This window comes from Hevea brasiliensis, chromosome 1 (genome assembly GCF_030052815.1).
Source record: "Hevea brasiliensis isolate MT/VB/25A 57/8 chromosome 1, ASM3005281v1, whole genome shotgun sequence".
Taxonomy (NCBI): domain Eukaryota; kingdom Viridiplantae; phylum Streptophyta; class Magnoliopsida; order Malpighiales; family Euphorbiaceae; genus Hevea; species Hevea brasiliensis.
In genome coordinates, this window is record NC_079493.1 from 126,954,845 (window position 1) to 127,026,933 (window position 72,089).

Sequence of the window (72,089 nt, forward strand, 5' to 3'; positions counted from 1 at the left end):
AGTTTTAGATGAACTGACGAAACATATACAAGAGAGTATTCCTTGGTGCATGATGTTTGCGGATGATATTGTTCTGATAGATGAGACACGAGAAGGAGTCAATAGGAAGCTAGAACTTTGAAGAAGTACTCTAGAGTCAAAGGGTTTTAAGTTAAGTAGAACGAAGACAGAATACATGCATTGCAAGTTCAGTGAAGGCCAAACTGGTGATAAGGAAGGAGTTAGTTTGAATGGAGTGGCACTGTCCCAAAGTAATCACTTTAAATATCTAGGCTCAGTCCTTCAAGTAGATGGAGGATGTGAGGAGGATGTTAGTCATAGGATTAAAGCCGGATGGTTGAAGTGGAGACGTGCCACGGGAGTTTTATGTGATCGTAAGATTTCCAATAAATTAAAAGGAAAATTTTACCATACAGCCATACGACCGGCTATGCTATATGGTAGTGAGTGTTGAGCACTGAAAGAGTCGTATGCATCTAAGATAAGAGTTGCAGAGATGAGAATGTTAAGGTGTTTTTTTTTTTTTTTTTCTCAGAATATGAGAACTATTATTTTTGTCAGTTCCTAACACTTTACTAAATTATGGAGCAAGTCTCGCGATTCATGCTAAGCTCACTCTATTCTATTCCATCCACCGGCATATCACGTCTCTCAGAAAAATAAAGCCTCCTGAATAACCTCGGGACAGCCAAAAACATTGGACGTGCAATCGCTTCCCCTAATGTTAACTTGTAACGAAGCTTGCATTTTGCTATTCCTATTCCAATGACAAGCAACACAGATCCCAACCCATTCTAAGTTGGAAAAGAAAATTAGATCCTTGAAATAAAGAGTTCTGTCAACCAATAATCATCATTGACGATGGAATTCACAAAAGACCAAAAAGCCAATCATATCAAAATTATAGTTTTAGAAGGGTATTGCCTATGGAGACTTTACTCCGGCAAGCATGTAAAGAAACACATTGCCAGGCAAAAATTTTACAAGACTGCAAAAGACTTGAGAACCTCCCGCAACAAAGCATGTGAGGCCTGTTTGGACTTTGGACAGCCAACCATTCAACAGACACAACGAGGTGAACTGAGATGAAGATTTCAGAGTGCTTTCATAAGATTAAAGGTCCAAGGAATTCACTCCACATTTTTGCTCACAGCTCCTCCATGTGGAGTGCACAAGAGAGATCCCAATATTTCCTTCAAGTATTCTAGATATGATCCTCCTGTGCTCTACTTACCTCCTTCAGATTGAAGGTCAATGTATACAAGGACCTCGCCAGCAATTCTTTAAATCATGGGGCAAGATGATCAGTCTCTCTCAATTGCATGTTATTCACAAAGCCTCCCTAAGACTGAATGTTCTAGCTATGTCCCTGGCATTGTCATAATCATTCAGCTCAACCAGCATCTTCTTCAATCTACGGGCCAGTCCATTGGTCTCAGTTTCAGTCACACCTGATGCATACTTTTTCTCCAATGTCCTTCCCAATGACCTTACATGATCCACCAAAGGTCGCAACTTATGGCTGCAAGGTTATATTTGGAAGTAGGATGAGGCCAATTTAGTATGAAGTTGACTGTGTAATTCCAAGAAGCAAGAAATGTAGTTGAGGGAATTTTCAATGACAAAAAAAATCAAAGGATACTATCAATACCTGTGGTCCCCAGTAACACTTGGACCAGCCCACACACCAGATATAGAAGCAATGATTCTTTCGGTTCTTGTAACAGCATCATGAACATTAGATGCAATACTTCGAACATGAGGTAGAACCTTCCCACACAAAAGCTCATCAAGAGCAAGCTTCTCCAGAATTGGCAATGCCAGGATATCTTTCCATAAGCAGATATTTTTCATCAAACGAACTGACATCCCAAACCGATATGCAGCTACTCGTGCAGCATTTGGCACAGCCTTAAGTACAAGCGGGCTCCATGTTGGGACCTATGGCATGGAGATGAGTGGAACAATACGACATTAAGAGGAATAATAATTGTCCATCAAAACTTAACTTTTTTATATAAAATATGAGGGAGAAAAAAAAAATTCATACAAGCATGTGCAAATACGTGCATGTGTGTGTGAGAAAGGGAGGAAGGGAAAAGTAGCAGATGATTTTTTAAGTCCAAAACATATACCATAATGTTAGCAACAGCATCAGCTAGACGTGCGTGGATTGCAACCAATAGCTCTGCTAGAGCCTCACTTGAAGCTGGAACATAATTTGTTACCAAGCTTGTGGCATAAACAGCATTTTTTGTTTCTTGGGTACTGAGCCTGTCCCAACAGTGGGCAATTTCATGATGCAAAATAGGAATTGCAACCTTTTCTACTAGTTCTGGAACAAGATTGCTATCAGCATCATCAGGACTTAGATCACTTCCATCTTCTGGCAAACCATAATTAAACAGCAGGGAATGCCTGAACAGAAGAAGAAATAGTGTAAAAATATATATATATATATATATATATATATATATATATACATATTCCAATGTGTTTGGAGCATTAGTATGTGCAAGATATCAAATTTCTGAGAAAGAATGCATGAAAATTTCAAATTATTCTAACTACAAAAGTACAAACTGCTCATCAGAAGAACTAGGGCCAAAACATAATAAAAGATCGCAAAGTTCAAAACTCGCAAAAAAGTACCATTTCATATCAAAAAAATCAGCATCCTCGTGGAGAGGATCCCATTTTAGAAGTTCTAGTCTCACGTAGGGAGAGAAGATGGCAGGTGCGCTTAGTGACATGTATGCATCTCGATAGCTTGTTGAATATTCTCTTTTCCACCTTTCAAACCTTTCTTTAACAACTGACAGTTGAGAATATTCTTCAGAAGCATCACCAAATACTTGATCTGCAGTCTGAAGCAACAAATCACGGTTTGACTGGTAAGCTGCACTTTCACTGTCACTCTCATCTGTGCTTGATTCTCCCTCTATTTTCTGATCAGAACCATCTACCTCCATGGAAGACAATCTCTTTGACTCAAATCGAGCTTTCCTACGGTGACGGGCCTCAGCCCTCCTCTTCATATCCATACGTTTCTGTTGGTTGATGTCTCTACCAAATTCATCCAACTTCACAGGAAGATTAGCTTGTTCTTTCATGGTAGCTGATGCAGCTTGGGCTGCACTTGTAGCAGCAGCAATAAATGATGCACTACTGCCCCGTTCACTGAAAACCAACATCGCTGCCTTTACAGCGGCTTCCACCTCCATCATTTCATCGTCATTATCAGCAGTTCTTCTTTCTACAATTGCAGAAGCACGCTGTTCATGAAGCTTCTGCATCTGTTCTTCCAATTCCTCAATGTAAGGAGCTTTATGCTGAAAAGTATAAAATTACAGCAAACTGAGTACATTAACATCCAGATGCAGATAAATTAAATAAACAACTTTTTTGATGAAGTGCATAGTAGATACAGCTCCAACTTCCAATGTCTTTATATTCTACACACTTCAATCCACTGTGGTTAAAAGCATGAAATGCACACGGACTGAGGCTTCCGATATAGGTGTCCAACATGGATATGTTAAGCTAACATAAGGAATCAATAACAGAGGCCTTGAGAAAGAGAGAGAGTTTTAGGGGGCAAAAGGTGCAATGAACCAATTATAGGCGCAAAGCCTTTTATCAAGTGCGCAACACATGGTAATTAATGTTTTTAATATGTCAATATTTGTGTTAGTAATAAAAATGATAAAAAATTTTAATATAATATTCTTATGTAATGTTATTAGCATTCTCATATAAAATTAATCTGTAATATTTATATTCTATATGTAAATATTAGTTGACAAAACATTATAAAGAATAAGATTAAAATGCGGCACCTTAAAATTTAAAAAGCCAACTAAAAAAATTTTATAATTTATTAAATCATATAGCCAACCCCAACTAGTTTAGGATTAAGGGTTAGTTGTAGTTGTCACTGCTGTTGTTATTGTTATTATGGTATACCAATGACCTTAACCCCAACTAGTTTGGGACTAAGACTTGGTTGTAGTTGTTATTGTCATTATGGTATTCCAATGACCTTAACCCTATACCAATGTTATTGTTGTCATTAACCCTAAACCTTGCCATTGTTACATTATGTATATATTTTGTGGGATATATTTTGACAACTGTCCCTGAATTCATCTAGTTGTAATATTACAGTACTTCAACTTAAAAATGTAACATAAAACCCCATCAACTTTTAAATTTTACACAGTAAAATCCCTCTAACCTCCAATTACTAATTTTTCAATTAGACGCTGACTTGAACAGTTCCAGCATAGAGCTTAGTCAGTATTCCTCTTTTTTCTCTCAAGCCATGTGTAAATTGAATCCTTCTTCTCTCTATAGACAAAATAATTTTTCATACATAAAAAGAACAATTTTATATTTTGTACAAGAGATGAGAGAGAAATGTTGACTAAGGGCCATGCAGGAGCTATTCACATTAGTTTCTAACTGAAACATCAACAATTGAAAGTCAGAAAGATTTTACTGTGCAAAATTTGAAAGTTTAAAGGATTTTGTGTTACATTTTAAAGTTAAAGGACCGTAGTATTACAACTACATAAGTTCAAGGACAGTTGTTGAAATTTATCCATATTTTGTGTCCTAATAGAAGTGGAGAAAAATGCAAAGAAGAGAAGTGGCAATATAAACCCATCTCATCTTGCTGAAAAAAGCCATCAATTTCAATTCAAGCATAGCAAAGATATATTATCAACTTGCTTACCATCTTTCCTTCAACACATAAATCATCCTGATAAACTTTTTCCTTTACTGACTAGTTTTATTTGCAAATATAAATTTATTTATCATTAGGATTACCACAATGACATGTTAAAAATTCAATGAATACTAATGCCCTTCTTAGTCCAGCAAATATTTTGCACATTCCTACTTCTATTTATATTATATAGACAGAGATACAATGCAGGACATAGAATTAGAACTCATACCTGCAGAAATTCACATATAACAGAAACAAAGTCACGAAGCTTTTGCATAAAGATGAACTTCTCACCAGCAGCAGATAGAGATCTTTCAAGAGCAGTAATATTCATCAATGAGGCAGATAAATTCTCATCAGTCTTTGTCAGTGACGAAACTGTTCTACTATGAGATTCCTGAGACAAAAATGTAGGGTTACATAAATACAAATGCAAACAAGTTAGATTGATATGATTTCAAACATCTAAATATGTTCTCACACTCAGATTGAGACCAATTTTCTGTAAAATGCATAGAATAAAACAGACATCAAAAAGTGCTTTGACTTGAATTGAAGGCTTTGCTCCAACAGCAAGTGAAACTAATCAAACCAGAACTTCAATAATGTTGGTGTGGAATCACATAACCCAATTCCCTAGATGAACCACATGTACGCCCAGCACCAATAATCTAGTATGGCTTCTTCACATGTAAGTTCCCCTATCTTGGTCTATCTTAGGAAAGAATTTGGAATTTAAATGCCTATATTCAATCAAATGATAACTTCTGCCCTTAGATATCCCCTCATTGATTCTTTCAACACTTCCTTGCTTGCAGCTTATTCTGTAATATCTAGAATACGTATCCCAAAGCATGATATTCAGGAAGAGAACTAGAAAATTTTGGTTTTCTACGTACTCCCCTCAACTTGCCTCCTTTATCTGCATTTTTTTTTTATTATTAACAAACTAATACATAAAAAGAAACATCTAATAACAAATCTAATCCACCCACTTATGACCAGAACAAGTATCCTTTATGACGGAAAAATGCATTTACTTATAAAGGCCAAATTTTGAAGCTTAAAAAGTTTGCCACTAATTGTAATCTTGCAGTTCCACTGTAGTTCATGAGTTTGAAATTTCAGTTCAAATTTTTCATAACAAATTGCCACAGTTACCACCATTAAATTTTAACTGTAATTTCAGTGCATTTAATTATCTATTTTGAGAGTGATTTTGCGGCACAAATCTTGTAATTAAAAATAATAAGCCTATAAATTATAATTTCAATTTTAAAGTGACTAGTACAAGATTAAAATTACAATACCTTAAGCCTCCTGATATTATCCTGCAAAGCTTTCGTAGCAATCTCAGCCTGTTGCGGTATGGACAAGGCATCTAAACCTTGAGATGCTACAGATGCCCCTCCAATGCTTGGAAAAGAACCATACATAACCGGTCTCTGCAGCTGCTGTTGTGGCTGCTGATTTTGCACCACAGAAGTAGTACCACTAGTGAAGACCCTGTTAGTACCAGACCCATCGTCCATTCTCTTCCCTAAACCCTTCCTGAATTGCTCTTCCTCCCACATCTTGTCCTCCTCATCCTCATCGTCGACACCACCAGTACCATCCTCCACAATAACTTGACTATTGGGATATCTAGCAGCAGTGATACCAATCATTGCTTTGATATGACCATTGTCATCACCGTCATTGTCAAAATCCTCAAACACACCGTGACTGCTGCTACTGGTCTCTTTCTTGCCAATCATGGCAATCCGCGTCCGAAACTCGGGCTCCTCATCGCTCAAGCCTTCTACCGCTCCATGGTTAGAACCTCCATCCAAGGATATATAATCGGGAGCAGCTGCCCTCGACTGCCTCATCCGCTCCCTTTTTGCCCTGATCTTCTTGATAGTCTCCTCGTCTGGAATCAACGAATAATCCTTCGACTTCCCCAACCCCAATGATGCCAATCGATTTTCCGCATCATTCCTGTTACTATCTTCTGGCTGTTGGTCTTCTTCCTCGGAGCCTAATTGTTGGGATTGTTTTAGGGTTTGCGAGACAGGGTCTTCCTGGGCGGGTTTGAGGAGGCCCTTGAGAATGATTTTGGGCTCAGAAGTAGATGAGGAAGGAGTCTTCAAAGCGGAAGACGTGGGTTTAGCGAGGGTGCGGGTGTTCTTTTGGAGCTCAAGAAGGGCTTCTTTGGTGTAAGTTCCTGCTTGGGGAAACACATTGGAGGCGGTAGACGATGGGGTAGGAGGTAGACGGTCCTTGGAGGCGGTGAGCTTGTGAGAAGAACTGGGTTTGGTGAGGCGCGAAGAAGGTTTCTGAGAAGCAGAAGATTTGGAGGAGGAGATGCGGGAAGATGGGGTATCGTCGTCTTCGTCGTCGGCAAAGCTGAGGAGCTTCTTGGGTTTGGAAGAAGAGGAAGAGGCAGAAGGTTTACGCGAGACAGCGGAAGAAGGGACGGAGCTGTGAATGTTGGTGCTAGTATCGTTGTTATCATCATAGTCATCGCCTCGGCGGCGGAAGTTTCTGGATTTGGTAGAGCTGCTCATGGTGCTTGTGCGCTCAAAGGAAACGAGTCTGTGCTTTTCTACCCGTTAGTATTTGAGAAAATAGCGTTATAGCTTGCAGTACCAGACTCTGACAACCAGTCGGTGGATTGTTGTTACTCAAATCCCTCCTCCATTCGAACTCTCCTCTGAATTTTTTGATACAGGTTTCAGGACCTTGACCTTGGAGGCTTTAAGAGTTGGACCTTCTTTCCTTGCCAAACTCTTCTTTCAGGCATTGCGCAATTGCCTGGCCCTTTTAGGCCTATTGTAAGCCCAATTGAATGAGACATTAAAATAAGAGTCAAAAAAATTAAGAAAATAAATCAACAGATTTTGTCATATGCAATTCTCTAGATTAATTGGGTTCACTTATTAAATAAATTTTAATATTACAATACTAGAATCAGAAAATTCGAGTCTAATTAAAATTAATTAAAAAAATAAAAAAGAGAAAAACATTGTAAATCGAACCATTTAACTTATAAATTTGCATTATATTTCCAACATTTAATATCTATGCTAATTTCTTATTCGTGATTTTATGTTTCAAATGTATTGATCTAATACGTTGTGGAGTCTTGCTCTTCATGTCCAAGTGAACGAGGCATTCTCCCTGGCACATCAAATGGTCGGAGGGGTTTGGATCTAACTCTATATGGTTGCAAACTTTGATTTCCTTCATAAGCCCTATATACCCTGTCTTGCCCTATTTAGTGTAATGAATATATGCCAGAATAGTACCAATTCATGTTGCATTTCTTTTTTGATTTGCTGTAATAATAATATAGACATTTATTATGAAGCAGTAAGGAAGAGACGAGGCAATCAAAATGTGATGAGGATGGCCTTTTCTCCCTAGCATTCCTGTTAGCCTCGTTGAGCCAATTGACTTTAGAGGGTCTTCCTCTCTCCTCTGAGCTCCTTCTCCTATCTTGGTGAGTGAGTAGTCCTTTACCATCATTGAGTGGAGTGTTTATAATCACTTTTGATTAGAAGTTACAGATCATACTTTATGGTGAAGGACCTTTAAAAATCTGTAGTGTTGGGTTTTTGTGGAGTTTGGCCATTGATGGGGCAGAAAGGAAGGCCTGTGCTTGTTTTTCAGAATAGCAACTGACAAGGGGTTAATAATGCTTATGGAGGTAGGACCTGGTGCTGCCTAGCGTCCTTTATGAACTATGGGTTTGCTTTTTCTCTTCCTGGTGATGGTCACTGTGATGAGCAACGTCAAAGGCTAGGCTTAGTGTTGGACTTATCGGCTTCTCAGGCGGCAGAGAGCCAGTGACTTTGGCTATTAGAGTGTCTCTGTTTGAGTTGGTTTTGAGTTTCTAGTTGTTTTCTCCTCTTTGCTTGGTTATGACTGGGACTTTGGCTCTTCCATCTCAGTGTTGTGGTGTGGTTGAATCGGTGAAAATGGATTTGGGGATATGGGTGCTTCTTTGCTTCGGCGGGTGGTACGATGTAGTGAGCCTTGGGAAGGAAGGTTCTAGTTCTTCCTCTAAGGAATTTGGAATTCTCCTTTCTAGAAAGCTGAGCTGTAAGATTTTGGAATTCTCCTTTGTTATGGTCTAAGTTAAATTTGAATTAGAGAATCCGATAAAATAGGAAGTTTAATAAAATTTAAATTATGAAGTTAAGAATTAAAATTTTAAAATGATTAAAATTTAATTATCTATATATATATAATTAGTTGGTTAGTCATTGTAGAGAGTTTACGAAGTTAAGAGATATATTGTGAGTTTTGTTTGAGTGATTTAAAGGGTGAGAAAGATAATGAGTGGTTGTATAATTATTTTTTCTTCGTAATAAAATTATTTGGTGTTAGAGAAAAAGTAAGAGTGGTGTCAATTAAAGATAAATTGAGTGAAGAGAGATTAAGGTGATTTGGTCATCTGAAGTGTAGACATACGGAGGTTCTAGTTAGACAAGTTGAGTATATTATGTTAAAGGATAGAAAGAAAAAAAAATAGATACACATAAATTAACTTGGAGAATAGTAGTACAATATGACATATAATCATTACACATTTCTGAGGTTTTAACTCAAAATAGTTTAGAGTGAAGAAAGCGAATTCATATAGTCTACCCTAAATTTATGGGATAAAAGTTTAGTTGAATTGAGTTGAGTTGAGTAGAATTATTTGGTAGAGTAAGTTTATATCGGATTACATTAAATTTTGTATTTTTTAATTTGTGTGGGTGTGAATTTTATAATAAATGGTATCAGAGCTATAGTTTAATATGTCAAAGATGACAAGTACACAATTTAAGGTGGAGTTGTCCAAGAAAATTAATTTTAGTATGTGGCAAAGCACTATGAAATATGTTATTGTACAACAAAGATTAAGGTGATCATGAAATATGATGATTGGGAGGAGTTTTAACAAAAGTCAGTAAATATGATTAGATTGACATTAGCCCTTGATGTAAAGTATAGTATATTGAAGAGACTTTACCATTTATTTTGTGAAAAAATTAGAAAGCCTGTACATGTCAAAGTCACTCACAAATCGTTTGTACTTGAAGAAATAATTATACAAATACAAAATAAATGAAGATACTAATGTGAAGGATCACCTTAATATTTTCAATAAATTAATTACCCAATTAGCTAATGTTAGTGTAAAGATTGGTAAAGAAGATAAAAGCCTTTTTCTTTTAATCTCTCTCCCACAATCTTATAAAAGTTTGGTAACAGCCCTAATAATTGGGAATGAGACTTTAAAGGTAGAGAAAGTTATTGCAGTTATCTTGAATGATGAGAAATTAATAAGACAGATAATAGCAATGAGGGTGGAGCTTTTATTACTGTTTCTAATCGTGGAGGAAACAATTCACATGAAAACAATTGGAGAATAAATAGTAGATTGAGCTCGAGACTACGAATAGACCTTAAAAACAGAGAATGTTACTAATGTCATGATAAAGGCCACATTCAATACTATTGTATGAAGATGAAGGAAGATCTTGCAGAATTCAAATAATTGAAGAAGAGATATGAAGGATCACAAATAATGTGAAAGATCACCTTAATATTTTCAATAAATTAATTAGCCAATTAGCTAGTGTTAGTGTAAGGGTTGGTAAAGAAGATAAAACCCTTTTTCTTTTAATCTCTCTCCCACAATCTTCTAAAAACTTGGTAACATCCCTAATAATTGGGAATGAGACTTTAAAGGTAGAGGAGTTTATTGCAGTTATCTTGAATGATGAGAAATTTAATAAGACAGATAACAACAATGAAAGTGGAGCTTTTGTTGCTGTTTCTAATCGTGGAGGAAACAATTCACATGAAAACAATTGGAGAAGAAATAGTAGATTGAGTTCAAGACTACGAGTAGACCTTAAAAACAGAGAATGTTACTAATGTCATGATAAAAGCCACATTCAATACTATTGTATGAAGGTGAAGGAAGATTTTGCATAATTCAAATAATTGAAGAAGAGATATGAAAAAAAAAAATGAAGAAGGAACCACTGCAATTGCTATTGATAATGGTGTTGATAGTGAATATTTGAATGTCGACGATGAAAGGAAAATGCAAAAGACCTATTTTCAAGATGAGTGATTAATGGATTTTACTTGCTCATTCCATATTTGCTAAAAGAATGTGTAGTTTGATGTGATTGAAGAAAAGAAATGAGAAAAAGTGAATCTAGCTAATGAGAACAAGTGAAACTAGCTAATGAGAATAAGATGGAGGTCGAAGATGTTAAAAAAGTGAAGATCAAGCTACATAGTGATCATATGAAATTATTCGATGAAGTGGGATATGTTCCTAAATTTAAAAAGAATTTAATTTTCTTAGGTAAGTTGGAATATTTGGGTTATGAGCGTTCAATTCATAGTTGAATCATGAGAGTTAGCTAATGTGCTATCGTAATCATATAGGGTGAGAAGATTGGTGTAAAAAATATCTATAAATTGGAAAGAAGCACGTTGATTAGAAGAATACACATTGAGGTAAGAGGTAATATCAATGATCAAAATGCAAGAAAGTACCCAAGAAAAAATTAATTTTTACAAAAGTGTTAAAGACTAGTTTCATTTGACTTGGAAGTAAAGATTGTTAAAGTTTAAATTAATTTAGAATTAGGAGATTAGATAAAATAGAAAATTTACTAGAATTTAAATCATTAAATTTAATAATTAGAATCTTAAAAAGATTAAGTTTTAATTGTGTTGGCCATTATATCATAGAGAGCTCATAGAGTAAGAGATGTGTGAATTTCGTGAGTTTTATTTTAGTAATTTAATAAGAAACATAATTAGAAATTATATAATTATTTTTATTTCATAACAAATTTATTTAATAATGTAGACTTACGATCAAATTATATTAAATATTTTTTAATTTGTATGAATATGATTTTCATAGCATTCTCCTAAATGCTGAACTTTAGGATAGTTTTGAACTTTAATCTGTATTTTGTTTCTCTGGTTTGGGCCTTACCGCACCTCTTGTGGCTCTCCAATTTAATGAAATGTTAATTTTCATAATGAAAAAAAGGAGACATATAAATTGGCTATTGGCTATAGTGTTTTTTTTTTCAAAGGCTATGGATGCTTGAGAGTGGTGGCGTAACAAGGAGAATGAGCAATGAAAGTTTTCCCGAATAATAAATTCGGGCCAAACAGTGCCTTTTAGACCCAAACGCATGCAAGTGAATTGGGTTCACAAGTCCAACCACTAGAATCGTGGCCTGTCCTTAATTCAGGCTGTAAGGCAAGGTTAAAGACGTGAAGGCCGAAACCCCAATGCTTATCTGCTCTACGTCTGGTGTGGTAGCAGTCAGAGAACGCAATTAAACAGACGACTGGTAGGATGGGAAGCGCACCGGCACAAATTCCGACTAGTTTTGGCCATGAACTGAGGGCGTGTCTTCGTTGCCGCCTCGTCAAAACCTACGATCAGGTTGATTTCCTCTTTTCCATTCTTCTAATTTCCTTCTCTATCTTCTACGCTTAGGCAAAATTACAGATAAGGAAATCATCTTTTTTATTTACTTTTTTGTTGTTAACAAGTGGATATGTTTCTGTTGCAGTTCAGAGAGTCCGGATGCGAGAATTGCCCCTTCTTTAAGATGGATGAAGATCATGAGCGTGTCGTAGATTGCACCACTCCTAACTTCAATGGGTATTTTCTTATTCTTCTTATTGGATTTTTTTTAAAATATATTTTTTCTGCCACTGTGGGGAATCATTGCGTCCAACTGCACTGCGCTTAGTGATAATCAAATGCGGGTCGTTGATATTCTTCAAAAACATTCAAATTCCAAGCTCAATGTGTCCTTTAATAGCAAATTGATTTTTAAATTTGGTAACTGCTTTTCTTCATCATTGAATACTTTGATTCTTCCTGCTATCTTCCTAGGATAATTTCTGTCATGGACCCAAGTAGAAGCTGGGCCGCTCGTTGGTTGAGAATCGGTATGAGTTCAACAGTTATATTGCTTACGCGTTTCTCGTGCCATCTTATTTCTTTTATTTCCCTTTTTTGGCTCTCTTTTTGAGATGCATCGAGCTAATTCTTGTTCATTTTTCTACCTTATTTCTTGCCCTTGTGAACTTCCTTGCATATGAACACGCTGTTGTTATTGCAGGCTCTATGCATTATGGTCTTAAATAGGGGGTGTATATGAGTTGAGATACTCAAAATCAGTTTGCAAAATATTCAAATTTGACTTGTTATTAATTGAAATGAGTCAAGCTCCAGGATTATCGTGCTTGAGTTGAGTGGCTTGTGGGTTCAATCCAGCACTTATATTTTTTGTATAATTTTATTATATTAAGTAATAATGTATGAGTTCAAGCTCACTTGAGTTTGTTGTAACTTTAATTCTACATTAATACATAAGTTCATTGAAATTTTTAATGGTGCTCAAGTCAAATCAAGCTTTGAGTGTTTCTTGTATCCCACTGAGTTGATTTCAAGTATGAAAAATTATATTTAATTGACATCACGTTTGTTTATAGTATTGCAATTTGAACATTTAGAATTTGAATATGGGTCTATGTGAGCAAAGGTTGTCTTTCATTTTATTTTATTCCCTTCTTTGGTCTAATAGTCCCATATACTTCACTTTTTATTGTGTGCCACAAGTTACAAGTATGAGGAATATTGGGGGCATTCTATTTATTATCTGTGACAGGGTGACCATTTTTCTGAATACATGCAAAAACAAAGATATGCACACAATACTTAAAACTTCTTAGGGCATAATTTGACACCAGCATCAAGGGCTGATACTTCAGCACTTGAATACTCTCTTCCCCATCTTGGAATGCTGTCATTTTGATGTGTTGGACCCGTGCACCTCTGTTGTGTCAGGCCATTAATCCTCTTTGCTCAGATTTTTTTTTTTAATCTTTGTCAGGACGATTTGTCCCTGGTTGTTACACTCTTGCTGTCTCAGAGGCACTGCCAGAGGACTTACAGGTTTGTATTCATATTTCATACAAAGTGCAAGTTATATAACTTAGTACTGAACAATTTTCCACTTAAACAATAGTTTTTTCATGTACTTGATTTAGGATAACCATTTACCACTTAATTAAGAGGATTAACCAAGTATTGACTTTTGCATGCTAAGCATATGTTCATTTGTCCATCCACATCAGCTTCCTGTGAACATATTCCTACTGATATAATGTTTTGCAGCAACCATAAGTATACATCTACACGATTTTATTGACCAGGACTTGTGTTTGAGAATAATTAGAATGGTGCATATCATTTCTAACTTATCAATTATTAGGGTTTTGGATCCCTAACAAGAGAAATTAGGAGAATAGAAGAAAGAAGAAGTAACTGAGAGAGAAGAAGTAAGAAAGAGGATCGGAAGAAAGAAGAATTAGGGAAAAAATTAGACAGAAAAAAGAAGAATATTATTTCTGAGATTTCAGTTATGCAATTACAAAGTAACTCGCCAGTTTTATGCACTTTAGCAGTTGTAACTGCTTATCTAATCAATTCCAGCCGTTTACTAATCAATTCCAGCCGTTTATTGACTTCTATAACTGCCATCAGCTACTCTTCTTCAGTTACAACAACTTTTTCCTTCTTTTTATTCTTAAACTTCTTTCTATAATATGTAACAATACCTCTCCCATTACCACATTCTTGTCCCCAAGAATATAAAAATTCAGCTAAGAGAGAAGCTTGATCTTCCAAAGTAGCATCTTTAGCAAGTAGATTAGCCCATTTAATGAGGCCTTGAAGCACATGCTGCTGGTCTCTTGTAATAACTCTTGTTTGTAAAACCTTCTTAGGAGCAACAATAACCCTTTCCTCTATCATTGTCAGTGTTATCAAGGCGAAAGGCGACACTAAGGCGATAGAGTACTCTATGGCCTTAGGCGAGAGGCGAGGCGAGGGCCTTTGTGAAGCAAGGCGCCATAACCTTAATTGTTTAAATTTTATATATATATATATACACTTTTAAATAGTTGATAAGTAAAAAAACATATTAAAAAGAAAAAAAATAATTATTTACACTATGTTTATATCTAAAATAAGAGAAATTGACAAGACAAAAGTAAAACTAATTAATCTAACAACTAATTAACAATAATAAGAAGTAAAAAGTAAACTAATTAACAACAAAGTAATAATGTCTATATAAATTACACAATTACCTATCAAGAATAAAAAGAAAATATTCAAATTAATAATAAATTAATAATACCCATATAAAATAAACATCTAATATTTAATTAACAAAAAAAAAACAAAATTAATCAAACTAAAACTAATTAATAAGAATAACAAGTAAAAGGTAAACTAATTAAATAACAAATTAACAATACCCATATAAATTAAATAATTAATTAACAATAATAAGAAGATAAAAAATTAAATTAACAATAAATTAATAATATCTATATAAAATAAATAATTAATTGACAAATAATGTTTAATTAACAAGGTAAAAAGTAAAACTAATCAAAATCAAATTAACAAGAATAACAAATAAAAATTAAACTAATTACCAACAAATCAACAATACCCATATTAATTAATCAACTAATTAAATAATAATACAAAGTAAAATAATCAATTTACCAATACTCATAAATTTTAAATAATTAATTAACAAGAATAAAAAATAAAATAATTAAATTAACAAATAAACAATTAATTAATAATAACTAATTAATAATAAGGAGAAGGAAAAAAAAAAAAAAAAAAGGGACTGCATCACAAAGAAGGAGAGGTGAGGGAAAAAAAAGAAAAAATAAAAATAAAAGGAAAGAAGAAGGAGAGGAGGGGAAAAAAAAAGAAAAAATAAAAAACATTACGCAGGAGGAAAGAAGAAAAGTGGAGAGGGAGAAAGTAAAAAAGAAAAAGACGTGGTGAGAGTGAGAGTGAGAGAGAGATCGATCTCTGAAAGAAAGAAGAAGAAGTTGTGACTCGTGAGAGAGAGAGATCGGAGCGAGGAAAGAAGAAGAAGAAGAAGAAGAAGAAGAAGAAGAAAAGAGAGAGGGCGTAGTGGCGTACCTGTCCTGACTCTCGAAAGGAAGAACCCTGATGATCTGATCTGTCCCTGTCATCGTGAAGTCGAGGAAGAGACGTGAGGTTGAGGCGTCTGCGATGCTCTGTTGTCTTCGTGAGGTTGAGGAAAAGCAGCTGTGCTGAGGGAGTGGTGTGGGTTTATTTTTTTTTTAATTAAAAAAAAAAAAAAACTTACCGTTGCTGTGAAGAGGCGTCGCCTCTCGCCTGCGTCGCCTCTCGCCCCTCCGGCCTGAGGCGTCGCCTCCCCAAAGTCCAGCGAGGCGTTCCAGTCGAGGCGACAGAGGTGCGCCTCGCATCGCCTGGCGCCTCGCCTGGGCGCCTCGCTCGCCTTTGATAACACTAATCATTGTTGGTAATTCCGTCAAAGGAGTTACTTTATCTCTTAGTTTCCTCTTTAAAAGAGAAACATGGAAGACGGTGTATAGAGGAACTAGGTGGCAACTGCAATCTGTAGGCCACTGAGCCAACCCTTTCCAACACTAGATATGGACCATAATACTTGGCAGCAAGCTTCAATGAAGTCCTAACGGCAATAGAAGATTGCCTGTAAGGCTGAATTTGCAAATAGACCCAATCTTCCACAGCAAACTCCCTTTCACTTCTCTTTTTATCGGCTTGATGCTTCATTCTATGTTGTGCCAATGACAAATTTTCCTTAAGAACAGAATTAATATGTTGCCGCTGTTCCAATATTCAGCTACAGCCCTGATAGTAGGCAACTCTGATGGAATTACCAGTAGAAATGGAGAAGAATACCCATAAAGAGCTTCAAAAGTGGACATCTTAATTGCACTGTGATGAGAAGAGTTGTACCACCATTCTGCTAACGAAAGCCATTTACTCCAAGAAGAAGGTTGCAAGTGACACATGCATCTCAAATAGGCCTCCAAGCACTGATTTAATCTTTCAGACTGCCCATCAGTTTGAGGGTGATATGCTGTGCTAAAAGCAAGTGTAACCCCCAAACATTTAAAGAGATCCTTCCAAAAGAGACTAGTGAAAATCTTGTCTCTATCTGAAATAATAGATTGAGGAATGCTATGAAGTTTAAACACAGAATCCATAAAAATTTTGGCTACTGAAGAAGCTGTGAATGGATGTGTTAAGGGAACAAAATGGGCATATTTTGTCAATCTGCAAATAACTACTAGAATAGTATCTTTCCCATTTGATTTTGGCAAATGCTCTATGAAATCCATAGAAATTTGTTGCCAAGGTTGAGTAGGAATCTCTAATGGTTGCAATAAACCAGGGGAAGCACAATGCTCAGATTTGCACCTAGCACAAGTATCTCAAGTTTTGATATACTGCATAACATCAGCCAACATACCAGGCAAAAAAAAAATGTCTTTTCAACCTCATGTGAGTAGCATGCACCCCTGAATGTCCCTCAACTGCAGTGCTGCAGTACTGTGATAAAGTGCCAATAAATTCTGCCTCAAAACTGTAGCAGCTCCCACATACATTCTATCCTTATAATGGATCAGTACATTTTTCAACCTATAACCAGGATATGCATTAGGATCCAATGAAAGAGTTCTTTGCAACTGTAATGCTTTCTCATCACCCTCATAACTATGAATCAAATTGGACATCCAAGTTGGTGTAACAGAAGAATTGGATAGCTACAATACATTGACTTGCTGAACTGTCCTATCAGGCTTTCTAGATAAGGCATTAGCCACTTTATTTTCAACTCCTTTTCTATAGAGAAATTTATAATCAAGGCCCAATAATTTTGAAATTCCCCTCAGCTGTAATCCAGTATATAACCTTTGCTCTAAAAGATGCTTGATACTCTCATGGTTAGTCTTTATGAAGAATTGACTTTTCTCCAAGTAATGTCTCTATTTATAGACAGCAAAGGTAATGGCCAAAAGCTCCTTTTCATACACAGATAGGGTATGTGATCTAGGTGCAAAAGCTTTAGAAATAAAAGCAATAGGATGATTCTCCTGTTGCAATACTGCACCCATTCCCCAGTTGTTGGCAACAGTCTCAATAACAAAATTTTTTGCGAAATTCGACAAAGCAAGAACAGGAGCTTCAGTTATAGCCTGCCTGAGCCTGTTAAAGGCTTCTTGAGCTGCTGGACCCCATTGGAAAGCATCCTTCTTCAATAAATTTGTCAAGGGTTTACTGATGATACCATAGTTCCTTATAAACTTTTTGATAGTAGCTAGTAAGCCCCAAAAAAACTCCTCAATTCCTTAACAGAAATAGGGGTTCGCCAAGTAATTATGGCCTGCACTTTCTTTAGATTTGTTGCTACCCCTTCCCCTGAAATTATATGATCCAAATACTCCACTTTAGTCTTCCCAAAAGAACATTTAGACATTTTTGCATATAATTGTTGCTCTTGAAGAACCTTAAACACCACTTCTAGGTGTTGCAAATGTGTCTCCATATTAGGGCTGTAGACTAAAATATCATTAAAAAAAATTAGAATGAACTTTCTTAAATAAGGCTGAAATATGTGGTTCATCAATGCCTGAAAGGTTGCTGGGGCATTGGTAAGCCTAAAAGGCATCACAGTAAACTCATAATGGCCTTGGTGAGTTCTGAATGCAATTTTGTGTATGTCTAGATTATGCATTTTTATTTGATGATACCCTGCTCTAAGGTTTATCTTGGAAAAAACGCAAGCTCCTTGCAATTCATCTAGTAGATCATCAATAATAGGATAGGGAACTTATCCTTGATTGTTTGATCATTCAATTTCTTATAATCAAAACAAAATCTCCATGTCCCATCTTTTTTCTTCACCAAAAGGACTGGAAAAGAATATGGGCTAGTGCTAGGCTGAACGATTTGAGATTGCGGCATATCAGAAACTAACTTTTCAATTTCAGCTTTCTGAAAATGGGATACCTGAATGGCCTAACATTAATGGCCTGAGAAGTTGAATTCAATGGAATGGCATGATTGTGGCTTCTAAATGGTGGAAGGCCTTGGGGTTCCTCAAAGATACTATGATACTTTTGCAATAGCTGCTCTAAACCCTCACCCACATGCACTGCTATTGCATTAACAACAGAATCATTTTGCTCACTTTCTGAAACTGAAACACAGAAAATAGGTGTTGCTAAATCAGCTCCTCCTTTCTGCAGTAATTCAGAAATAGTATAACAGGATTTCAGAATAGATCCTGAAGAGTAATCATTCAACCCTTGTAAAACAATTGGTTTCCCATCACCACTCAATATAACCCTTGAAGCTTTAAAATCAAACAAAATTGGATTAAAACTTTTAAGCTAATCAACCCCTAAAATCATATCAAAACTTCCCAACTGCAGAATCCTCAAGTCAAAATTGAAATGATGAGACAGCATCTACCAAGAAAAGTGTTGACATTTGTGTTCACAAGTAATTTTCCTCCCATCAGCAACAGAAATATGGGCAGCTGGTATTTCCACCATTGGCAGCTTCAATTCCTCAGCAACTTTCCTATCCAAGAAGCTATTAGTAGTCTCTGTGTCAATGAGAATCACCAGCTGTCTACTTCTATGCTTCCCCAAGATTTTAATAGTTTCATTCCCTTGCTTCCTTTCCACAGCATATATTGATAACATAGGTTCTCCCATATTTTTCAACTCCTGTGATTCCTCTAACATATTCAAACCTTCTTCCTCATTTTCCCCTTCTAATTCCTCAATCTGCACAGCCATTGCAGTCTTAGGTTTACATAGGTGCCCAGGTACAAACTTCTCCCCACACTTGTAACAAGGTCTTGGGTTGGTTTTAGTAGTTGAATTAGGTTGATTGGAAGGTTTGTTGACTGAAGAATTGGCTGTTACAACAGGGGTAATACTGCTAGTAATTGTTTGTTCAAAGAAAAATTTGGCTTAGGAAGAGAATTAACAAGAGGTGGTCTTGGAGGGTAAGAGTATAGCTGATTAGGTCTACAATTTTGGTTGGGTTGGCTAGCATTTGTAGAACTGAAGTTATTACCAGAATTGCTATTGTTAGGATTGCTGTAAGAAATAGATCTAAAACTTGTAGTAGTAGAAGAATTCTTAGCAGGACCTTTGTACCTTCTGGTATTATCCAAAAGCTGCTCTTGCAGTCTAGCAACCTCAATAGCTTGAGAAAGAGTGGTTGGTTTCATCATTCTTACCATAAGTCTCACCTCATCCTTCAAACCCCCAATAAATCCTAAAAGAAATAGGATTCACCCAAATCTGGCACAACTCTCTCCATTCTAATCCTTAGATCCTCAAAAGTATCTTGATATTCATCCACAATCCCCTCCTGCCTTAACTTCATAAATTCCTCAACAATATCTTGTAACCCTTGATCCCCAAACCTCTCACAAATACTCTGCTCAAATTCCTCTCAAGAATGACTCTTTTCCCTATTCTAGTTATGAAATCATGCATCTGCCTTATCAGTTAAAAACAGACTAGCAATCCCAATCCTTTTATCCTTTGGCACTCCATACACATTAAAATATTTAACACATTTCCTAATCCAAACCCTAGGATCATTTCCATCAAAAGTCATCAATTCAATCTTAGGTAGATAAGGGTTTGATCCCTCACTACTAAAGGAATTATTAGAGTTTCTAGAACTACCTTGAGAAGGAATGGGTAACAGCCCCCTGTTTTCATGCACTCCAGATTTGTCCTCATCACTGCTACAAATTCCCTTTCCTTTTTCTTTGTTTTTATCCTCCATCATAATGCTCATGAAAGCCCAAAATTTCTCCCTGAAAGAATTAAGTTCTAGAGAAGTTTTCTTTGCCTCCTCCTTCATTACTCGAGTCTCCTCTTGGAGATCTCTCATTTTCTCCTCTAGCTCAATAATCTTGACCATCTCAGAACTCACCGCTACAGATCTAGTCATATTTCCAACTCACAAGAACCAACAATTGAATCAATCCTACCACGTACCAGCTCTGATACCAAATGTTAGGGTTTTGGATCCCTAACAAGAGAAATTAGGAGAATAGAAGAAAGAAGAAGTAACTGAGAGAGAAGAAGTAAGAAAGAGGATCGGAAAAAAAAAAGAATTAGGGAGAAAATTAGACAGAAAGAAGAAATATTATTTCTGAGATTTCAGTTTTGCAATTACAAAGTAACTACCCAGTTTTATACACTTTAGCAGTTGTAACTGCTTATCTAATCAATTCCAGTTGTTTACTAATCAATACCAGCTGTTTATTGACTTCTATAACTGCCATCAGCTACTCTCCTTCAGTTACAATAGCTTTTCCCTCCTTTTTATTTCTAAACTTCTTCCTATAATATGTAACATCAATCTTACCGGTATTTCTGTTTTGTTGGTTTTTATTTTTGTTGAAATTTGAACTCTTCTTTGTGGCCTCTTTATGTTGTGTAAATGCATGGAACATAAAGTTCCAAGTTTTCATGGATGCTATACTAGAGCAAAGCTCAGTGCTAATTCAGGAATACACTTGTTTGCACCATTTAGTCTTATTTTACTGTTTATGCTAATTACTGCATATTTGATGGTTCTATCCCCTTAGTGGTTGAACTTCCCTCTTTCCTGTCTCCACCACCTTTTCTTTCTCTTTTTCTCTCAAGTTGAATAGGATGAAGGAGGATTTTGTGTTACATTACAATTGATGGTAGATCCCCTAAACTGGGACCATAATAACTGGTGGATCTTTTCTTAGTTTTATGAGGCAGAGACGCAGAGTGTCCAGTTGGCTGCTAAGAATTATTTTATTTTATTTTATTTTATTTTTTATGACTACATTAATATTGACAGATGGGTAGAATGATTCATAAATAGACGCTATGGTAATTAAATTGACTTGGTGGTTTTATTTTATTGATTATTCTCTTTATTCATGCTTATTTAAACCTTTGTATTTTTATTCAAATTGTTTGATTCATGTGTTGTGCATCATTGGGATTGATGATTCCGTTGGGCTTCTTGCAGAATTTATGCGAAGATGAACGAGTCCAATACATTCCACCAAAACGTGTATAAGTGACCAGTTGGCATAGTTTTGTCGATCATGTTATAAGGTTGCAAGATGTTCTCTTCGCTGGTTACTAATAAAGCCTCTTCTTTTAATATTTGATACTTGTATGAAGGGACTAAACGTGTCTGATACTAATGTTGAAGCTTGATTTGTGACTGGACATTGACTTATTAAGAACTCTTTAAAAAAATGGAAAGCTGAATCAGCCATTTATATTTGTCCTCTTCATAGCTAACAAGTTAAAGTTTATGGAGGTCCATGTAGTGTTACTGTTTATTGTGAGGACTCTTGTGGTGCTATAAACTGTGGCATTTGAAGTGGAATTCCAATCTCTAACAATGAGATTGTCCTCGTAGTGGCTACTGGCTAAGGTAACCTTTCTCTGAAAATTGTTCTGCCCGGCTAAGAGGTGTGTGTGGCATTTTTGCAAGAAAAACAAATTGGTTGAAATGCCAGGCGGTGTTGCCAAATGCTAATGTAGAATGTAGAAGGGAGACATGAGTCCGTGCAATTGTAAAAGAAGTAATGCACATAAGCTATGAGATGCAATTGATCATTTTTTTTGGCAATAATTATACCAAATTGTGATATATAAATTCAGGGTGTGGAATTTTTTTTTCCAATTCACTTGTTAAAAAAAGGTTACTTGAAGCGATGATTGGTCTTGCACATGAAAAAAAAAAAAGAAAAATTGGCTTGAGGGTCAACAACATTAACTATAGGTAAGGGTTTAAGACATGGAATTTTTTCTTTTGTTATTTTGACTTGGTCTACTAAGTCGATAGATAAGCATATAAGATTTACATATAAAAATAATAATTTTATGAGTATGATAAATTGGATTTAAACAATTACTTTAATATTATTATTAAAATTGTTATTAAAACTATTTTTTATAAATATATTAGTTAAAAAATATTAGAATTAATTTAAAATTAAATTTAAAATAATATTTTTTTAAAAATGTATCTTTTAATCTCTCAATCTTAAGACCATATTATACGAATTGACTGCTGGATGAATTCTTGCCCGTGTAATTGAATTTCTAAGTCTTCTAGAAATGAGAAAGATAGAAATTGGAAATGGCATTTGGTTGAACGTCGAATAGGAAAATGGCGTGCGCCATAGACTTTTTATAGGTGCGCCCACGTTTTTCTTCTTTTGTGTTGGCCGGTCCACTCCTACCGCCGAAGCTTCTGTTGAAAAAATTATTTTTTTAAATATATTTATTAAAATATATTAAAAATTAATAAAAAATTAAATTTAATTATTTTTAATAATAAAAATATAAAAATAATAAAATAATTTTTTTTAAATTATTTTTTTAATAATATTTTTATTCAAAAAAATTATTTCAAACACTCAAATTCAATGGCAAGCGGGGCTTAAAACCGGTGGGTGGCGCACAGAAAAATACAAAACCACACCGGCTGATCACGTGGCTGATGTCTTGATGATACCATCGGCCACGCTTCCTTTTAGGCAATGTAATATTCTACTGGGCGGGTCCGCAAGTTGTCGTTAAATTACTAACAACTTTGTCATCGTTGCCTTCCTTAAGATCCTTGTGCAAGGCCTAGCAATATCAGGACCGTTCATCTTTTGTAGAGTCAGCCCCTCTTTAATCATCAAGCCAGTTCACAGTTTCCTTTGCTAGTTTCCAGTTGCCGAGTATAGTACTGAGTGCTGGCCTTAGAAAAAGAAAGAAAACAAGAACTATCTATCTGCAACGCAATTGTTTACAACATAGACCACTGCTTTGAGCTTTAGCAAGAGGGGAAATACAAGGTAGCTGCGATTACCTGCTGCTTTTCTTCTCCTTTCTCTTGGTTTTGTTGTATCATTGCAGCTTTTCTCAGTTCCTTGATCTGTATTTTTGCTGCTGTGATATCTCGCCTCTTACTATTTCCAATTTCTCTTATTTGATTTTTTATATTTCTTCTTCTTTTTTAGATCTATCGATTTCAAACTGAATTCATCCATTTCGCTTCTTATTTTCACCCTTAACTTTGTTTTAACTTTGTTTTGTAGAGGAAATAAAGAGAAATTAAAGAGAAAATTTAAAAAAAAAAAAGAAAAGAGAATAAATTTAATTTATTCTATATTATTTGAATAAATTATTAAAATAAAAAAGAAATATAATTTTTATTGTAGGAGAAATAATTATTATATTTTTATTTTTTTTTCATTTTTATGTTATAATAGAATATTTAAATATTTTATTCATTATTTTTCTTAATTTTTTTTTTATTTTCTATCAATTTAAATTTAAAGAGAAATATTATTTTGTTAAAATTTCAATTCATTCCTTCTCTTTTCACTTTCTTTCTCTCTAATTTTCTCTTTAATTTGATGTCTAAATAAAAAAATTTTAAAAAATAAAATTTCTTTTCTTTTCTATTCTCTACGTTACTCTCAATCCAACAAAGAGTTAATCTCAATCCCATTTCCTCATCATGCTAGAAATTTCTTGAATCAACCACAAAACGAAACCATTTCATCCATCTGTATAATTAGCTAAAATTATAACTTTGGTTATTATTTTTAAGTTCTGAAAAATAACAAGTTCATGTATTTTATATGTGGTGTGATGGTAGGTATTAGCGTATTTGGAATTAGAGTGAATTTGAAGAGCAAATGGCCAACATAGACATCGAGGGAATCCTAAAGGAGCTGCCTGAAGATGGGCGTGTCCCAAAGTCAAAGATCGTGTGCACGCTTGGTCCTGCTTCTCGATCCGTCCCTATGCTCGAGAAGCTTCTCAGGGCTGGCATGAACGTTGCCCGCTTCAATTTCTCCCATGGAACCCATGAATATCACCAGGAGACCTTGAACAATCTTAGAATTGCCATGCAGAACACACAGATCCTTTGTGCTGTCATGCTCGATACCAAGGTCTCTCTTTTGCTTTTATATTCCAGTTTTATTTTCATCTTGCTATTGCTTGTGCTACATTTGATTGACTGTGTCAATCTGGCAGCTTTTCTTTTGCTTTTATTCATCATCATCTCTTCTTTTCTATTGCTTATATATGTGTGTATGGCCGTGAAGGAGGCATCACATTTAGACTGTGGGGAGAGAGCAATTTCTTTCAGTAATAAATTCGGCACAATCTGAGGCAGGGGGAAATTTGATTTATAATGTCAGCTACATGCCAAAACATTGATACATACATATAAAATAAATCAATTCAATTTTTCAAACATCAATGTTTTGGTCACAAAAGACCCTGTATACATAGTATGGAAATTTCAATTATTTATGAAGTATGTGTTAGACACCACAAATAACCTTTTGGGCATGAGATTGTTTGCATTGGTTAATTGTTACATGCATACTTGGTGAGCACGGATGACTTGGTAAAAAGTAGATTCTCACAGCTTCTGGGATTTACAAATTCTTTAGAAACATTACATGATTTGCATACCTATGTAGTGGTCAATTGGCACTGAGGTTGAAACTAAATTTTTTTAAAAATCCTTTTAGATTTTGTGAAAAACAGTTTCAATCAGTTTGAAGCTGCTTTTTAGTGTTTTTGAAGTTTTTATGACAGAAAATGTCACTCAAATCTATCTTAAAAATCTGTTTTAATTTAATCAACACATTCAAGATATTTTTTCTAAGATTTTATTTTTAACATTGGATATGAGTGACTATGTATATGCAAGACATATGGTAACGTTGTGGAGAAATTGTCTTTGGAAACAATTTACAATTCTGTTCTGATTGATTAAATAATTATTGTAACATCATTTTTTGTATGCATGGTTTCTGAATGTTTATTAAATGAAAGGTTTTTTAATACCCTGTGGAGAGAGAGATTACAATTTACAGAAACTATTACATTTTGAGTTCCTTTTGCTGGTGCTGGATAGATTACTGTGTGCCTGTCGTCCTTTTATTTCCCCTTTCTAAGAAGTTAAAAATCGAAAATTTCAATTGCTATAAAGTGAAATAGGGGATTTGCTCTGAACTCTTATCTTGTGGGCATTGGATGTTTGTTACTCTTCGTTCTGGCCTATTATACTGATGCATTACATGTTTCCACATTTTGCACAAACAGCAGAGCGAAAAATCTTTTCACTCAAAAGATTATGTTCTGAAGCATTACGTGTTTCCACATGTTGCACAAATAGTAGAGCGAAAAATCTTTCTCACTCAGAAAGATTATACTCCGTTATTCATCCAGGATTAACTATTCTGATAGGCATTCCTTTCTTCTTTTCTGTGGTAGGGACCTGAGATTCGGACTGGTTTCCTGAAGGATGGAAAACCTATTCAACTGAAGGAAGGTCAGGAAATCACTGTGACTACTGATTATGAGATCAAGGGTGATACAGAGATGATCTCCATGAGCTACAAAAAACTGCCTGTGGACGTGAAACCTGGAAATACCATATTGTGTGCTGATGGAACAATCACTCTGACTGTTTTGTCTTGTAATCCGGAGGCTGGAAGTGTGAGGTGCCGCTGTGAGAACACTGCAACACTAGGTGAAAGGAAAAATGTTAATCTTCCTGGTGTTGTGGTGGATCTTCCAACACTGACAGAGAAGGATAAGGAAGACATCTTGGGTTGGGGTGTTCCCAACAAGATCGATATGATTGCTCTTTCATTTGTTCGCAAGGGTTCAGATCTTGTTCATGTGCGAAAGGTTCTTGGGCCACATGCCAAGCATATACAGTTAATGTCAAAGGTACAATCCCTATCTGTAGAGGCACATGGTATGTAACTTGTGCCCCCCTTTTGGGATTTTGTACTTTGCCTAGATGTGTCTGTTTGCTAATCTATTCCATTTAAGAAATTAATTTTGATTATTGTTATTGATAATTGTTACACTTCTCTGTAGAAGTTTTATTTGGTTGGTTAGATAATTGATTGCTTCGGTTTTCCTTAGGTTGAGAACCAGGAAGGAGTTGTTAACTTTGATGAGATCTTGCGGGAGACTGATTCATTCATGGTTGCTCGTGGTGATCTTGGAATGGAAATTCCTGTAGAGAAGATTTTCCTGGCACAAAAGATGATGATATACAAGTGCAATATTGTGGGCAAGCCTGTGGTTACTGCGACCCAGATGCTTGAATCCATGATTAAGTCTCCCCGACCAACCAGAGCTGAAGCAACTGATGTTGCTAATGCTGTTCTTGATGGTACTGATTGTGTTATGCTTAGTGGTGAGAGTGCAGCTGGGGCCTACCCAGAGCTTGCTGTAAAGATTATGCGTCGGATTTGTATTGAAGCAGAATCATCCCTTGACTATGGAGCTATCTTCAAGGAGATGATAAGATCAACTCCACTTCCCATGAGCCCATTGGAGAGCCTTGCGTCCTCAGCTGTACGAACTGCTAACAAGGCAAAAGCAAAGCTCATTGTAGTTTTGACGCGTGGAGGGACAACAGCTAAGTTGGTAGCCAAGTACAGACCAGCTGTCCCAATCCTGTCTGTGGTTGTCCCAGTCTTGACGACTGACTCGTTTGATTGGACCTGCAGCGATGAGACTCCAGCAAGGCATAGTTTGATATATAGGGGCTTGATTCCTATTCTGGCAGAAGGGTCTGCCAAGGCTACTGATGCAGAATCTACTGAGGTTATTTTGGAAGCTGCATTAAAGTCAGCGACCGAGAGGGGGTTGTGCAAGCCTGGCGATGCTGTTGTTGCACTCCATCGAATTGGAGCTGCCTCAGTTATTAAGATATGCATTGTGAAATGATGTCAGATATGCTGAATGCCTTAGATATGGCTTGGAGAGGCAGTTGCAAGGAATGGACGTTTATAATAATAATTATATTTTTTGGGACCTGTTGTGGGGTCACTGAGGGATTTAGTTGTTTACTATGACCTCACTCTATGTTATATGAGACTTGAATTGTCATTTTAATTATGTATTGTCAATGGCGTGTTTAATCATATGTTCTTGTGGCAAGTAGAAAACTCAACATCCAGGACATCTAGGGGATATCTGGTTACATGGCTGATCCTATGAGATTTCTCTCTAGCTGCCATGCGGTTTTTGAATCTCAACTCAGTTCAGATGAAGAGTTTAGGGGAGAAGAGCTTCGCATTGGTAAATGAGGATCTGAATTCCGTAAGTGGAAGGTAAAGATGATGCTGCATAAGCAAGGCTTATGACAGGTTTGAGCTTTCAAGTTCATCTGTGCAATTTCAAGGAGAGGTGGCGATTGTTGTTGCCATGTTACGTTCAATTTTTGGTTTAGGAACATCTTATAAGAGTACTATGGGAAACTATCATGTCATATTTGAAAAATCCTATGTTGGTGGGGAGCCCTGCACTAGACCTACTACCATATTCTCAATATGATGGGCACTTTAAAAAAAGTTTATGTATCTGCCGGCCTGCCTTATGATGACCCTTTGTTGTAAAAAGCCAGGAGGAGGCGTTTCATACAATTTATTTTGGTTCATGGCTTTGTTATTTGTGTTAAATTTCAGACCGCGTTACACTGGTCCAACTTTTTTTTTTAATTGCTAATAAAAGCATTACACGGCCCTTTGGGCATCAAAAGCAAGAGAACGGGAGAGAATGGAAGGGATCGCAACTATCCAATTACAAGGGAGCTGATTTTGAGTTTTAACTTTGCAAGGCAGTGAGCAAAACCATTTCCTCGTCTTTTGATATGAGAAAATTAGACAAACTGAAATTGTTGGCCTAGCTGAAGATAGCTCTAACTGACGCTTGAATCTCCCAATAGTCAATATTATAAGCATTTTTAATAGCTGTTACCAAAATTTCTGGATCAGACTCTATAGGGATGGATGCACATTCCATGGATTTGGCTAACTTTAAAGCTTCTAAAATTGCTTGAGCTTCCCCTTGAAGTGCAGAGTTGCAAAATATATCCTTAGCCACTCCATCTACAAGATTACTCTTGAAATTTCTGGCCACTAAACCCACAGCTGCAGTCGAAGATCCAGGTTGCCAAGCCACATCACAGTTAAATTTAAGCTTACCTCTATCAGGAGGACACCAAACTTATTGGGTCTCAGCAGGCTGCCCATGGCAGGAATTCCTTCGGGATGAATCATCATTATTTGACCAATATTGAAGCTCAGTAATAGTTTCCTTGATGCGTTTAGCTGTAGTCATTGAATTGGGGATACAAAATTCAAAAACAGCCCTATTTCTTTCCTTCCAAATCTGCCAAGCTGTGATGGCTACTACAACTAAAAGATCGAGTGAAACTACCTTCCTTAATAGAAGCAACCTTGATAGACCACCATACACAAAAAGACTTAAAGCCAACAGGTTCTGGCTTAAAGGCACAAGGGCTAGCAAACCATGATGCTTTTGCATGATTACACTAAAATAAAGTGTGCTCAACTGACTCAATCTCTTTACTACAAATAGGACAAACTGAATTTACCTTCATTCCTCTATTTTTGAGGTTCCCCCGAACTAGTAGAGCATTTAGCATAGCCTTCCATAGGAACACCTTTACTTTAGGTGGGATTGGGAGACTCCAGGTTACTTTCCACGTTTGAGCCGGTGTAGTATAGGACGTTGTTGGCCTAGAGAAATAACTTTCCAACTCTTCCTTCGCTAATAACTTATAACCCGACCGGACGGAATACTTGCCAACTAACCCCCTGCTTTGCTAAACTTGCTACATTAAAATGGTGAAAATCTCTAAACCCCAATCCTCCCATAAATTTTGGATAAGAAGCTTGCCTCCAACTAACCCAGCACATCCTCTTCTCTTTATCTTTCCTGCCACACCAGAAGCTTGAGATAGAGCTGTTTAGTTGACAACAGAAATATTTCGGAAATTTGAAGATTGCCATAGCATACGAAGGAATGGCACTGAGGACTGATTTGATAAGAGTCTCTCTACCTGCCTGAGAAAGTAGCTTCTGCTTCCAAGCTTGAGTTTTTGATAAGATTTTATCCATAATGAAAGCCAAAACCTATTTCTTCGATCTACCCCAGATAGATGGAAGGCCTAAGTACTTCTCTGATTCTCTTATTTCATTCATGTCTAACAAATCCCTAATTTCCCTCTTGAGGTTAAGTGGAGCTCCCTTACTGAAGAAGATACTAGATTTCTGGAAGTTAACCCGCTGTCCAGTTGCTGCTGAATAGGTTGCTAATAGATCTTTAATTCTCTCAGCCTCCCTTCTTGATGCCTTCCCAAACAGTAAAATATCATCTGCAAAGAGAACATTTGTGATCCTTGGAGTGTATCTGTTAACTTTGATGCCGTGCAAGTTCCCTTCTTGAACTTCCTTTTGAATTAAGCATGATAGACCCTGCTCAATGAAAAGAAACAATAATGGCGAAAGTGGGTTCCTTGGCGGAGACCCCCAGTAAGCATAAAAGGTGAGAGGGAGCTCCATTAATTAAGATTGAAAAAGAAACAGTGGAGACACGTTGCATTACCAAATTCTCCGTACTTCCTTGCCTGATTTTTGTCTCCATGAGGAAAGTAATGGAGGGGAGGGGCAGAACTTATTCTTGAGCTCTCTGAGAGCTCGAACTGCCTGGCGTTGCACGAACCCCTGGCAGTTCCAAGATATAGTTGTCATGCTACCCTTGGTGGCTTTTGGCCAGCCACCCTGGCCTCAGAATTATCATTAACAGGATCTTCTGCTTTGTTTTTTGCCCTTCATCTTTGCGCTTTTGCTTTTCTTCATAATTAGTCCCCTCTTCCGCATAAGAAACTTGGGTAAATTTCACTCGTAGTACATGAATTATAGGATTGATAATAGTATGATACATAAATTTTAAATTTTTACTTAAAACCTTTCAAATTATAATAAAAATAATTTTAAACTCTATATAACCTGCAATAGCCGGTTTAAAGGTAAAATGGTGACATGATACATCTCTTCTTTCTCCTACATTATGTATTTCCTCACACTCTTTCTCAACTTTATTTTATTTTTCTCTCTTGCATTCAATACTTTCTTTGTCCTCTCGACTCATTCTACATCCTCTCTCACCACTTTGAAGAGAACTTCATCCATTATCTATTTAACAAATTCTTTTATTTCTTCGGAATGTGAAGACTCTAGTGTGTAGAAATGCTTTAAGCTGCAAAGTATACCATATCGGAATTGTGGCTTAGTAAAGGAGCAGGATCATGTTACTGCATTTGCCATTCACCCAGAGAGAAAAAAAAAAGACAATAAAATAAGACTTGATTTATGGAAATGAGAAAAAAAAAGAAGTAGAATAGAAAAATTGCAAACAAAAATTCTCTCAAGATCTATAAATAAAAAATTCCAAAAATATCTTTAAAAAAATAGAAAAATAGTCTTTGCTCCTTCAATGTGACAATCTCTCATTTTGAATCACCTTCCATACTTTCCATGGCCTTCAATCATGTTGGTCTCGTATCAAATACCAAAATATGACTAAAAAAAAAGGAAAATAAAAAAGAAAAACATTATTCACATGGGCTTCTTCTCTCTCACTGCATACCTCTTTTGGCAAATATCATCAAACTATAAATTGTTACCCACCAAAAATTCCAAAACGAAAAAACAAAAGAGAAAAAGAGGAAAAATAATTAGAACCCAACAACAAGGCATATAAGGAAAGAAAAGAAGAAAAAAAACCTTCCAATAGAACCCAAATTAAGAAAAAAAAACCTAGTCTTCAACATGGCAAAAAATCTAGAATTAAATCAAGGCAAGGAGAAAGGAGATTATTGTGTTTTTGGTTAAAGTTATTTTTATGTTAATTGATTTTAAAATTATATATACACACACACACAAACACAATCGATGAAAGAGAAATTAAGTTAAACCTGATGTGTCGGATGTTTTGGTTGTGGAAGAAACCTGTCTAGCAGAAGCCAGTAAAACTTAACTTGAGGAAGAAGAAGTCACTACCCAAAATTTGATGTATACTGCATCTTTTATGAAATTAATTTTTGGATAGGTGTATGTTGTCTTATTCTACAGATAAAAAACCTCAAGTTGATGAAGACGTAAAAGTTAAGCGGATGAATAGGTTGAAACAACTTAGATCTAGATGCTCTTATAATACAATTACTAAGGATGGAAGTGGATGGATTTCAAAGCCGCAAGCGAGAAAGATGAAGGAGCCGAGAGAATGAATAGTTGGGAGGATGAAGAAGGCCTTGAATGCAAGAGGGAGAAATAAAATAGAGATGAGAGAGAGTGAGAGTGATCATGGTGAAAGAGAAAGAAAGGGAATAGAAAATTTTTAAACTTATTTTAATGTGATATATTATCATTTTACCGTTAAACTGGCGATTGTAGGTTCCATAGGGTTTAAAATTACTTTTCTTAAAGTTTAAAAGGTTTTAAGTTAAAATTTGAAATTTATGTATCATATTGTTACCGATCTCAAAATTCATGTATCATAGGTGAAATTCACCGGAAGAAACTTGCCCAATACTTTGATTCTCTACATGAGCTCTCCTTTTCCACCTCATCTTTTTGGAATTTGGGTTAACCATACCAGTTTGATTTTTTGGATTTTCAGTCATAGCAGAAAACAATCTCTCTTTTAGAGGAATAGGTGTATTTGCTTGAGAAATAACACCCTGCTCTTGATCGCTCGGGCCTTTTAGGGGATGCTCAACTCCTATAATACTAGCTATCTCAGCTGGGCTTGGACCAGCTATGATATTCTCTGGTTTTTTAAGACTGCAGGCCAGGTGGACTAAAAGATTAAAAGGTTTAGGCTCCAGTATTAGTAAGTCGGGAAAAGTGGGCTTTCTAATTTGAATTTGTGTTAGAGAAGCCCTGATCCCTACTTTCCTCATTTCCTAGTCGAATTGGGCTTGTGGATGACTAGAAGGTAAATGAGACTTAAGTGGGTTGGACATCAAGCTAATTCTCCTCTTCTAGCCCACAAAGGAAGATAACATCTCTACAACTTTTCCATTTTTATCTTTTGGGCCACGACCCGGATTCTGGGTCGAACCGGCACTAAGATTTAGATCAGTATAAAGCCTCCAAAGCTCGTAGTAAGCTTAACTATTCATAGCCCAACCATAAAGCCTATAACTACAGTCCAATTTCAAAAAAATAAACGAACAAAATCAATCATAAATTGGATTATCTAATAGAGAGATCTCAACGTACTCGATCTGTAATCACAAATCATTTTAATTTGGGGAGGTCAGCTCACCCTTACAATTCTCAAGCAGACAAAATGATCAAATGGGAGCTCAGCTCCCTCACACATCTCACATGTCTATATAATAGATTTACAACTTCAAAAGAAATGAATAATTACACTCTGCACAAGATTAAAACATTTCTAGCAAATGTAGAGCTTTTAGATTAAAAACAAGAAAAGAAAAATATAATTAAATAGCTGCTGGTAAACCTGCGAAAACGGAAGTAAGTTAATTTCAAATAATCCTCATGTCACTTGAGGAAAAATAATTGAATAAATTGAGCGTTCGACTCATAGAGTAAGATATTAATTTTAAATATAATTTTTATAACTATCTAAAATTAATGCATCACTAAGTATGAAATGCAACATATATAAACATATTCAACCAAATTCAAACAATAATTTGAAATACTCACACGCCTGTATGTCACATCACTATATATAAGTATGGGAGTTGATCCCATATAACGCTCTTTTAATCTAATACCTGTCAGCGAGTTCAACTCGAATCAAACTTTCTCTTAATAATCCAAATGCGGGAGTCAGCGATATCAACTTAAAGCCGTACTCACCCCGACTTATTCACAAAAAGGATCGGGTCCTAATAAGTCAAGTTTTAGTCGTTCTACCCATCCTACTCATATCTAATATCACACCATAGGCACATCGACACACAAAGCTGGCTCTGGTTACCTAAACAATTTTATTATGAATTTATTAGCATTAACACAAAATAAGGATTTAAAGAGTTAAAAGATACCATAATTTATGCTGAAAATTTGACAAAATTTTTTATGTACCTAAAACTTACCTAACCTGCAAAACAACTCAAACAACATTTTCTAATCAAAAGGCCTTAAGCTTACAACATAACAACATCATAATACCCATTTTGGGCTGCACAACAACCAAAATTCACTTATTTACATTATTCAGTTATTAAGCTTAAAACTAATATTTTACAAAAACTATCTAAACTAACTCCAAAAATTTTATAATCATGCCTCCTTAACAATACTATTATATTAATATAATTGAAATTATAATTTTTCAACGACCTTTGAATATTTTATAAATTTTATTCTAAACTAAACATCGATTAAAATGAGGCATTTAAAGTCCAAATTTATTTATATCAATTCTGACACATAAAATATATTCGGGGCTTTTGAAAATAATGAAAATCACTGATACTGATTCACTATCGAAGTAGACCCCGCAGCCTATGTATCTAATCCAAAAATACAGTCTCCATCATCAATGAAATTTCTTCCAAATAAAAACACTTACATGAAGCTCACAATACCAAAAATTAAAATATAATTTTTATTTAAAAAAGTTCGGATGTTCCATTTTGTATCCATAACAGTGTTAGCATCGGACCTTTCTGCTCTGGATCTCGATTTCTCTGTTCTCCTGTCTCTGTCATAAATGCACTTCACAGGTTGCTCCTTAGCAGTCTCAGAAATGGCTGCCTCCATTTCCAATACATGGGAGCAGCGTGGAGTGGTGATCGACCCGTTCAGCATACAGAGTGGAGCTTTCCCTTTTTTAAGGTGTAAAGGTTCATCAAGCAGTGGGTTATGGTTGGGCGATTCAGAAGAAAAGCTCACTTCTCCCTTTTCCAGGATCCTTAGGATCCTCACAATTAATGCGATTATCAGGTCTCCGTTGGATAGAGAGAGTCAAAGACTTTTGCGCGTCTTCTACACGCGCTCTTGCTTGCAGCAATTTGGAAGCCGCCGGATCCTTTTCTATGGAAGCAGCCGGTACTCTAGGGGGGAGTGCCGGTTTTTATTAGAGGAAAAGCTGATAACACCTGATTATCTTGACTCTGGGTTAGTTTTGCGGCTAACTAAGCTCCAAATCTCAAAGGGTAGCCAAATTCTCCTCCATGATTCAAGAACTCCGCCCACTCAATGCTATTTCTTATGATGTGCCCAGTTCTTCCACAAAAATAACAGAATATAGGGAGTTTTTCATATTTAAATTTAATCCACTCACTTCTAGATCCATCTTTGGTATGGTGGAAGCCCGTTAACAACGGCTTATTGACCTGGATCCAAACCTTTATCCTGAAATAGGACCTCCACTCTGAAACTATTTTCTCAAATTCATCAGTCTTTATCAAACCTTCAAAGAGTCCCCCATTTCTTCTGGCCTTTTCGTCATTCCAGGTGCTGGGTGGGAGGCCATGAACTTGTATCTAGCAGCCATTAGTAGAGAAATTCACTTCTTGGAGTGGTGGTAGAGAAAGGATTGAATGATAATAAGGCTGAAGTTAAAAGTAGAGAAAGAGACTTGGTCGAAGAAAACAGAGGACTCCTCAATAAGGAGAGAATTCTATTACATTGGACCACTTGCACTAGATTAATGTTTTTACTCCTCCCTTTTTGTGAGCCTGATAATTTAAAATGTTTTAAACAATTCTTGGACTTTCCAAGCATGTGCTGGTGATAAAATTATTTAATCTGCTTTATTATTTAAATTCCTAATAAAAAAGGGAACAAGGTTCTGTCTTCTGAGACTATTCCCCATACTGTATTAAGTGTTCTGTGGTGGGTCAAATAGTATGGCATTGGCAGCTGATTCTTATCATCCATCTAGCCTAAGCTGAATGAAATAACATTTTGGTACATTTGCATTATCATTTGTAATGGAATCATTGTACATTTATTATATTATTTAATAATAAAAATCTATTTTAAAAAAATTAATATAATAAAATATTAATTATATAATATCATTTGCTGTAAAAATAATATAATTGATAAAACAGTTTTATATGGAAATGCTAGATATTGACTATATCAATTGAATGAATTTTTAATTTTTAGATTAGATTATTATAAGAATTAACTACATTTAATATAATTTCGTCTTAAATTAAAAGTGATTGTTTGAGTTTTAGATTGATTAGATTGCTGAAATCTTTGAATTATTGTAATTGATTGAGTTGTTGATTAATTGATTGGCTGAATTATTGGGACTTTTCTCTATCATTTATAACAACATTGACACTGAAAATGTTTAGAACCTATATTACTTCCTCCATGTCTAATAGTTATCTCAACTACTATCCATTACTTCGTTAATTAGCTCAATAACTTTCCATTTAATCAATAACTTTTGCTAATTAAATATTTGGTAACTAATCTGATAATCAATAAATATTTATTTCAAATTTCATAATTAAATTAATATAATAAAATTAATTAAATTAATATAAAAAAATTAATCTGATTAATCACATGTCTAAAAAATAATTAATGTGTTAGAATAATAATTTTTTATATAAATAAATATAATTAATTATATTTAAAATAATGTAACTATTATTATAAAATAATATAATTATAATTATTTTTTTTATATATTTATCTTTTATTCTTAATACTAATAATTATTATTGTCACACTATCATTATTATTTCTATCACTATCACTACTACATTATTATTATTATTATCGTTATAATTATTATCATTATTATTTAATCACTACTATCATTATTATGGTTACTATTATTGTTTAATTATTTATTATTAATATTATAAATTAATTAAATATTAAATAATTATTATTAAATTATTTATATTTTTATTTTATAAATATATGACAACTTTTGTCGTCAAAAGGAAATGTTGGGATTCTTCCCTATAAATTATAAAATAATGAAAATATGTATCTTAGAAATTTCAAGAAGCTTAGATAGGATGGGAGTGGACCTTAACTAGGAGCCTTTGATACGAGAAAGCAGATAACGTCAGCGATTTTGCCGTGACTTGTGTGGTACAAAAGGAAATAAAATTATGCACCGACTCTATACAAATCGGATCAATTAAATCGCGATAAATCAGTTTTCTATGTAAAGAAACTTTAATTCACTTAAAGAAACTTAATTAGGCCACAAATCACGATCGAATCAACTAAATCGTGATAATCAGTTTTCTATATAATGAAACTTTGATTTATATAAAGAAACTTAATTAGGCCATAGTGTAGAATATTTGTTTCCTTTTGGCACATGGAAAATTTTTTAAATATTATTCTACTAAAAAAAGGGTTATTAACTAATTAAGATAATCTGATTGATTTTTTTTTTATTTTAGAAGTATAAAAAATAAATTTATTTTGAATTTCAATTTTTTATATATTTATTTTAAATTAATTATTTTTACAATAAAAAATTATTATTTGCAGTAGTGGCAAAATTCAATAATAGCTGCAATATTGAATTATAGGTTGGACTTGGACTCCCTATGTAATAAAAAAAATTACTATTTTGCAATATATAATTATTAATTATTATTTAATTAATTGAATTTCCATTAAATAAAAAGCTATGATTATGATAATGATGATGATCTGTGTTTGTCCTGTAGGATAAAAATTAGATCTTGACTGCTCAAATATCAAGTCCAAATGCGTCTATAAATATTAAATAGTAAACACAGCGACGCTTATTAACCTCTGCTGCTCACTTCCTTTTGCCAAAAAAAGAAGAAATAGTAAAAATGGAGAGATCTTCTGTTCTGGAAGTGGGAGTGTGTTGCTTGTTGCTAATATTATCGACTTCAACAATAGCATACGCAACAAAAACTGCCAAGTACAGTGATAGACTCAGACGGAATCTCCTTGCGAATGATCTCGGCATAACTCCTCCCATGGGGTATGAATTTCTTTACTTTTCTTCCTTCCTCACTTGATAGAGTAAGTCGGAGGGCGGCCCTTCGTCACCGCCGGGTTCTGTTTCTCTAAATCATTTGGTTTCTTTTCTTTTTCGCTGTGCTGTCTCCGTTAGATCAGAATCAGATTAAGATTATGATTATTGTCTTCATTTTCGTTACTTTAACTCATGATGCTCATTCTAAATAATATAAACCTCCCAAGATTCTACGCCGACTCCATTATTATTATTATTATTATTATTATTATTATTATTATTATTATTATTATGAAATATTCTTTTCAATAAAAGTAATTGTATTAAAATTGATAAATCTTATAATGGGTGGATGTAGAGATTTAAATATTTAATTTTTCTTCTTTTCTTATGGAATGAATTTGCAAGAAAATAATTTAAAGAATTCTCACCTAATCATGAATTTTATTTATGTTTGAATAAATTATTTTTTGAAGGTAGTCTAAACATGATAATTATTAAAAAAAATCATCAAAAAGGGGTAAAAGGTAATGAGTTAAATATTTATTACTGAATTAACTTTATTTTTACCACTTGGGTTGTTTATGGAAGTAATTGGAGCTTAGATATAATTAAATGCAGAGTAATTTTGGTGGCAAAATATAAATATTACCGTGTTAAATGTTTTATTTAACTAAAAATGAAATTTTCGAATATGGGAAATTGGAAATTACTCTGTTCTCATCTCTTTTCTCAAATTTTAAATAATCATGTCCTTCTCATTGTCATTTTTCATTAATGATTCCTTAAGTCGCTTGACACAGGTGGAATAGTTGGAATCACTTCGGTTGCCAAATTGATGAGAACATGATCAAAGAGACTGGTAAAGTTCACCATTGTGATTATATTTTCCCTGTGAATTTACATCCTGTGTTTATTCTATGAAGTTCATACCTCAAATCTTATCACAAGCAAGCAAGCATATTAGTCATTAAACACACTTGTTGCAGTCAATTTCCATAGAAAAAAAAGCAACATTTCACTGATAGTAATTTTGGTGTAACAGCTGATGCCTTGGTTTCGACCGGTCTTCATAAACTTGGTTATACATATGTTAACATTGGTAATGTTGCAATTGCTTTCTCTTTTAATATCTTCAAATTTCTAGAGATTGTTGATTCTTTCGAGCAATTTCTTGCATGTGCAGATGATTGCTGGGCAGAAATAGCTCGTGATGAAGAGGTTTGAACTTTCTTCCTCTTTTCTTCTTATTGTTCTCCACTGGGCATGGAAATAAACACCAATTCAAATTTTAGGGAAGGCTAGTGCCTAAGAACGCTACATTTCCATCTGGCATTAAAGCGCTGGCAGACTATGTTCACAGCAAAGGTCTTAAATTAGGAATTTACGCAGATGCAGGGTAATGTGATTCTACCATATGCCCTAGATTAAATATGCGGAACATGTTTTTCCCCTTAAATTTTCACAAGACAGGTGCATCTCATTTATTTTGCAGGTATTTTACATGTAGCAAAACAATGCCGGGTTCACTTGGCCATGAGGAGCAGGATGCTATGACTTTTGCTTCGTGGGTATGAATTTACTGACTTGTATTTTTATGGAAAGTCTTTTTATTTTTTGTTCGTTTTTAAACTGGAAAGCAATTGAAAGTCCAACAATACATTTAGGAATGATAAAATTATGAATCAATTACCAATGCAATTACGAATCAACTACAAATACCATACCTTTTGTACTCTGTATTCAAAGTGATGGTCAATGTTTGCAGGGAATTGATTATTTGAAGTATGATAATTGTAATAATGATGGCACAAAGCCAACTGTTAGGTAATTACCCTGCCAAAAGTATTCTTTTTTTTGTTTACTGTGGTCAATAATTTTCAGGTATTTAGACTGAAGGGATCTGTAATTTCCTTCTTTTTATAGATATCCTGTCATGACTCGTGCTCTGATGAAGACAGGCCGTTCTATATTCTTCTCACTTTGTGAATGGTAATCCAATTTCAATGACTGGCACTGAAGCTCTATAGTCATTTTCATATGCAATTTTGTTTATAGTCGTCTTCATATACTTTTGTTAGGGGAGACTTACATCCTGCTCTTTGGGGTGGTAAGGTGGGAAATAGCTGGAGAACAACCAATGACATTTCTGATAATTGGGAAAGGTACAACTGGTTTTCCAGTAAGTTATGTTTGATAATGGAAATCCCGTTTCAAAAACCTTGATTGCTATTTTTTTTTCTTTTTGGCAGTATGGTCTCCAGGGCAGACATGAATGAAGTTTTTGCTGACTATGCAAGGCCGGGTGGTTGGAATGGTTTGTAATCAATATAGTGGCAAAGTTCAGTGATACTGTTACATCCTCATTTGAGTGTCTTTATGGTTTGAACAGATCCTGACATGCTTGAGGTGGGAAATGGAGGGATGACAAAAGATGAATACATAGTCCACTTCAGTATATGGGCCATGTCCAAGGTATAGTAGATGATGTAATCTTCTTGATACCCTGTCGAACCCTGCATTATACCAAAGCATATTTTGGTTACCTTGAATGTTCTGTAGGCTCCCCTTCTTCTTGGTTGTGATGTGAGGAATATAACAAAAGAGACTATGGAAATTGTTACCAATAAGGAGGTTATTGCCGTTAACCAAGGTGATGATGTATATGTTGATGCAAATGTCTTTTTGTTTTGGATGGTTTTGCATCTGCTTGTGTTATCAACAATTTCTAAATCCTGAATTCATCCTCATTATTTATGACAGATCCACTTGGCGTTCAAGCAAAGAAGGTTAGGATGGCAGGTGATGTTGAGGTAAATTTAATGATCAGTAATCTCAAAATTAGTCACCATGTTTGGATGTTTATGATAGTCTATTTCTTTTCTCAACAGATTTGGGCTGGGCCCCTCACAGGCTACAGAGTAGTTGCTTTACTACTCAACCGAGGCCCTTGGCGCAGTTCGATTACTGCCAATTGGGATGACATTGGAATCCCCCCTAAAAGTTCTGTTCAAGCAAGAGATGTGTGGGAGGTATTTATTTTATTCAGTTTTTAGCTAGCCTTAGCAGCATATTTACGTTTATCTCCGATCAGTTATGCTGAAATGAGTGCTAAGCTCTCAGCATTTGTTTCTAACTAGTTTTTGAATGTCTGATGCAGCACAAGACACTGAAGGCACAATTTGTGGGGAACATAACAGCGACTGTGGAATCCCATGCATGCAAGATGTATATTTTGAAACCTATTTCATAGGTTGATTATATCAATTACCATTTGCATTGGAATGTCTAAGATGGAACGAGTATATGTGTTAACATGTTTTATTGGAAATTTTGAACTATTCTATCAAAATCCAAATAATAATTATTTAATTAGCTGTCTTGAAAAGGATATTAGTCACAAATGATTACTCTTTCAGGAGGATTTGAGAGTGCAATTTCGGGATTGTTTTAGCTTGTGATGATCATCCAATTTAGGTGACTACGGTTCTGATGCTCTATAGTCATCTCACGAAAAAGAAATTAGTATTAAATGACTTAATCTACCTAAAAATTTCTTAACCTTCATTAGCTGTTAGGTTGTTGGCAGTTTTTTAAGGTTGTATTCGTTGGTATATTAGTAGGGTTTTATTTGGATATATGTATTGGATTTGTTTTAGATGAGTATTGATTATGATGAGATTTATATTGTATTTTAAAAAAGTTTTAGAAAAAATTATTATTTAATTTTTATATTTTAATAAAATTAATTATTTAATATTTATCTGTTTTGTAAAAAATATTTTATGTATTTAAAATATTAAAAATGTTTTTTACAAAATAAAAGGAGCCTAAGTCTCTTTATTTGGATAAATATATTATTTTATTTTTATTTTTTAGTTCGTGAACTATTTATTTTTACTAATATTCAAAACTATTTTTTTTTCAATTATTCAATTGCTATAATTTGAATGATACTAATACTTAGTTTTTGTAATTTTAAATCTATCAATTGTTTAGTCTCTAAAATTTAAATAATATAATTATTATCTCTTTTGACTTGATTAAAAGAAAAGTAATTTTAAAATAACAGCATAGATTAAATAATTTATATTTTAAAAAAGAGAGATTAAATAGCATTTTTTTAAAAAAATAAAATAATTAATTTTACTAAAATATAAGAACTAAAAGGTGATTTTCTCAAATTTTTATTTTGTTAACATATTCTAAAGTTGTATGCAGGCATTCCACTGAAGTTTGAGCAGCATAGGCATAACTTTCAATTGCCTTTTATTTGTCATGTTGATTATCGAGGGGGCAGGCTAGCTATTAGCAGGGGGGAGGGCGGGCGGCAGGGTGTGGGGGTTAAAATAACAGCATAGATTAAATAATTTATATTTTAAAAAAAGAGATTAAATAGCATTTTTTTAAAAAAATAAAATAATTAATTTTACTAAAATATAAGAACTAAAAGGTGATTTTCTCAAATTTTTATTTTGTTAACATATTCTAAAGTTGTATGCAGGCATTCCACTGAAGTTTGAGCAGCATAGGCATAACTTTCAATTGCCTTTTATTTGTCATGTTGATTATCGAGGGGGCAGGCTAGCTATTGGCGGGGTGTACTTATGGGCGCCATCACCACCACCACACCTTTCCTCCCCCCTCCCCCCCACCCAATGCATAAATGCTTCCCTTTCTTTTAGCGTCCTTCTTGCTATAATATGTCATAGGAACATAACAATAGGAAGATTGATGTAATAAAACTTATGTCCACATATATCATATGAAATTTAATAATATAGTTAGGACTGCCAATAATTACATGAATTTCTTAGCTTTAGAAACTCATCTTCATGTGTATAACAATTACTTAATAACTAAAATAACAAAAGCTAAACAGTGCCTATAACATTTATCTTTAGGATAATTAATATTTACGTTTATCTAAGAAGACTATGCATGCTTAGTTCTAGGGTACTATTTTTTTTTTCCCTTTTTTCTAGACTAGCTAGGCCTAGGGTACCATTTTCAAATGCCATTTTGGTTTAAACTTTTAAAGCCCAAGTCTTGTCTTTTGTACATTGCTGCTATCTGCTAAGCAGTAAGAATGGAAAAATGGTTAGCGATTTTTCAGTGAAGAAAAGCATAAGAAGCATCTTCCATCTAATATGGATAGTGTAACATTTAGCTATTGTTTCCTTTTAATCTTTTTATTCTGATTAAAACTAACCATTTTCACTGTGACGTTAATGAGCCTTTAATTAAAGAAACAGATGATTGCTTGATACTTATGCAAGTAAATACCATGGTCTGTTTTTACTTGTGAAGCTAGTTGGTGGAGCAACTGTATATATAATATGTACCACAGCAGATGCAGTAGTGTTGAGTGGTCTTGCTGCTGTAGGCTATACATATGTTAATATAGGTAAGAAAATCATTATAAAAGTCAAACCCTTCACCGATTGCTTCTTTCTCCTTTGTATTCTGAAAACAACCTTGTATTTTTAGTTCTCAACCGTTGTAGGACACCTTTTTTAAGATACAGACATTTATTCTAAATGCTATGTTTTTTAAATAACATATAGAATGTCATTGTCTGTCATGTTCTTTTAACTTAATTAATTTCAATGCTTGCATTGCAAGGAAGAACTTACTGTAGTTTATTTTTTTTTATTCTTTTTTTTTTACCTTAATGGAGGATTCAGTTTCAAATATTAAAAGCATATCTTCATAAGTGTTCCAAAGACCATAGTATATTAGCCCAATTTAGCTGAATCTGGAATTGTAGTAGAAACTGGTAGTTCAATAAACTTAAGCATATTTCCATGTTTCTTGCCACTGCAGTTAGAATAGTGTGACAATGGTCCTATTGCAATGCTTTTTATGCATTATTCAAAACATTGAACGTGGGAAAATTAAAAGATAGTCCTGACTTCTCATGATTGCTTTGGATCAGATCCTGACATGCTTGAAATGCATTATTCAATCCACTCGTCAATTCAGGACCAACTTTTTACTCATGTGAATTCTCATGCTTGTAAAATGTATGTTCTCACACCCTACAAAACTACCATATATTGGGAGAAGCTTCTGGTGGCAAATGTAGATGAAGATGCTCATGTATTTGTATGGAATGAGACCTAAACAAGACAACAAAGTTGTACCTGATAACTTTCATCTCCTTAATAATTAAATTAAATTAAGCTATGAGTCCTTAATAATTAAATTAAATTAAGCTATGAGCATACTATATTAAAATGTAAAATGTGTTCATTATTATCATTTCCACTATCTAAACAAATTAGCTAGTATTTTAATCCGACCTCCATACTCCATTATTATTAGTTTTAAAAGTGTGCCATTTATTGGTTGTTTGACTTTCTCTTCTTCCAATATTCTTTCCTAAAGTCAACAAATACTTTGCCAAGCGCATATTCTGCATTTAAAATCATAAGGAAAGTATAAAACTTCAATTGAGTTGCTTAAGATAAACCATTATCATGCTTGAGAAAAACACAAAATTAACACAACCATGGATGAGTTCCTGTCTTTCTGGATGGCTAGAGCACCATTTCAGAAGATCCTAGCCATTAGCTACAAAGCATCCTTCTAAAGTCATTTTTAGACCCTGTTTGGTTTACTAAAAATTGACTCAAGAACCAGAATAATTCTCTTTGTGAATGTTTGAAAACTCATTTTTTTCATTCCCATTCCTACAAGCTAGGGAATTCGATTCTCACAATTAAGGGAATCACCATTCCTCTTTTTAATCTTAGAATCAAAATACAGGAATGAGAATAATTATCTTGTTAAAAGTTAAATGCTCTGTCACAACCCAAATTATAGGCTGGACCAGCACTAGGACTTGGGTCAGCATAAGACCTCTAATGCCTATAGTAAGCCTAACTCTTCTAGCCCAACCATAAAGCCCATACTCTAAGTCCCAATTCAAGTAACCTGGACTATGCAATGGGGAGTTCTTGATTCACCTGACCTGTAATCACAAAATATATCCATTTGAGGAGCTTAGTTCACCCTCACAATACTCAACACAATAATTTAATTAAATGGGAGCTTAGCTCTCTCATCCAAGACAAATACCCATTCCATATATCCATACAAGCATAAATATTAGGCTTATAATTTCAAAAATAAATAAACTATTACGGTTCCAAACTAATTAAAATACTTCTAACACATACAGAGTTTTAGATTTGTAATAAATACTATATAATATTGATATTTGCTGCTAATAGACCTGTGAGGAAGGAAGCAGGTTAATCACAAAACGAATTCTCCTGTATCCTAAAAAAATAAAAGAGGTGAACAAGAGTGAGCGTTCAACTCATAGAGTAAGATATTGATTTTAAATACAATATCTATAACTATCTAAGGCTAATGCATTCCTAAGGATTAAATGCAGCATATATCAGCACATTCAACCAAGTTCAACAATATTCACGCAAAGAATAATTTGGAGCACTCACACAACCGTGTGTCACATCAATCATATATATTTTGCTTGGGGTTTGGTCATTTTTGTGCTAAGTTAGGGTGAGTACGTCTTTGAATTGATCTCGCTGACCCCCGCATTTGGATTATTAAGAGAAAGTCCAGCTCGTGTTGATCTCGCTGACAGAGGTTGGAATTAAGAGAGATATGTAGGGGATTAGCTCCCATATATATATATGTGTGTGTGTGTGTGTGTGTGTGTGTGTGTCAACACGAGCAGGACTTTCTCATGATCCAAATGCGGGGGGTCAGCGAGATCAATTCAAAGCTGTACTCACCCTGACTTATCACAAAAAGGACCGAGCCCCAAGCAAGACTAACTCAAGCCGATCTGCCTGTCCTACCCATATCCAGTACCACACCTCACGCACGCCGACACACGCACATAGCTCTAAATTACTCTAAGCCGATACCCACATCAATTTCATCAAATTATAATGCTACACAAAGTATGCCTATAATAGCTATATACATATAATTATAAGTGAATACATGAGCATATCTTGTATGTATAATAATATTGAAATTATAAATAAAATCAATATCTACTCACAAATCTACCAGATATCACTGTGGCGGTTAAGTGGAAGAAGAAAACTGATTCTGATCACTTAAATAATTATATTAATGAATTCATCAGTATCAACACAAAAAAAATTATTTAAAAACTTAGGGTGTTACATTCTCCTCCCCCTACAGAAAATTCATCCTCGAATTTCACACAAGATAAAATAAAAACACAGAATTACATATTAAATAAGTACGGGTACTTGCTAAGTTGCTATGTATATCCCGCTCTGACTTCCAAGTGCATTCCTCTACAGATTGGCTCCTCCACAAGACTTTAACCATAAGGATCTGCTTTAACCAGAGCTATCTCATCTGATAGTCCACTATAGCTACTGGCTGCTCCTCGAAGGTTAAATCCTTATTTAACTCCACTGTATTTGGTTGTAGCACATAAGAAGGATCGGGAATATACTTCCTGAGAATGAAAATATAGAATACTGGGTGGACATAAGAAAGATTTAATGGCAACTCTAACTGATAGGCAACTGCTGCCACTTTGTCCGTGATCTCAAAATGTTCTATGTAATGGGGTGCCAACTTGCCTTTCTTTCCAAATCTCATAACCCTTTCATAGGAGAGACCTTTAAGACCATATAGTTACCCACTGTAAATTCTATACCTTTCCTCCTCAGATCTGTATAACTCTTCTGCTTGCTAAAAGTTGTCTTTAAATATTCCCTTATCAAAGGAACCATCTTTGAAGTGTACTGCACCAAATCTAAATTATGTACTTTCGCCTCTCCAACTTCTATCCAACATAGAGGGGACTTATACTTCCTACCATATAATGCCTCATAGGGTGTCATTCCAATACTGGAATGATAGCTATTATTATAAATAAACTCCACTAATGGTAGTTGATCATACCATTAACCTCCAAAATCCATGACACACATGCGAAGCATATCCTCCAATGTTTGAATTGTCCTTTTAGATTGTTCAGCTGTTTGTGAGTGGAAAGTCATACTAAAATTCAGTTGTGTGCCAAGTGTTTTCTGAAGTTTCTTCTAGAACTGAGAAGTGAACTAGAGCCCTCTGTCAGATATTATGAAAATAGGAATCTCATACGATCTGACTATCTCACGAATGTATAACCTTGCACACTGAGCAATAGAATCGGTGGTTCATACAGGCAAAAAGTGGGCTGACTTGGTCAAACGGTCCACAATCACCCATATAGAATCATACCCTTGGGTAGTATAAGGCAACCTAGTCATGAAGTCCATGGTGATCATTTCCCACTTCTACTCTGGGATGGGGATCTCCTGCAACTTTCCTGACAGCCTCTAATGCTCAAACTTTACTTTTTGACAAGTTAAGCACTTGGACACAAAATTTGCTATGTCTCTCTTCATGCCATTCTACCAATACTTGTCTTTTACATCATAGTATATCTTTATAGATCCTGGATGAACACTATAGGGCATATAGTGTGCCTCTTGCATAATCTCATTTCTTAGGTTCTCTACATCTGGCATGCATACCCTGGAGCCTTGCACAAGGGTATCATCTCCATCAAACCCAAATTTATAGTATTCCCTGTCATGACCCAAATTATGGGTCGGACCGGCACTAGAACTTGGGTCAGCATAAGGCCCACAAAGCTCGTAGTAAGCCTAACTTTTTTTTTTTTGTCTAACCTAACCGTAAAGCTTATATTTGAGCCCAATTTCAAGAAATCAATCGGACAGAGTCCGACCATAATTTGGACCATCCAATAGAGAGTTCTCAACTCGCTTGAACTATAATCACAAAATATACAAATTTGGGGAGCTCAGCTCTCCCTTACAATCCTCAATCAGTCAATTTAATCAAATGGGAGTTTAACTCCCTCATTCAGAATAAACATCCATCCCATACATTCACACGTGCATAATTAATAAGTTTACAACTTCAAAATAAATAATCTTGTATGGTCCCAAATCAAATAAAATACTCCTAATACATACGAAGTTCTAGATTTCAAAATAATAACATAAATTTATAAATACTGCGACTCTAGACCAGCCAAAAAGAAAGCAGATTAATCACAAAGGAAAAGTTCTCCTGTAACTTGAAAAAAATGAGTAAATAGGAGTGAGCATTGGACTCATAGAGTAAGGTATTGATTTTACATACAATTTTTATAACTATCTAAGTTTAGTGCATCCCTAAGAATGAAATGCAACATCTTCACACAATTCTAACAAGTCAAGTCATAATCACACCAAAGGCAATCTGGAGTATTCACATTCCCGTGTGTCAAATCCATACTCATACATATATCTATGGGAGCTAATCCCCTATATAGCTCTCTTAGTTCCAACCTCTGCCAGCGAGATCAACTCAAAGTCAGACTTTCTTTTAGTATCCAAATACGGAGGCTAGCGAGATCAACGTTAGCCGTGCCTACCCCAACTTATTCATAATAAGGATCGGGTCCCAGCAAGTCAAGCTCCAGCCACGTTTAGCTATCCTACCCATATCCATATACACACCACATGTACAGCAACTCACACACGCAGCTCCAGATTGCTATAAAGCAACATATACAATAAGTCATCAATTACATATGCAACACAGGGCGTGCCTAATAATTAACTATGTACATATATTATAAGTGAATCATGAGCATGCCTTGAATATATAATAATATTGAAATTATAAATAAAATCAATATCTACTCACAAATTAATCAAAAGTTACTACAGCAGCTGGGCGGAGGAGAAAGGTTGACCCGGCTCATCTAAATAATTATATTACAACTTCATCAATATTAGATTCAAAACAAAGCCTTAAAGAGGCAAAAGACATCCTAATTTATGTCAAAAATTCAGCAGAGTTTCCTTTGTATCTAGGACCTATCCAACCTGCAAAGGGGTTCAAATAACACTTTTAAAGCCACACATCATCTCAACAACAATGCATGACCCCTCATGGGCCCTCTAACTCAGGCAAATCTCACACAATCCAACAATTCAATAATAAGGATTAAAATGGACATTTTGCAAAAGTCATTCAAACTAACTCTAAAAATTCTAAAATTTTGTTCCACTATGCTTAACAATATTATAAAGCTAATGCAAAAGGAATTATAATTTTTTAGCTACCCACGGATATTTTATGAATTTTTATTATAAACCCAACACTATGAAATTAAAGAAACTTAGAGTTCGGGTTTACCTATACCAATTCTGATGCTTGGAACATGTCTGAGGCATTTGAAAATGGTGGGGTAGACTATAAATTTGACCCGATTCTGAAGCAGCTTCAGCAACTTATCTGCTCAGCCCAAAATTATATATCCGGGCGGCGATCGAATTTCCATGAAAGGAAAGTACCTACGTAAAGCTCACAATACCAAGAGTTAGAATAAAATATTTAGGAAATTAATTAAGCTCATTTAAAGCTCAAAAAATCACTATGAAGTTTGTGAAACCCATCGAATTTCTTATGTCAGAAAATTTTGAAATTTATATTTTTGCGAAACTCTCATCGAGTGGAGCATGCCGGTACTCTCAGAATCTCCGTGGAGTTTCCAATTTAGGAGAAATTTGGCCCAAAAAGTGATACACTTGTATTATATAGATATTTTTAAGCACATTTGTATATTGTTTCACAGCATTTGGATAAGTAATCTCATTCATAATCATTAATTTCATCAACTTTTGTAAATTCCATTGTGAAACTCTAAATTCCATTTTTTTGCATTATTTTAGGTGTTTGGATAAAGTTCTAAGGCATAGGAGTGCAGAAGGGAGCTTAAAAAGACCAAAAGAAAGAGAAGTGCCACTGATACACTTTACACGGGTCATGTAATCAAAGCCACAGACCCGTGTAACCTACTGCCAAGGAAAAACTAAAAGAGCCAAGGAAGAAACGCAGTACACGGGTCGTGTAACTTAGACCCGTGTAAACCATGGAGACCCGTGTAAGTATCTGCCTGGCCAAGATTAAGGAACTCTCTATAAAGCAAAAGAACATGGGTCGTGTACTTGGACTTGTGTAACCAGCAATGCCCTATGTAATCTTCTGTGCCAATACGAGATGCAGTTTTCAAAGCTGTAGTAAGTTACACGGCCCTGGGTCGTGTAGTGACACACGAGCCGTCTATCAGCTGACAACCAGTTTTCTGATTTGGCTCCAGCTCCAGTTTTTTATAAAGAGAAGAGACTTTTAATGCTTCGGGGACTCTAAAAACCTAACCCTAGGCACTGAATATAAATAGAAGCAGCAGAAAGCAGAAAAAGGAGGATGGAGAGCCGAAAATAACACCTTCATCATTTTCCCACAGTCGCCTAGAAGAGTAGTATATCAGTATCAAGGAGGAGCCTTCAGCTGAAGTTCCACAAGATCAAAGCTACAAATTCTCTTCGGTTCTTTTGTTCTATTTCTTTAAGCTGATTTTTATTGTTCTTTTATTTTATTTTTATTATGTTTATCGAACTCACCATGAGTGAGTAATTTCCATATTCTGGAATTAGGAGAGTAACGCTTGTAATCATTATTATGGACAAATATTGAGTTTTATTTATTGGATTTGAGATTTGTTCTTTGATTTAATTTCTTGCGATCTTAATGCATGCTATGTGTTGGTACCCACTTAGTATTGATTATAGATATTAATTGAAAAATTGAAAGGTGAAGATTAATATTAGAAAATCAAGATTTTAAACCTAAAAAATCTGACCTAGAAATAGGTTGGTAACCTTTGTTGAGTTTCATAATTAATCATAGGTTTTAAGGGGTTTTTACTAGAACTGATCACCTACGAAAGTAGAGTTTAGCTCTAATTGAGACACATTTTAGGTGCCTTAAGAGAAGACCTAGGATACTTAGGATTAATTTTCATCAAGGCAAATGATTCTCAATCCAATAGATAGATAAGATTACATCCATAATAAGGTTAAAGTGTGAAATCTTAATTCTGGAATTTTCAAAATAGATTATTCCTTTTTAAATTCATTACCCTTTTTATTCCCAGTATTCAAAATAGACCAATTTCACTCTCCATTTTATTCGATAGCCTAGATAGCCAAAATCATTATGTAGTCTAGTACTTACTAGTTAAATTCCTCGTGGGACGATACTTTACTCACTACTTTATTACTTGTTCGCGATCCATGCACTTGCGGGGTTGAAAAACCAGCAAACAAAAAGTCGAAACGAGCTAAAACTTTCCAGGCTAAAATTGAATAATCCACTCAATGAAAATTTATGACCTTGGTGTCTATGGAAAGCTCTCAAGGTGTATATGATATTTGGGATAAGACCCAGTCTAATTAGTGACCAGGTAGGCCAAATTTTGACCGGAAAGGTGGGACAACGCGCTGCACACGTAGGGAATTTTGGACACGTTTTTCTGTGTCCTGGGGTGGCGATGTGTCAGTGACTAGGGAAGGGTGGGGTGGCAGCTGGCCAGTGAGGGGAGGAGAGAGGAGAGAGAAAACGTGAGGGAAAAGGGGTTGTCGGTAATACGCGAGGGAGAAGAAGGAGAAGAAAAAGATTTAGTCTGATCCGAGTTGGCCAATTCGATTCAGGATACTCAAAATTAAATTTTTACTTTGCCTTGGGATAAAAAATAAGGGCAAAAAATTTCAGAAAACTCAGAAAAATTTTTGAAGTTTAAATATATTTTTTGTTTTACCACATGGTCTTTAAATTAATTTTAAAAATCAATGAAATTTATTGTCTTAAGAAAATTAAACACGATTTTTAGAATTTAGAAAAATTTCAAATAAATTCTCATAATATTTAATACAATAACATATTATAATTTACATATAAAATAATTATTTAAAATTTTGGAGTGTTACATTGTTTTCTTCTTACAGAAAATTCGTCCTCAAATTTTACTCAAGGCAAACTAAAAATTATAGGATTACATATTGAACAAGTACAGATACTTGCTGTGTATGTCCCGCTCTGACTCCTAGATATATTTTCTTACTGATTGACTTCTCCATAAAACCTTAACCATAGGGATCTACTTTGAGCGCAGCTGCCTCATGTGGTAGTCCACTATGGCCACTGGCTGCTCCTTGAAGGTTAAGTCTTCATTCAACTCCACTATATCAGGTTGTAGCACATGAGAAGGATCATGTATGTACTTCCTAAGCATAGAGATGTGGAACACTGGATGGACATGAGAAAGGCTTGGTGGTAACTCTAACCAATAGGCCACTGCTCCAACTCTATCAGTAATCTCAAAAGGCCCTATGTATTGGGGTGTTAGGTTGCCCTTTTTCCCGAATCTCATAACTCCCTTTATCGGAGAGACCTTCAGGAATACATAATTGCTCACTGCGAGAACCTCTAATAAATCTAAAAACCAAACAGAGGAGAAAAAGGAAGAAGCTAAAGAGGATTAAGAAGAGGAAGTAAGGAAGAAAAAGAAGCTACCAGAACCATATCAGCCTCCTCTACCTTTTCCTCAGAGATTCTAAAAAGCTAAATTGGACAAGCAGTTTGAAAAGTTTCTAGAAGTTTTACAAAAACTCTATGTAAACATTCCTTTTATAGAAGTACTCTCTCAAATGCCATCTTATGCCAAGTTCCTTAAAGACATTTTATCAAAGAAAAGAAAGTTGAAGGGTTATGAGACTGTTGCTCTTATAGAGGAATGCAGTGCCATATTGCAAAACAAGCTGCCATCAAAACTCAAGGATCTAGGAAGCTTCTCCATAACTTGTCTTATCGGTAGCATGAATATAGACAAAGCCCTCTGTGATCTAGGTGCAAGTGTAAGTCTGATGCCTCTGTCAATATGTAAGAAGCTAGATGTAGGGGAGTTTAAACCTGCAATAATTTCATTGCAATTGGCTGATCGATCTGTAAAATACCCTGTGGGCACCCTAGAAAATATCCCTATCAAGGTGGGAAAATTTTTTATCCCATTTGATTTTGTTGTACTAGAAATAGAGGAGGACATTCAAATTCCTATCATCCTGAGAAGACCTTTCATGGCAAATGCTGGAGCTATAATAGACGTTAAGAACGGGCAGTTAACTCTCAAGGTAGGAGATGAAGAAGTGGAGTTCAACCTGTTCAGCGCAATAAAGCACAAACTTGAACGTGACAAATGCTTTAAGGTTAATATAATTGACAAGCAAATTAAAGAGGAATTCCATAAAGTACACCCTGAAGATCCTCTTGAAGCATGCATCGTGCACAGCCACACAGCAGAGAATGAGAACACAAAAATTGCAGCTTGTGCACAATCCTTAATAGCTAATCCACCCCTACCCTTAGCTCAAGTTTTCACGGTAGAAGATTTAAAGGAAGAACAACCCAAAGGCAAGCCTCAAGAAAACACCAAATAGGTAGAACTGAAACCTTTCCCCTCTATGCTAAGGTACACATTTTTTTGACTCAAATTCTGAATATCCTGTTATTATCAATGCCAGCCTATCTGAAATAGAAGAGGAAAATTTGTTAAGGGTACTTAGGATCCATAGCAAGGCTATAGGGTATAAACTAGAAGACCTGAAAGGGATTAATCCCTCGATTTGCATGCATAGGATACATATGGAAGAAAATAGTAAACCCACTATTGAACACCAAAGAAGGCTCAACCCAAACATGTAAGAAGTAGTTAAGAAAGAAATTCTGAAACTATTAGATACCGATATTATATACCCAATTTTTGATAGTAAATGGGTTAGTCCAGTATGTGTAGTGTTTAAGAAAGGCGAGACAACTGTCGTTCAAAATGCAAATCGTGAATTGATCGCTACTAGGGTAGTCATTGGTTGGCGCATGTGCATAGATTATAAGAAATTGAATAATGCCACCAGAAAAGACTATTTTCCTCTTCCTTTCATAGACCAAATGTTAGAAAGGCTAGTAAAATATTCCTACTTTTGTTATCTATATGGGTATTCGGGATTTTTCTAAATTCCTATTCAACCAGAAGACCAGGAAAAGACCATATTCACATGCCCATATAGAACCTTTGCATATAGAAAAATGCTTTTTGGTCTTTGTAATGCCCCTGCAACTTTCCAAAGGTGCATGATGATCATTTTTTCCGATTATATTGAAAATATTATGGAGGTTTTTATGAATGATTTTCTATCTATGGAACTGCTTTTGATGATTGCCGAGCTAACTTATCCAAAGTGTTGCAAATATGTGAATAATCAAACTATTTACTGGTTTCTTTCAACCACCGCAAGTGCACGGATTGCTAACAAGTAATAAAGTGATGAGTAGAGTATCGTTCTTGAGAGGGCCATTTTGAGTGCCAAACTATAATGATTTTAATTATCTAGATGATCGAATTGTATAGAGAAATAATAATTAAATCTAAACTAAAAGAAATAAAGTCTAAAACAATTATCTAAACTAAAATAGCAATGGTTGAAAACAACCCAGAGTTAGGGGTTCATACTTTAATCAATTATGGAATCAATCTAATTCATTCAGTAAATGGGAGATTATTAATGTGATGGAAATTAATCCTAAGGGATACTAGATCCTCTCTCAAGGTATCTAAGGTGTATTTCAATTAGAGACAAACACTACTTTCATTGGTGATTAGTCCTAATCAAAACCCTTTAAGATCTATGATTAATTTTAGAACTCCATAAAGGTTATCAGCCTATCTCTAGGTCAGATTTCCTAAGTTCAAAATCCCGATTTTTTAATATTCACCTTCACCTTTCAGTCCTTCAATTAATATCTGTAATCAATACTGAGTGGGTACCAACACATAGCATGCATTAAGATCACAAGAGATTGAATCAAAGAATAAAATACCCAATGTATTAAATAAAATCAAGCCAGATCCATAATGAAATTGAGAGTGCTACACCCTAACCCTAGAATAAAGAACCTACTCACCCATGGTGAGCTTTACAATCAAGTTCATAAAAAGATAAAGAGAAGACATGAGAAGAAAATAGAGTGAAAGAACCCAGAAAGAGAGTTGCAGCCTAGGACTTTTGGAACTTCAGCTGAAAATTCCTTCTAGCAATCTTGCAGATCTTGTTTCTCTCTTGCCTCCCTCGAAGTTGAGGTGCATCCTTGAATGTAAAAATTGGCTCTTGAATGTTAATTCTCTTCAATGTAAATTCTCTTTTCCCACAATTCTTGACTTGTTATATTTATATTTTGTGTAAAAATCCTAATTTCAGAGTCCTAGAAGCATTAGGAGTCCATCCCGGTCGAGTTGGAAGCAAGAAAAGTCGCATCAAAACTGCTGTCAGGGAACTTTACACAGGCTGTGTAGTGATACAAGCCCCGTGTAAATTTTTGCTACTTCGTTTTTCAAGTTTTCTTCAGTCCAGAGACTTACACGGGGTCCAGAAAGTTACACGGGGCAGGTTATACGGCCTGTGTACTGCTTCTGGCCCTGTATTCTTCACGTTTTGACCTCTAAATCTCTTCCAAACTCGTCTTTGATTCTAAAACCACATAAAAACACCTAATAAAATATAAAAATTAATGAATTGAGATGGATTAATATGTTTTCTAAAATAATAATAAAAACACATAAAAATAAATATAACAGGAGACTATATGCTAACAAAATGCAATGAATGTTAGCCTTAAATGTCTATATAATTTGATGTAATCAAATACCCCCAAACTCAAACCTTTACTTGTCCTCAAGCAAAATAAAACTTTATAAAAACTCATTGGGATACTTAGAAACATAACCAAAAACTTAACTTATACATAATTAGACACTTTTTAACCTTCATACCAATTCCTACTTTCAAGGCATAAGGACCTCAACAGTTGCCCGCTAGAACCTCACCCCCTTATGGTGTTTCAACTAATTATTCCTCTATACAAGACCATTAATAAGTCACAAATAACTTGTTTTATCAGGATAAACTTAAGAAACACTTACTTTCCCAAGTTGCCTTTATAGAGGATAATTGTGGTGAGTTTGATTTAATTCCAACTCCATAGGAATATTTCAATTCCTTATCTCCACTAATGTAGCATACACTTTTCAAAAGATCAAAATGTCTTTAAAAGGGTTGTAATGGGGCTAAAGGGATAATGACTTGGTTGCCAATAAAATATTTTTAGGGAATGCAAATATGAGGATAGCATGTATGCATATAATACCAAGTATACTAAGTTTATTCTACTGATTTTGTATGGAGAGGAAGGGCTTTTGGTTTTTTTTATAGTGCTAAGCATGCTTTCATGATACTTATCTTGGGACTTCTTCTTCTTTTTTTTTTTTTTTATTAATGTACCTTTTGTCCTCTCCCCCAAACTCATTGCTTTTGCTGAGTTGGAAAGACAAAATTTTCTTTGATTTCAATTGCACACTTGCACTCTTTCTTCAGTTCTACATCCTCTCTCCATTTTTTTTTGTACTTAATATACTTTTTATTTATGCATTTAGCTTCCTCAAAAGGGTAGGATAGGTGTTTAGGCTAGGGGCTAGGTAAATAATGTGGGTAAGTAATAAATTCTAAGGGATAAATATTGACTTCAAGTTGGCTGTAAGGGATATATATTTTAATTAAAGATGGCTACAACTTAATAGGGCTATATCAAAGAATGCCTTAATCATCTCTTCATCAAGCATATGCTAGGATTTTACCTCAATAGGTCCAAGAGACGTGTTCTAGAGCTGGTGAGGCATTTTTAGGTTTACTTGTATTTCAAAAGTTTTTTCTTAATTTTGCAAGTTCAATGTGACAAATTAATGGCTATGAAGGGGTTTAACTAGTTTAACTCTACTTAAGTGATTTAGCTTTTCACAAACAACATATTGAAGCCTTTTTGCCTATCTAGTTACATTCATTCCTCTTTCCCAGAGAGTCCAATCATTAGTTCATCAAGATTTTAGTTATAATTTTAAGTTCAAAGCCCTTTGAAAAAGTCCAGAATTTTTAAAATTTGCAAAAATTTTCTAGATTTTTGATACACAAATATAATATAGACATAATAAGGTGATGCAATATATGAATGTAATGCATGAAATGCACCCCTAAACTCAAATTTGACATTATTCTCAATGTCATCAAGATAGCACAATCAAGTTAAGAGTAACATCATAATTATAATAACAAGGAAAAGCTAATGGATATAGAATACTCCCCCTTGTAGCATGCCTTCCCTCGAAGATTTGTATGCTTAGTCTCTATTGCTCTTTCAAGTGTTTCTTGAACCTACAAAGTGAACAAATATCAAAATTAAGTTTGGGAGGGTGATAAATAAAAGAAATAAAAAAAATGCAAAGATTAAATTTAAAACTTGGATTGCCTCCCAAGAAGCACTAATTTAAGGTCATTAGCTTGACCCCTTTTAGAATTGCTAATCAAAGAGCGATTTTCGCCCATAGTAGTTGTCATGTAACACCACATATGGGTCTTGATTTGTGGTGCCCTCAAGATTGGCAAGATTTGAAACAATATTGCACATAGCACGAACAACACATGGCTTGGAATGATATGTTTGAGATGAGGATTGTTTTAGCTCATGGAGGACATATGATGATGTAGGAGGTGTCCATGATAGAAAGGTGTCTTCTGGTGGTGTATGTGTAAGCATCATTAATGAACTTAAATTGATAGTCTCATTAATTTCTTCATCTATCACCTTTATCTTTGATTTGTCTTCTTGTAAGCACTCTTCCAATGACCCTCCAACAATAAAGGAGTTACTTTCTTCAATTTTAGGTTCCACTTCTTCTTCAAGTAACTCTTGTTCTTCTGGGAATTCTACTGGTAACTCATCTTCATGGGAATTTTGTTCTTGAGGTTTAACTTCTTCTATAGGTTCAAATTTCCATGAAGCTTCTTCATTTTCCCAACTTTGTTCATTTAATTCCTCCTCATAAAGTGATAACTCATTGTTTACCATTAGATTGCCAAAATTTTCCAATGGAGCTACCATGTCTTCAAGTCCCACTCTATTCTGTAATTGCAGCTTGAATGGTTAGTGTGAAATATTAGGTTAATAGGTGTGTGGGGGATATTGGCGTCCGAATGCCAATGGTAATCAAAATCTGCCATGTCATTTAACAAGTGAAAGACATCCTCATGGTTTCTTTGGAAAACGTGATCACTGGTAGCCCAAGCTCCATAATCTACCCAATTCCTTGTCACTTCATCCAGACCATTATAGAAATTAAGAGTGAGTTCATAATTTGAAAGACAATGATTGGCAAATTGCTCTACTAATTCATTGAATCTTCTCCAAGCATTGTAAAATGGTTCATTGTGTTGTTGAATAAAACTTGTGAAGACTTGTTGATGAAATATCTCAATGATCCTCGCAAGAAAAACAAGTAAAAATAAAATTAGACAAGAAATAAACTATAAAAGAAATAAGAATGTTTGGAGTAATCAAATCACTAACCATTCAATATCAAGCACCCGTCCTCGGCAACGACACTAAAAACTTGTTTGTTGGTTTTTTCAACTACCGTAAGTGCACGAATCGCTAACAAGTAATAAAGTGATGAGTAGAATATCATTCCCACAAGGGCCATATTGAGTATCAAACTATAATGATTTTAATTATCTAGACGATCGAATTGTATAGAGAAATAATAATTAAATATAAACTAAAAGAAATAAAGCCTAAAACAATGATCTAAACTAAAATAGCAATGGATGAAAACAACCCTGAGTTAGGGGTTCACACTTCAATCAATTATGGAAACAATCTAATTCATTCAATAAATGGGAGATTATTACTTTGATGGAAATTAATCCTAAGGGATCCTAGATCCTCGCTCAAGGTATCTAAGGTGTATTTCAATTAGAGCCAAACCTTACTTTTGTTGGTGATTAGTCCTAATCAAAACCCTTTAAGATCTATGATTAATTTTGGAACTCCATAAATGTTATCAGCCTATTTCTAGGTCAGATTTCCTAAGTTTAAAATCTCGATTTTCTAATATTCACCTTCACCTTTCAGTCCTTCAATTAATATCTGTAATCAATACTAAGTGGGTACCAACACATAGCACGCATTAAGATCACAAGAGATTGAATCAAAGAAAAAAATACCCAATGTATTAAATAAAATCAAACCAGATCCATAATGAAATTGAGAGTGCTACACCCTAACCCTAGAATGAATAACCTACTCACCCATGGTGAGCTTTACAATCAAGTTTATAAAAAGATAAAGAGAAGAAATGAGAAGAAAATAGAGTGAAAGAACCCAAAAAGAGAGTTACAGCCTAGGACTTTTGGAATTTCTGTAACACCCCGTTTGCATAGCCTGGTAGATTTCACTGTTCCGGTGACCGGTGTCGGTCCGGACAATTAATGGGATTAGGGCCACACTTAAGACAACTTGAGAAGCCATAAACACAAATAATTAGTAATGTTTAATTATGTCACGACCCAACCTATGGGCCGGACCGGCACTAGGACCTGGGCCAGACCGGCACTAGGACCTGGGCCAGCCTAAAGCCCCCGAGGCCCGTAGTAAGCCTAACTGTTCATTAACCCAACTCTAAGGCCCATTTGGCCCAATTTTAAGAAATCAACCGGACAGAGTCCGGCCATAAAATGGACCTACCAACGGGGAGTTTTTAACTCACCCGACCTGTAAACACAGTAAATACTCAATTGGGGAGCTCAGCTCACCCTCCACAAACTCATCAGCATAAAAATAAATGGGAGCTCAGCTCCCTCATCCAATCCATCAAACATGCATAGAATATTAAGTTTACAGGTTCAAAATAATAATTTAGTTTACAGACCCAAATCAAATAAACATTTCTAACACATGCGAAAATTCTAAGATTTAACAAGTTTATACAAACATTAGTAATCGACCTGCGAGGGAGAAAGCAGGTTAACCTCAAAAATATCCTCCTGTGGCCTGGAAAAATATTGAACAGGAGTGAGCGTTCGACTCAGAGAGTAAAATACCAATTTTAACCATAATCTCTATAACTATCTAGAACTAATGCAACCTGTGGAGTGAAATGCAACAGCAACAATATTTTCACATCATAATAGCAAAAAGGTAATTTGGAGCACTCACGCACCCAGCAATATCAATCATATATATATGGGAGCTGATCCCCTATACAGCTCTCTTAATTCCAATCAGTGAAGAACTCAAATTTCGGACTTCCACTTAATAACCAAATCGGGGTCCCGATGAAGAACTCAAGCCGTGTCTACCCCAAGGACCGGTCCCAATGAAGATCTCAAGCCGTGTCTACCCGTCCTATCCATAGTCCACACCACATCACACGCACGCCAACGCACGCACACTGCTCTAAATTACCACAACAACATACATGGCACTTTCACAGTTATGAATGCAACATAAATCGTGCCTAAAGTTTAACTACATAAATATATGCATATAAGTGATGCATGGGCATACTTGAACATATAATAATATCGAAATTACAATTAAAATTAATATTTTACTCACAGACTTGACGGTGGTCACTGAGGCGGCTGGGCGGAGGAAGAAGGCTGTCCCGGCTCACCTGACAATTTTATTACAATCATTTAATAAATTTGACTCCATACAAACAAGGAAAAAGACCAAATACGTCCTAAGTCGTGCCGAAAATCCGGCAGAGTCCCCCCTATACCTAGGACCTACCCAACCTGCAAAAGGGCTCAAAACGCACTTCTATATTCACAATCCATATATCCACAACTCAATTACATCACACAGCCCCTCTTGGGCCCATCAAATCAGTCATCCATCACAATATGTAAAATTTCAATTTAGTCCTTATAATTGATTATTTTTGCAAAAACTGCCCAAACAAGCTCTAAAAATTCTAAAACCTTGCCCCGCGGTCCTTAGCAATATTACTAGGCTATTGCAAAAAGAATCATAATTTTCTGAGCTATTACGAATATTTTATGGATTTTTAATCCTATTTAAGCACTAGAAAATTACGAAAAAGCAAGGTTCGGGTTTACCTTTGCCGATTCCGACTTCAGGGACGCGCTCGGGACGTTTGACAATGGGGGGGGGGGGATAGCCAAAACCTCGATCCAATTCGGAGACTTTTCCGATAACGGGTCTGTCTGGCCGGAAATTCACAGACCCGAACAACTGTCGAATTTCCACGAATTGAGGATACCTACACGAAGCCCACAACACGGGGGTTAGTACATAAATTTTTCAGAATTTTCTAAGCTCATTTAATGCTCGAAAAAACACTGCGAAGTTCCGTGGGACCCACTGAAAAACGGTGTCGAAAAAATTTGAAATTTATGTCGCCGCGAAGCTCTCGACGAGTGGAGCACTCGGGTAATCTCGGTTTTCTCGTGGGGTTTACGGTTTGTGAGAAATCTAGCCCAAAAGTCAAAATGGGCTAAAACTTCACAGGCAAAAATTGGACAAACCGCTCGATGGATTTCAGTGTTCTTGGTGTCTATGGAAAGCTCTCGACGAGTAGATGAATTTAGACACAAGACCCGGTTCGATTGGTGGTCGGATCGGCCGAATTTCGGCCGGGAAGACCGAAAGTCGCGCGCGCAAGGGAGGGGCTTTCGCGCGCGTTTTCCGGCCGTTTGGGGCGGCCGTGGTGGGAAAGGCGAAGTCGGCAAGCGAGGTGGGGAGGCGAGGCGGTGGTGGCCGTGGTGGGGTGGGAGGAGAGAGAAAACGGGAGGAAGAGAGAAGGAGGAGGGGACGCGCGTGGGAGAAAAAGAAGAAGGGGAGGGAACCGGTTCGATTCGACCGGTCCGATCTGGTCTGATCCGGTCCGGTTCGATTCGACCGGTTCGATTTGGAATACAAAATTTTGAATTTTTACTCTGCCTCGGGACCAAAAACGAGGTCCAAAAATTTCGAAAAAATTCCAGAAAACTCAGAAAAATTCGTAGACTCCAAATATGTTTTTAGTTTTGCCACGTGGTCTTTAAATTAATTTTTAAAAATCATCAAAGTTTATATTTTTGGAAAATCGAACCCGATTTTTAAAATCCGAAAAATCTCAAAAAAATTCCTAAAATTTAAATAAAATTAAAATACCAAAAATGCTCATAAACTAATAAAATTTAAAATTTTGGGGTGTTACATTCTTCCCCCCTTACAGAAAATTCGTCCTCGAATTTTACACAAGGCAGAATAAAGCACATGATTATACATTGAACAGATAAGGGTACTTGCTACGCATGTCCCGTTCTGATTCCCAGGTGCACTCTTCCATTGACTGGCTCCTCCACAAAACCTTAACCATAGGGATCTGTTTTGATCTCAGCTGTCTCACTTGGTAGTCCACTATGGCTACAGGTTGCTCCTCAAACGTCAAGTTCTCTTTTAGCTCTATTACATCCGGTTGTAGTACATGAGAAGGATCTGGAATGTATTTCCTGAGCATGGAGATGTGAAACACAGGATGGACGTGAGAAAGGTCGGGTGGTAGTTCCAACCGGTAGGTAACTGCTCCAACTCTGTCAGTAACCTCAAAAGGTCCAATATACTGAGGTGCCAACTTGCCCTTCTTTTCAAATATCATGACTCCCTTCATTGGAGAAACCTTGAGGAATACATAGTCGCCCACTGCAAACTCCACATCCCTCCGTCTGGGGTCTGCATAACTCTTCTGCCTACTGAAAGTTGTTTTCAATCGTTCCCTGATTAAAGGAACCATCTCTGAAGTGTACTGCACTAGGTCTACATCATGCACCTTCGCTTCTCCCATTTCCGTCCAACACAGAGGAGACCTACACTTTCTTCCATATAGTGCCTCATAGGGTGCCGTCCTATCTTTGGAATGGTAATCGTTGTTGTAGGCAAACTCCACCAAAGCTAGTGATCATCCCATTGACCTCCAAAATCCAAAACACTCATGCGAAGCATGTCTTCCGATGTTTGGATTTTCCTTCAGTCGTCTGCATGCGAGGGTGGAAAGCAGTACTAAAGTTCAACTGTGTGCCAAGTGCCTCCTGTAACTTTCTCCAAAATCGAGAAGTGAACTAGGGCCCTCTGTCAGATATTATGGAAGTCGGAACTCCATGCAATCTTACTATTTCTCGAATATATAGTCGGGCGTACTGTGCAACAGAATATGTAGTCTTCACAGGCAAGAAGTGAGCTGATTTGGTTAGGCGATCTACAATTACCCATATCGAATCATGTCCTCGCGTGGTACGAGGCAACCCAGTCACAAAATCCATAGTAATCATTTCCCACTTCCATTTTGGGATAGGGAGCTCTTGCAGCTTCCCTGACGATCTCTGGTGTTCAAACTTCACCTTCTGACAAGTCAAGCACTTGGACACAAAATCTGCTATGTCTCTCTTCATGCCATTCCACCAATAGTTATCTTTCACATCATAGTACATCTTGGTGGAACCTGGGTGGACACTGTACAGTGTGTAGTGTGCCTCTCGCATGATTTCATTCCTGAGGTTGTCCACATCGGGCACACATATCCTAGAACCTTGCACTAGGGCGCCATCATTGGCAAATCCAAACTCATCACCTTCACCTTGCTGTACTCTTTCTATGATCTTCATCAATTGTTGGTCTCTATGCTGGGAAACTCTAACTCTGTCCCGCAAGTCTGGCCTCACTAAAAAATGAGCCAACAATACCCCCTCATCTGAAAGATTTAGGATTAAACCTTGATTCATCAACTCATGTACTTCTTGAATCAATGGTCTCTTCTCTGCTGAAATGTGCGCCAAACTGCCAGAAGATTTTCTGCTCAAGGCATCTACCACTACATTGGCCTTCCCAGGTGGTATTGGATGGTGCAATCATAGTCTTTCAGAAGCTCCATCCATCTCCTCTGTCTCAAGTTTAAATCCCTCTGTTGGAAGATGTACTTCAAACTCTTGTGGTCGGTGTATATCTCGCACACTTCACCATACAGGTAGTGTCTCCAGATTTTTAGTGCAAAGACTACAGCCGCCATTTCCAAATCATGGGTGGGGTAGTTCTGCTCATGCCTCTTCAGCTGTCTTGAAGCATAAGCCACTACTTTTCCATTCTACATCAAAACACACCCTAGGCCAACTCTGGAGGCGTCACAGTACACGGTGTATCCTTCACCACTCATAGGTAGTGTCAATACAGGGGCAGTGGTTAGACACTACTTAAGCTTCTGGAAACTCTTCTCACAGTCATCTGTCCAAATGAATGAAACATTCTTCTGAGTTAACTTAGTCAAGGGAGCCGCTATCCTGGAAAATTCTTGCACAAAACGCCTGTAGTAGCCAGCTAAACCCAGAAAACTTCGCACCTCAGTGACTATTGTAGGCCTAAGCCAATCAGTTACAGCTTCAATTTTCTTGGGATCCACTTGAATACCGTCACTAGAAACCATGTGTCCCAAGAATGAGATGCTTTCTAGCCAAAATTCACATTTTGAAAATTTAGCATATAGCTGGTGCTCCCTCAACGTCTGCAACACCATTCTCAAGTGCCACACGTGTTCTTCCTCGGTCTGAGAGTATACCAAAATGTCATCTATGAATACAATGACGAAACGGTCCAAAAATGGCTTGAACACCCGGTTCATCAAATCCATGAAGGCTGCTGGTGCATTAGTGAGTCCAAAAGACATCAACAAGAACTCATAATGACCATATCTTGTCCTGAATGCCGTTTTGGACACATCCTCATCCCTGATTCTCAACTAATGGTAGCCTGATCGCAGAACTATCTTGGAAAAGAATCTAGCCCCTTGGAGCTGATCAAACAGATCATCGATCCGAGGAAGTGGATACTTGTTCTTCGCAGTCACCTTGTTCAGCTGTCTATAGTCAATACACAACCTCAATGACCCATCCTTCTTTCTCACGATTAGAACAGGAGCACCCCAGGGTGAAGTGCTCAGACGTACTTCAGGAATACATAATTACTCACTGCAAGCTCTACATCCCTCCACCTAGGATTTGTATAGCTTTTCTGTTTGCTGAAGGCAATTTTCAAATGTTCCTTCATCCTAAGAACTATCTCTGAGGTGTACTGGACCAGGTTTATATCATGCACATTAGCTTCTCCCACTTCTATCCAACATAGGGGCGATCTACAATTTCTGCCATACAGTGCCTCATAGGGTGCCATCTCAATGTTTTAATGATAGCTATTATTGTAGGAAAACTCTACCAAAGGCAGCTGATCATCCCATTAACCTCTAAAATTTAGGACACACATACGAAGCATATCCTCCAGTGTCTAAATTGTTCTTTTAGACTGCCCATCTGTCTGAGAATAGAAGGTTGTATTAAAGTTTAACTATGTGCCAAGTGCCTCTTGTAACTTTTTCCAGAATCAAGAAGTAAACTGGGGTCCCCTGTTTGATATTATAAAAGCAGAAACTCCATATAATCTGACTATCTCATGAATATAGAGCCTGGTGTATTGAACAACAGAATAAGTGGTTCGCACAGGAAAAAAATGAGCTGACTTAGTCAAACGATCCACTATCACCCATATTAAGTCATATCCACATGTGGTACGAGGCAACCCAGTTACAAAATTCATAGTAATCATTTCCCACTCCCACTCCAGAATGGGAATCTCCTGCAACTTCCCTAATGGCCTATGATGTTCAAACTTCACCTTCTAAGAAAGTCAAGCACTTCGATACAAAATCTGCTATGTCTCTCTTCATGTCATTCCACCAGTACCTATCATTCACATCATGGTACATCTTAGTGGAGCCTGGGTGGACATTATAGGGTGTGTAGTGTGCCTCTTGTATGATCTCAGCTCTACAGTTGCCCACATTTGGCACACATATTCTAGAGCCTTACATAAGAGCACCATCTGCCCCAAATCTAAACTCACAGTCTTCTTCCTGCTTTACCATTTCCACAATTCTCATCAATTGTGGGTCTCTGTGTTGAGAAACTCTAATTATGTCCTGCAGGTTTGGCCTTACTCTAAAATGTGCCAAGAGTGCACCTGTATCTGCCATATCCAAGACCAGTCCTTGATCCATCAATTTATGTAACTCTTGGGTCAATGGCCTCCTTTCAGTTGATATGTGCGTCAAACTACCAGAAGATTTCCTACTCAAGGCATCTGCCACTACATTCGCCTTTCCAAGATGGTATTAAATAGTGCAGTCATAATCCTTTAGAAGCTCCATCCATCTCCTCTGCCTCAAATTCAAGTCCTTCTACTGAAAAATGTATTTTAGGCTTTTGTGGTCACTGTATACCTCACATACTTCACCATAGAGATAATGCCCCCAAATCTTTAATGCAAATGCTACAGCCGCCATCTCTAAATCATGAGTGAAGTAGTTCTGCTCGTGCTTCTTTAGCTGTCTAGTAGCATAAGCCATTACCTTTTCATGCTGCATTAAAACACACCCCAACTTAACCTTGGAAGTATTTCAGTACACTATATATCATTCTCCACTTACAGGCAACGTCAACACAGGGGTTGTGGTTAAACTTTCCTTAAGCTTCTAGAAGCTTTCCTCACATTCATATGACCAAAAGAATGGGACATTCTTTCGAGTTAACTTGGTTAGGGGAGCTGCTATCCTGGAGAAATTCTGCACAAAGTGTCGGTAATAACTTGGTAGGCCTAGAAAACTCCATACTTCAGTGACTGTTGTAGGCCTAAGCCAGTCAGTTACTGTCTCAATTTTCCTGGGATCCACTTAAATACCTTCACTAGAAACCACGTGTCCTAAGAATGAGATGCTTTCTAGCCAAAACTCATATTTTGAAAATTTGGCATAAAACTGATGCTCCCTTAATGTCTGCAACACCATCCTCAAATGTCAAACATGCTCTTCTTCAGTGTGGAAATGCACCAAAATATCATCTATAAATACAATAACAAAATGATCTAGGAATGGCTTAAACACCTTATTCATTAAGTCCATGAAGGCCGCTGGTGCAATAATGAGCCCAAAAGACATCACCATGAACTCATAATGACTATACTTAGTCCTGAATGCTGTCTTTGGCATATTCTCACTTTGAATTCTCAGCTGGTGATAACCCGACCATAGGTCTATTTTGAAAAAGTACCTCGCTCCTTATAATTGGTCAAACAAGTCATCAATATGAGAAAGTGGATACTTGTTCTTAATTGTCACCTTGTTTAACTATACGTAGTCTATGCACAATCTCAAAGATCCATCCTTTTTCCTCACAAATAGAACAGGAGCACCCTAGGTTGAAGTACTTGGATGGATGAAACCCTTGTCCAGAAGCTCTTGTAGTTGCTCCTTCAGATCCTTCAACTCTGCTGATGCCATCCTATAAGGTGGCATAGAGATGGGGTTAGTACCTGGCACAATGTCTATACAGAACTCTATTTCCCTTTTCGGTGGCAACCCTGGAAGCTCCTTTCAAAATATATCTATAAATTCCCTGACCACAAGAACATCCTCTACATTGACACCTTCAATAGACGTGTCCCTTACTAATGCCGCATATCCCTGACATCCGCACCTCAACATCTTTCTGGTGCTAATAGTTGATACTAGGTTGTATGAAGCCACGCTTCTATCACCATTGAAAGTAAACTCTTCTACTCTAAGTATATGAAAATACACCTTTTTATTTCTGCAATCTAGGGTGGTATAATGAGTTAACAACCAATCCATTCCCAAGATTACATCAAAGTCCATCACTGGCAAAGGAACCAAGTCTACCAGAAGGATCTTTCCATCTACTACAACTGGGCTACCTGGGAAAGCCATATCTACATCTATGTTATCACTAAGTAGAGTAGCTACAGATAAAGGACACTCTAGAGTTATAGGATTCCTACCTAACCTTTGTTAGTAGTATGCCCTAAAGCATATCATTTAGTATGTATCTTGTACATATTTTATTAATAAAAGGCATTTCTACTTTTCCATTTACATAATATATTTATGTGTAATAGAAAAGGTCCATTGATATTTTGTTAGAAATATTATTCTTAAGTTGTTAAGAATATGAGTGACAATATTTCTAGCACAAAGTATCATAAATAGGTTCACAATCGAGGATACTTCATAATAAGGACATGACTTATCCAGAAAGATTGTATTCATGTTTGTTCCCAAGTTATTTATATGAGATATAAATAAGATGGAATGGTGAGTCTCATGCCATATAACAAACATGATAGGCACTTATAAATGATAAGTAGGCCGAACCAGTGACGCTTATGACAAGCACATGGAGTTTACTCTTGTCAATGTTTTGTCATAAATCATATTAGTGCATATAATCTTTAGACCTGAGATAGCACAGTTATCTTGTATATAGGTAGTTTGAGTTTGATACTGCTTTCATACTTGTACTATGTATGGGTATATGGGCATGTGTTGGCTCCTACTAGTTATATATGGAGATAGGTGTTGATCAAGATGGAATCTGTTCCTCTAAGTAAATAGAGATAAAATCCTATGTTCATTTAATTGTTCTTGATGTTTCAAGTTCCTGGCCAGGACAGATAGATTTATTCAGAAAAGAGTTTCTGATGAGAAAATTCTTTTAATCAAGAACTGGAATTAAAAGAGAACATAATATTCATAGCAAATAGAGTTTGACATAAACCATGACTCCAGCTTGAGTTGGGATTTTGTAACAGAGAGATTCTAGTGCATGGTAACATATGATTATAGGTTCATTTAAGGTAAATCTTATTACTAATTGGGTGGCCATGGCATGCTATGCTAGGTGTTAACCATGGTCTATGAGGTTCATAAAATGATTTAGAGAAATCATTTATGGTAAGAAAGAGTTCTGATGATATTAAGAGTTGATATCATGTCTCATTGCCAATTAGTGATGAGCCTAGTAAGTCACACACATACACAAGTTATCACCTAATTAAATATGATTTAATTAATTAATTAAAGAGTTTAATTGATTAATTAAATAGGTTTGGTTTGCAATTAGATTGCAAAGTCCCTAGCATGACTTGAAACTAAATCTAGATTATTGGATGTGTAGTATAAATTAAATTTATATTTAAAGTGTTTAAATATGAATTTAATTGATGAGAAATTAATTAATAGAGATTAATTAATTAATTTATATTTGATATAAATTAATTAGAAGAAGAAAATAATTATTTTGGGTTAAGAACTCAAAATTAAGACATAGGGGCATTTTGGTCATTTTGCAGTGTGACACGTGGCACCATGAGATGGTGACACATGGCATAACACATAAGCTTGCCAAATGTTTTTTAATCATGTAAGATGATTAAAATCAAGATTAAATATAGGTTTGACACTTGGCACAATGTGATTGGGTCACTTAAACCTAGAGCTAATCAAAAGGTGACATGTGGCTAGGGTTTAATGTGTTAACCTAGCTATTTAAGTGTGGTTATGAAAAGAAAACATAACCAGCAGCCTCTCCTCTCATTTGTCACGCCACTTTGAGCCTCTCCAGCTATTTCTCTTCATCTCTCATCAATTCAAAGAGATTAGCCATCAATCTCTTGAATTAAGAACACTAGAAATTGTTTCTAGTGTCCTGTTTACATCTCTAATCTCTTAAAAGGCAGAACTTGAATTTCTAATTAATAGAAAAGGCTTTAGAAGCTGTTCAAGGGCTGCCATAGGTGTTCTTGGTGTGGACAAGCTAGAGGGACAACATCTGGTGTCCTGAAGACGAATCTCAAAGGCGCAGACACGCTGCAGCACATCAAGAGGTTAGTGTAATCGTTCTTGATTTAATCTAGGGTTCTAAAATTAATCTGATTAATTTTAAAATCTTAAATGGCAAATACATATCCAAAAACATATTAAAAGAGTTTTAATATGTTGTTTATCATTGAAATCAAATAGATAAAAATAAATCTTGCATGGTGCATGTGACCCTAGGTGAAAATTTCTGAATTCAATGGTATAATCTTGTGTTTTTCACGCCTGCCTTCAATTGGTATCAGAGCCACTATATTTGCCATTTAGATTGTTGATTATATGATTTAATTGTGTGATTTGATCATGAGATGATTGATTCATTGCTGGTTGGATTAAGAGGTGTGGCGGCACACATGGTGAAACCACCATTGGTGGCGGCAACAATGGTTCCATGGGTGGTTCAAGGTTTGGCTTTTAATTCTGCAATTGTTGTATGATCTAAGGCCTATTCTTTGACTAATTAAAGTGTTTAATTAGTTGTTTTAATCACACAATTAAATTATGATTCAAATCAGAATTTAAAAAAAAATGTTTGAATGTGATTCAAATCTGAATTTTAAAAGTTGTTTGAATGTGATTCAAATCTGAATTTTTAAAGTTGTTTGAATCATATTTAAATCTGATTTTTTAAAATTGATTCAATAAAATTCAGATCTGATTTTTTAAAAAATATTTGAATGTGATTCAAATCTGATTTTTAAAAAAATATTTGAATGTGATTCAAATCTGAATTTTTGAAGTTGTTTGAATGTGATTCAAATCTGAATTTTTAAATTTGTTTGAATGAGATTCAAATCTGAATTTTTAAATTTATTTGAATCATATTCAAGTCTGGATTTTTAAGTTGAATATGAGATATTCAATTTAATATAAGTATGTATGTTTTATTTAATTGTTAAATAGTGATATGCATGATGGATGATCATGGACTATAAAAGACCAATGTGATTGGATTTATTTTTTTTTATGTTTCTTTGGGATTGTAAATTAATTAATTAATTTTAATTTATTTTGGGCATGTATTATTAAGTTTGTAATAATTTTTGGGTTGTAATTTCATTTATTTAAATTCTTGTAAATTCGCCTTGGTATGCCAAGGATTACTATGTAATATTGGATTGCAAGAAGTTCAAGGAGGTTAAGAGCATTGGTGGGACCAGTGGGAGGAATTCAAGATCAAGTGTTGATTATGTACTCCTTCAGCAACTCTTGTAAAATGAATGAATGAAATGCACCTAGGAATGCCCTGATTCAATTCTTGGTGGCTCAGAATTGAATCCCTTAGAAAGTCCATGATCATACCATATTTACTGCTTATCCATGAATGCATGAGATGTATGGGAATGTATGCAATTATGTGATATATGCATGCCAAATGGATAATGTGCAAAGTGAGACCTTAATAGTAATTAGGATGGCTATAAAATCTTCTAAACAAATGATTAAGTTGGAAATGGTATAATTAAAGTAATTATAACATAAGCCCTCCATTGGAGCAATTATTTTAAGAAATTTTAAATAGTTGCATGAGATGCAATTAATTTAAGAGATTTTCTTAAGAATAATTGTTAAGCATGAGATGTTGTAAATATGTAAATGGTTTGGTGGCCAATATTGGATGTACCTGAGGACATTAAAATTATTTGCATAATTACTGGCTCAATGGGATCAACTTAACTAATGCAAGATAAGTCAATAATGGATGCACCTGAGATTTTGAGCATTAGGGGCTAGGTAAAGGATTGAACCTCACATGAGATGTGATGGGCAAGGAGTTGCTCACTTATAGTTTATTGTAATTCCAATAATGGATGTACCTGAGGATGATCAATAGAATTATAAGAATTCAATCACCCACTAGAAATCCATCCAACTAGGATTTTCTTTTTCTACTTTGGAAGTGTAGGATTCGCTAAGTTAGTGGGAGGACCAATTTGATTAAAAGACCATAATCATTTTGGTTAATTACATGATACATTTACTAATTAATCTAGTTATTTTCTGCAGTTAATTTTCTGATAAAAATGAGCACAAAACAACCACCACCATCCAATATCCTTGCAAGCATACTTGATCACAACAGTTTGACAGGACCTAAACTGTCTGATTGGCTAAGAAATTTGAAACTTGTCCTGAACCTTGAACATATAGGATATGTTCTAGATTCAAATGTTCCTGGTCCCTTACCTCCAGAGGCCACACAAGAGGAACATGAAACTTTGGACAAGTGGAAGGAGCATGATATGAGAGCTAAGTGTTACATGCTTGCTTCTATGAGTAATGAGTTACAGAAGCAACATGAGAACATGCAGAGTGCGAGTGAGATCCTCCTTCACCTACAAGAGTTGTATGGTGAGCAGCGAGGAATGCTAGGTATGAGATATCTAGACGCTTATTCCGTATGAGGATGTCCGAGGGATGAATATTGGGGATCATGTCCACAAGATGATTCGGCTGATTGAGCAGTTGGAACATCTTGACTTCAACATGGATTTCCAACTACAAACGGATTTGATCCTTTAGTCCCTTCCTAAGTCTTTTGGGAATTTTGTGACAAATTTCCATATGACTAAACAGGAATGCACCTTAGCTGAATTACTCAACATGCTGGTTATTGCCCAAAAGAATATACCAGGCAATAAAGGAAAAGAGGTAGCTTTGGTTGCATCTTCTTCTGCTGGAAAGTCCAACAAGAAGAAAGGCAATAAGAAAAAGAAACCTCAGATTCCTGGTCCTTCCAAGAAAATAGCTAAACAGAAAAGGAAGACTAAAGCTGATGGAGGCAAAGGAAAGTGTTTCCACTGCCAAAAGGATGGGCACTGGAAAAGGAACCGCCTGCAGTATCTTGCTTCTCTGAAGGACAAGAAGGATACACCTTCTAAGGTATGTCCATATCTTGTTATTTAGATTCGATGATACTCATAGTTCATCTACTTGGGTTTTAGATATCTGGTGCCGCTTCTCACATTT

At 35.6% G+C, this 72,089-nt stretch overlaps 5 protein-coding genes and 1 long non-coding RNA gene across 6 annotated transcripts; 4 read left to right on the forward strand and 2 right to left on the reverse strand.

Annotated features, from left to right (window-relative positions):
* Positions 1 to 833: 833 nt before the first annotated feature.
* LOC110661528 (transcriptional repressor ILP1) lies at positions 834 to 7,498 on the reverse strand. The gene is made up of 6 exons (XM_021820190.2): positions 6,046 to 7,498; positions 4,965 to 5,132; positions 2,653 to 3,332; positions 2,136 to 2,418; positions 1,652 to 1,941; positions 834 to 1,522 (listed from the first exon to the last, which is right to left on the reverse strand). The coding sequence occupies exons 1-6, from the start codon at positions 7,282 to 7,284 to the stop codon at positions 1,330 to 1,332; spliced, it is 2,853 nt and encodes a 950-aa protein (XP_021675882.2). The 5' UTR covers positions 7,285 to 7,498; the 3' UTR covers positions 834 to 1,329.
* A 4,344-nt stretch (positions 7,499 to 11,842) lies between these two features.
* LOC110661536 (transcription elongation factor SPT4 homolog 2) lies at positions 11,843 to 21,968 on the forward strand. Its single transcript, XM_021820195.2, has 5 exons — positions 11,843 to 12,200; positions 12,331 to 12,422; positions 12,660 to 12,715; positions 13,663 to 13,724; positions 21,708 to 21,968. Exons 1-5 carry the CDS (start codon positions 12,111 to 12,113, stop codon positions 21,756 to 21,758), a joined length of 351 nt encoding a protein of 116 aa, XP_021675887.2. The 5' UTR covers positions 11,843 to 12,110; the 3' UTR covers positions 21,759 to 21,968.
* LOC131182944 (uncharacterized) lies at positions 15,786 to 16,140 on the reverse strand. Its single transcript, XR_009151107.1, has 2 exons — positions 15,976 to 16,140; positions 15,786 to 15,919 (listed from the first exon to the last, which is right to left on the reverse strand). It is a non-coding gene; the product is annotated as an uncharacterized LOC131182944 (long non-coding RNA).
* A 1,296-nt stretch (positions 21,969 to 23,264) lies between the features above and the next one.
* Positions 23,265 to 27,660, forward strand: LOC110661544 (pyruvate kinase, cytosolic isozyme). The gene is made up of 4 exons (XM_058152459.1): positions 23,265 to 23,541; positions 24,351 to 24,648; positions 25,988 to 26,449; positions 26,651 to 27,660. Exons 2-4 carry the CDS (start codon positions 24,391 to 24,393, stop codon positions 27,461 to 27,463), a joined length of 1,533 nt encoding a protein of 510 aa, XP_058008442.1. The 5' UTR covers positions 23,265 to 23,541; positions 24,351 to 24,390; the 3' UTR covers positions 27,464 to 27,660.
* Positions 27,661 to 37,309: 9,649 nt separating this feature from the next.
* On the forward strand, positions 37,310 to 40,906 carry LOC110661560 (alpha-galactosidase 1). Its single transcript, XM_021820229.2, has 15 exons — positions 37,310 to 37,540; positions 38,338 to 38,396; positions 38,580 to 38,636; positions 38,721 to 38,755; positions 38,830 to 38,933; positions 39,030 to 39,105; positions 39,303 to 39,361; positions 39,461 to 39,526; positions 39,616 to 39,699; positions 39,787 to 39,851; positions 39,927 to 40,009; positions 40,097 to 40,187; positions 40,298 to 40,347; positions 40,426 to 40,566; positions 40,695 to 40,906. Exons 1-15 carry the CDS (start codon positions 37,386 to 37,388, stop codon positions 40,785 to 40,787), a joined length of 1,218 nt encoding a protein of 405 aa, XP_021675921.2. The 5' UTR covers positions 37,310 to 37,385; the 3' UTR covers positions 40,788 to 40,906.
* Positions 40,907 to 52,113: 11,207 nt separating this feature from the next.
* Positions 52,114 to 52,899, forward strand: LOC131169411 (uncharacterized). The gene has a single exon (XM_058128638.1). The coding sequence runs from the start codon at positions 52,114 to 52,116 to the stop codon at positions 52,897 to 52,899; it is 786 nt and encodes a 261-aa protein (XP_057984621.1).
* The last annotated feature ends 19,190 nt before the right edge of the window (positions 52,900 to 72,089 follow it).

Bases quoted from the DNA above. Each gene is read 5' to 3' on its own strand.
- LOC110661528 (XM_021820190.2), bottom strand. From the start codon at position 7,284: ATGAGCAGCTCTACCAAATCCAGAAACTTCCGCCGCCGAGGCGATGAC. The intron at 5,133-6,045 runs GTATTGTAATTT...TTTTTGTCTCAG, and splicing joins ATAATATCAGGAGGCTTAAG to GAATCTCATAGTAGAACAGT. The intron at 2,419-2,652 runs GTACTTTTTTGC...TCTTCTGTTCAG, and splicing joins GATTTTTTTGATATGAAATG to GCATTCCCTGCTGTTTAATT.
- LOC110661536 (XM_021820195.2), top strand. From the start codon at position 12,111: ATGGGAAGCGCACCGGCACAAATTCCGACTAGTTTTGGCCATGAACTG. The intron at 12,201-12,330 runs GTTGATTTCCTC...TTTCTGTTGCAG, and splicing joins TCGTCAAAACCTACGATCAG to TTCAGAGAGTCCGGATGCGA. The intron at 12,423-12,659 runs GTATTTTCTTAT...CTATCTTCCTAG, and splicing joins ACCACTCCTAACTTCAATGG to GATAATTTCTGTCATGGACC.
- LOC110661544 (XM_058152459.1), top strand. From the start codon at position 24,391: ATGGCCAACATAGACATCGAGGGAATCCTAAAGGAGCTGCCTGAAGAT. The intron at 24,649-25,987 runs GTCTCTCTTTTG...TTTCTGTGGTAG, and splicing joins CTGTCATGCTCGATACCAAG to GGACCTGAGATTCGGACTGG. The intron at 26,450-26,650 runs GTACAATCCCTA...GGTTTTCCTTAG, and splicing joins ATATACAGTTAATGTCAAAG to GTTGAGAACCAGGAAGGAGT.
- LOC110661560 (XM_021820229.2), top strand. From the start codon at position 37,386: ATGGAGAGATCTTCTGTTCTGGAAGTGGGAGTGTGTTGCTTGTTGCTA. The intron at 39,700-39,786 runs GTACAACTGGTT...TCTTTTTGGCAG, and splicing joins ATTTCTGATAATTGGGAAAG to TATGGTCTCCAGGGCAGACA. The intron at 39,852-39,926 runs GTTTGTAATCAA...TGGTTTGAACAG, and splicing joins AAGGCCGGGTGGTTGGAATG to ATCCTGACATGCTTGAGGTG.
- LOC131169411 (XM_058128638.1), top strand. From the start codon at position 52,114: ATGCCATCTTATGCCAAGTTCCTTAAAGACATTTTATCAAAGAAAAGA.